At 44.2% G+C, this 72089-nt stretch overlaps 3 protein-coding genes across 3 annotated transcripts; 1 reads left to right on the top strand and 2 right to left on the bottom strand.

Annotated features, from left to right (window-relative positions):
* Positions 1 to 14083: 14083 nt before the first annotated feature.
* Positions 14084 to 18210, bottom strand: LOC130404132 (prokineticin receptor 2-like). The gene is made up of 3 exons (XM_056608752.1): positions 18110 to 18210; positions 16181 to 16924; positions 14084 to 14789 (listed from the first exon to the last, which is right to left on the bottom strand). Exons 2-3 carry the CDS (start codon positions 16669 to 16671, stop codon positions 14084 to 14086), a joined length of 1197 nt encoding a protein of 398 aa, XP_056464727.1. The 5' UTR covers positions 16672 to 16924; positions 18110 to 18210.
* A 5779-nt stretch (positions 18211 to 23989) lies between these two features.
* LOC130404990 (filensin) lies at positions 23990 to 36368 on the top strand. The gene is made up of 8 exons (XM_056609944.1): positions 23990 to 24395; positions 25654 to 25714; positions 26986 to 27081; positions 29957 to 30049; positions 31577 to 31690; positions 32734 to 32954; positions 34643 to 34734; positions 35389 to 36368. Exons 1-8 carry the CDS (start codon positions 24019 to 24021, stop codon positions 36366 to 36368), a joined length of 2034 nt encoding a protein of 677 aa, XP_056465919.1. The 5' UTR covers positions 23990 to 24018.
* Positions 36369 to 38319: 1951 nt separating this feature from the next.
* On the bottom strand, positions 38320 to 70644 carry pcsk2 (proprotein convertase subtilisin/kexin type 2). Its single transcript, XM_056608751.1, has 12 exons — positions 70152 to 70644; positions 67823 to 67924; positions 64307 to 64420; positions 63438 to 63546; positions 63262 to 63299; positions 57888 to 57964; positions 56477 to 56565; positions 53584 to 53759; positions 51184 to 51399; positions 48543 to 48643; positions 46133 to 46360; positions 38320 to 38847 (listed from the first exon to the last, which is right to left on the bottom strand). The coding sequence occupies exons 1-12, from the start codon at positions 70344 to 70346 to the stop codon at positions 38358 to 38360; spliced, it is 1935 nt and encodes a 644-aa protein (XP_056464726.1). The 5' UTR covers positions 70347 to 70644; the 3' UTR covers positions 38320 to 38357.
* Positions 70645 to 72089: the final 1445 nt, after the last annotated feature.

Below are 72089 nucleotides of genomic sequence, written 5' to 3'. Positions count from 1 at the left end.
GAGGACTACAAACCACTGGTTCCGCAAATTTCTGAGCCCACCAATAAGGAATGAGGGGAGGCGGGAGCTCGCGTACGAGATGTAAACACAATGTCTGCCATGTTTCCTCACCGCTTAGCTAGAGAACAAATTTGCAATGTCAAACAGCCGAAGTTGATTTTGAAAATCTATTGTTGGATTCGGACATTCATTTTTTGAGTCCCGGGGAACGTGACAATGTAGTTATCCGAAAGTAGCCAATTTTATCAGCAGGGCGTAGGCTACGTTACGTTAGCTTGAAGTCTGTGTAATGCTGTATAGGCTACCCAAGGCATAATTTATCTTGCTTTGCTGATGTTGTTCTCTTTCTTTCTTGGACAGTATCTTCTTCCTGTGTTGTCCAGGCCATCAGAGCTAATTACCCAGCACAAGATGGGCAGTACCTTGGCTACCAGGAGACAGTAGATGCTCAAGATGAGCTGTGACTATTTTGACTAGCAAACGCACCCTACACGTTTTATTTTTAGTTCATATTTTTCATGAACAAAACTTCCAATTCATGTTGGTTGTTGTGAATTGTTTGCTCACCCCAAGTGCTGTTATACTAAAGTAGGCCTACTGTATAAGATAAACACTTCAACTGGGGAGAAAAGGTTGAGTACAATACTTGATATGCTGAGCTACTGTAATTAGCAAATGTTTTTATGCTGTACAGTAATATACAAATGATGCGTTTGAAAAAACGAGGGCAGAAGTCTAAACTAGTCAACGTATCACGGGGATATGTTTACACAAAGTTTGCGCTGCCACTCGCGCTAGGACTATGGGTCCTTCCCCCTTCAAACGGAAACAGGCGACGGTGCAGCGAGCGCAATGCACTGTGGTAGTTGGAGGATGTCTTATGTTTAAGCCAGAGAGAAACTTTCTGCCTTTTCACAGGCTAGGAAGAACCGATTTTAATTTGCATATTTGCCTATATTTGCATATTTATAATACATAGAATTATTTACTTCATATAACCTTCATATCTCCACCGGTGAAGTATCCCTTTAAAGAGTTACATCGTCAATCAAACAAACCCATACTCAGGCCTAAATCCACACTTTAACAATAGCTTACAACCAGGGCTGTAGTGGTCAAATTAGAGGTGGGTAAACTATGAATTTTTTGATCAGACCGACCTCGACACAACGCAACGCAACGCAAAGTGTTGCGACTCTGTAAGGCTAGCCTGGCTATATTCCATTATGTTATCAATTAAAGTCATATTAAATCAATCAATGACAGTCAATGAATGTGTTTGTAGTTTATTCAAGTTATTCAAATTTCAACAGTAAAGAAAAGTATGTGTAGATCAAGAACTATCTATCTATGGCATGTGTGTATGTGTGTGTATTAGTATGCATGCTTTTCACAGTAGTACCCAGAGGGCCTCCTTGTCCTCCACGTCAGGTCCTGCCTTGCAGGGGCGTGTTCTGGAGTTCATGGCTCCCCTGTGCTTCACCAGCCAGGACTTCACATACGTGTTGGATTGAACTTTGTGGTGGCTGAGTGGTGGGCCATTCAGTTGAATAAACATCAAGGACGACACGGTGACCAAGTGCAGACTGCATCTCAGGGGGCACACTATGATGTTCATTAAGCTGAACCCCCTCTCACACTCAGCAGTGCTAACTGGAATGAGATGGTCGATATTCAGGAGTGGTGCAAGGTTTTCTGGAATGATGCTTGAGTTATCGTTAAAATTCCTATAGCCTTCAAGAATTTTTCTGTCATCAAGTCTGAACCTTTGGGCAAGTTGTTTCAACTTGGATTCCCCATACTGCTCCTCTAGGGAACAGGCCAGTTTGCTGGGAAAATAACTTTAAAGAAAATAAATAATAAAATAAAAATATTTATAATATATAAAATACAAATATTTATAAATATTTTTATTTTTATTGGTTTAACCGCCAACCGCCCGAATTTAATTAAAATATATTTTTTTGTCGCGTCATCCGCCCGATCCACGGTTCAGCCGCGGAGTCCACGGCTGCAACCGCCAACCTCGCATCTCCAAATTTAGGCTTTAACATAGCGACCAAGCTATAGCGAAGTTCATACGCCGAAACCGGAGTTTAATATGGATAGTAAAACTCTGACTGACTTTCACTCATTTTGACGTGGGCAGTACACGGATAGCATGACTACGCATTGGCCAATCTGAAAGCTCGGGCATCTGTTGGAGTGGGAGCACTCGAAGGTCTCTTCAGAAATCGCCTGATATCCATGGCTAATTAATGACAGGTAGGCAGGCATGATAATCCACAACGCGCAGGGCCATGTGTTTACATACTTCCTGTTTACATATTTTCCTGGATCCTGATTGGTGTCGCTGCCGCAGCCGCAAGGCACTGATTGGAGGGTCACAGACCATAATAGCATAGGCCTACAGCGCAGATGAAAATGATTCAGATTACAGCGTTTATTTGTTCAACAATATGAAACCTTGTCTTAGGTGTTTTAAAATGATGCTGAATTTATTTCCGATTATTCCAACGGCAGAATACAAGGCACAGGGACCTTTGAGATGCGTAAACGCTATTTAGAGGTGCGTAAACGCTATTTCCTAAATTCCAGAGGTGCGTAAATGGCGTTTACGTGCGTTTACCCTCCACTACAGCCCTGCTTACAACCTTAAGCATGCGCAATGTGTTATACTTTAACTAAACTCAAACATGTGCTGTGTCTGAAATTGCGCACTTACATAAGTGCACTTCAGTATCCCTACAGGCTACAGTACACTTACTTATAGGCGCAGTGCTCTCATTTCTACAGTGCACTATCAAAACAGCCTTTGCTTACCTACCTGAAATGAGTTTGCAGTTTGACGGATCTTCTTCGATGGTATTTTTTTTGCTTGATCACTTCCATAATTCGCCCCTCATTATAATAGCTATCAATTTCAATTACCATCAATCAATTTCTAGCGATTATATCTGTATTTATTTTAGCGCTGTATAGTACTAATCAACTCAAACTGTAAATATTTTGATTTTTTTTTTTTCAACTGTTACAATGTCCTCCATTTTTAGATCTGAAATTCCTGCCCCCTCCGCTACGTAGGTTCTCAAAGTATTGACAGAGGGCCAATTTAGGAACCCAAAATTTGACTGAGGGTCGGCAAATGTTTCTGCGGGCCACCATTGGCCCGCGGGCCGCACTTTGAGAGCCAATGACGTCGTAGACAGATGGCGGCAGTTGAGGGTGGAAAAAGTGTCTATCGGTCCAAACTCAAGTTTTGGATCGTTTTGAGTGCGCCACCGAGGTATTTCCAGTGCACAGCGTTTTGGCACACTCTCCGTTTTTGCGCACAGTGCACTCAAAAAAGTAAGTGTAAGTATAGAAGTGCGTGATTTCAGACACAGCAATGGTCTCATGCATGTCTCATTGCGCACTCTACTGGACATGGCGGAACAGCAGTTTAACTGAATTCACACTAATTAATACAGCAACTTCTCAAAAAGCTTCTAACAATGCTTTTGACCTCTAAATTCGGTCATAATGTTAACAAAACACAATCGAAACACGTTAGCAAACATATTCTAAAAGTTAAGACCATTAATACTCATCTTCATACCTGAAAAGGGGAGAAGTAAATAATCACGCTCGACACGGTGCTCTCTCGGTCGTGCCTTCGACAAGAATGTAGCATCGTGGCCGAGAGCTTCCCCTCCCGGACTGGGTAGGCATAGCTAACCAATCAATGGTACTCAAAATGGAATAACGAGTCGATCACAGATCTAATCTTTTCTGGCAGGTAATAATCTCAAATACTTTTTAAACACATTTTTTTACTTTTTCATAACATTTTTACCTCTCTTAAAGGACACGTTTTAAAGGACTTTTTAACCATTATAGCTATGAACAATTTATGAGTAAATTCTCTTTTAAATGCTTTTTTCACCGTTTGAATTGCTTATTGTGCTTATAATATTACAATAATAGATTTTTTATAAAATCAATAAAAATCAATCTATTACATTGACACATATTTGACTAACGAGACAGAGGTAAGACAAGGGACAGTCTGTTTCCGTGAAATGCTGTGTGAACCTGGGATTCAGCATTGTGCCTTGATTCTGCGTTGTCCTACTTTTGTGCTGTCGCATAGGAATAAAATTGTATGGTATGGTAATTTTTTATTATATGAGAGCTTATTTACTATATTACCATAAGAGCGAACAGTGTTAACCAAATTGCTACGAAGCATGTAACCGGTGTTCCTGGAAGCATAAAGTGGCCCTTAGCTACAGGGACTATCATGCAATAAACTGTCCCCGATAAATACAGAAAAACGACCACACATAGACCATACTACTACACTACAAAGCTATAAAACATGACAACAAACACAACACCACCAATCCATTTTACAACACAATGAGCCACTTTGAATGGACAGGCTTTCCTGCATTATCTTGACAGAGCAATGGATTTATTGATTGCTGTCGACATGTAAGAGCATTTAAACAAACATGACAAATGTTTATAAAATAGATTGCACACCCATTAATCCACTTAATAGCCCTATTGACATATATCTCCCTATGTTCACACAAATGATTGCTAATTAATGAGCAAAGCGTTGAGCATTTAGTTAATCTTCATTCGACTTCATTAGGAAGCCAACTGCTCATGCTTCTTCACAGAAAAATGTGCAACATCCGTGTGTCTATCTTTCTTAGCTAACAGACCGTTCACCTAACGAGTGCTTATTGTCCCTTTGGTTTTCATTAATTATGTTTAAAAAAAGAAGATTTTCCAGTTGAACATATAGTCCTTCTTATTGCATCATGGTACTTAACTTATCATTTGTAATTAAAGCTTTGTTCTACTTCGACAGGAACTCAAGGGACTTGATTAATAAGGTAATTCTGTTGGAAACACAGTTTTCCCCGAAGTAGGCCTACCAGGTGTTTTTGGTTCAAAAAGCTTAATGAGAAATCATTAAAGCATTGGCCTACCTAGGATGTAATTGAACTTCCCAGGCAAATATATATTATACCTCGAAAAAGACTGAATGATTTCCCATGTGTTTAATTGTATTTCCTCCATAAGCTAACCAGTTGGCCTTGCCTCTGGTGTTGCTGTAACATGTATATTTCTCTTTACACTTGTTTATTAATTGACATTGGATATTTTAAATTCCATATAATCAATCTAAAAGATTCACTGTTATGGTAAATTGGAACAAACTGAGCGAGCAGATTTGCTGGACTCATATCTACATGTATATCCTGGATACCACTTCTGAATCAATGCAAAACTTGTACTACATCCCATTACCCTGTACCAACGGTTGGAATCCTTTCTCCTTGGTTGTTAATTATTGAGTGTTATGACTAGAACAACTACACAGGGTAGAGTGGCTTTACCAATAAATAACAATGTGATGCCTGCCTGACTCAACCTTTTTCCCTCTTGGAAAATGAAATATTTATTTTATTTTCAAAAGTCGTTGTATTACTGAGTCTCTTAATAATTGAAATTGCACAAGTTAAATTATAGCTTGTCACTTCCGCAGAAAAATATTAGAAAAACATACGCTCATTACAGTGAGAGTATTTGTATTTTCCAACCCAAAGTGAACATTTTATGTGTTTCACATGTTGAAAAAATAAGTTAACAAGATACCGTTGGAGAGATGGTATTGTTCCCAGGATTTGTTTCGTGATCCATTCAGCTAAAATATAAATGATAAAGCGATATCAAAGCAATTTAAACAACCTAAGGAGTCAGGAGGTAAGGGAAACACTAGATTGATTCAAGGCATTCGAGTACAATATATGCTGTGCTATACTATAAAGTATAAAGTATCCATCCTTTATATGGTATATCTGAGGGTTTTGTTCGATCATAACACTGAACACCAGCACTGAAATCCTAGTTCACTCATTTGTCACATCACGCATAGACTACTGCAACGCCCTCCTCACCGGACTCCCCACCAAACTCATCAACAGACTGCAGATCATTCAGAACTCAGCCGCCCGGATCATCACCCGCACCAAATCATCTGACCACATCACCCCTGTCCTCATTCAACTTCACTGGCTCCCAGTACACTACCGCATCCAATACAAAACCCTACTCCTCACCTACAAAGCTCTCCACAACCTAGCCCCCAGTTATCTCTGCGACCTCCTCCAAGAATACACTCCCTCCCGCTCCCTCCGCTCAACCTCTGCTGGACTACTATGTATCCCCACATCACGACTCACTTCAATGGGTGCCCGGTCATTCAGCTGTTCAGCACCCAGGCTCTGGAACTCCCTCCCCCCACACATAAAACAGTCAGACACCATTACAACCTTCAAGTCACAACTCAAAACTCATCTGTTCAAACTCGCACACAACGTCTAACTGATCACTGTTTTGATTGTTTTTTTTTGTTTTGTTTTGTCTTGTTTTTGTTTTATTTATTTCTTATTGCTTATGTTTATTTATTTATTTATTTATTTATTTTTTCCACAATGTCTTGTTTTTTTTTTTAAATATGTATGATGACTATATGCTCTGTAAGGTGACCTTGGGTGTTTTGAAAGGCGCCTCTAAATTAAATGTATTATTATTATTATTATAACAATTAGAGACTGTTGAATTTTCATAGTGATTTGTTTTTCATACTGATTTGTTTTTAATGCTGCATTCTGAGATTATATGTATATCATTTATTAGGCCTATACCAGTTTAAAACACATGAATAACATTAGCATTTTCACTCATGAAAACACCTTCAATCCACAAAGATCTCCTTCCACCTCCAGATTCCTATATTTCTATCTTTTCAAGGCAAACGAGCATTTCCTGGTCGAAATGGCTAAAATAAAGAGACGCATGATTTGAAGTCGAGGCTAAATTAGCATGAAATCCTCGCCATTATTCATGAGCAGTGACCAATTATTCGGCCAGCAGCGCACACACGCACAAAACTAACAAAAACTGGCACACAGACACAATTTCACACCCACAAACACACAGGCTCAAACACACAGCTCTTGGCCATGTGAGAGTTGATTGGTCCTGTTTACATCAGGGCTTCTCCCATCGCCAGGGATCATGCTGTTGTTTGCTTAGTTTTACTCAGAGCTCTGGAGTTGATTTTGATTTGGGATGACTTGGGGGGCCCAGTGGAAATGGATTAGACTTTTATTCGATAACTTGCGGGCTGAGTCCATTCCAAAACACAGCAGCCTTTCTCCTATAACCTGGTGTGCCATTAGGATATGAACTGTTCAGTAACCTAGAAAGAACAGGTCCATTATTTACATTTAGGGTATTTAGCAGGCGTTTTTATCCAAAGCGACTTGCAATAAGTACATTTTTCAGAAGAAAGAGAAACAACAATTTATCGCCGTCTGTACATTATGTACTGTACATGTAGGTGAACCCATTCCCCATATGCAACACAATGCAAACAAGTGCAATTTTTATGTACAAACATACAGTACAATCAGTGTGTACATTAAGTGTCAGGACATACAAACATATAAGAGGGGTGTTTTTAGGAGAGTAAAGCTTCCAGCTGAGGTAGTGTAGGAGAGTGCTCGAGCTGGGGTGTGCACTGTGCAGTCTGACTAAAGCTTGGAATTAGGTAGGGGGCACTTCCGTTGACCACCTTGAAGGCCACTACCATTGTCTTGAATCTGATACATGCTACTACAGGGAGATATAGGGAGAACAGAAGGGGTCCCAGTAATGAGCCTTGAGGGACACCGATGTCAACAGCACAGGGTTTGGACAAAGAGCCATTCCATGTGAGCTGAGGATGTGAACCAGTGGCCTGTACTACGAACCTCGATTTGTGGCTTAGCGAGGTATGTTGCGCTTAAAGCCTGGGTTAGCTGTGACACAAAAGTCTATCTCTTTAGCGTCGCTGTATCACCTTGGTGACTTATGCTCTCAACTAAAATGGTCGGGAGCAGGTTTTCAGCTAAGTTTATCGGGGTAGATCGGCCTGCGCAGCTTCCTAGACCCTCCTTCGACAATGGCGTCACCATTTGAGGGTGTTCCCGTGGACCTTGGAGCCCGTTTCGTACACGGGTCTCTCCGACAGAGGCTCTTCGGGACCGATCCCTAAGTATTGCCTGAGAATATTCTTTATGAGAGACACAGGTTCTCATCAGAGGGTATTCGCTATTTGATTGTCCTTGTTGGACCTTATGTAGACAATGCTTTCCGTTGCGCATTGTGTCTCCATGAGAGAGTGGTAGAGTGGAGAAAGCGTGTCAGTCTCGAATTTCTGCGTGCGGGGTTCGTCTCCCAAGTGACGTGCATTTATGTGAAGCTTAAAATTTCCCAATTCTCATGCATATGAAATACTTTTTCACTGAAGGTTATGTAAGGGATAATGTATAGAACGCCGGTTATTATCAAGAAAATAAGCCCGACAGGGCGAACAGGACACCGACGCGCAGCGGAGGTGTCTTGCTTCGCCATGAAGGGGCTTATTTTTCGATAATGACCGGCGATGTTCCATACATTATCCCGCTTATTACACGCCTACTTCCCAAAACGAAACAATTTAATTACAATGTATTTGTTACCAGCATTCATAGTGTTGATTAGCAGAGAAATAGTGCGCCCAAGACGTTGACGTCGTCACTTAGCAACCGACAGCGCTTGGGTTGATACATATCCCACTTATTAAATTGACAAGTTACCGGACTACGTGCGGAATGATACCAAAGGCAAAAAGTCCTTTTGTTTACCTTGACAGCGGTCATTATTCATCCGTTGGCAATGAATTATCCAAAAATAATTGACCGCCGGAAGTTGTAAGTGCCCATGAAAGTGAACGGAACGTTGAAAAGACCTGTGTGGTAGGAATTATATTTTTATGCTTATTTCAACTTGAAGCCATATTCTCAAGGCCGTGCTGGCAGCACATCTATGGGGGTAAAAGGCATGGTGCTAGACCTGTGAGATTTGAACCCCGGTCACTGGCATTCGGCTCTTATACTAATCCACTGCGCCATCGCGCTACCTTTCAGTGGATGAAAACATATGCAATACATTTCTTACATAGGGTGTATTTAAAGTGAATTCCCTAAATTATAGAATAAGGCAGGTTGGACGTTGCTTATGCATTTTGAAATCATCACTCTATTGGGATTAATGGTAAACAATTCTGCATTTGGCATAGTTATTTTATAAACAATATGCAGAATCTTTTCACTTATACGAATTTACACTATCGGCTGTTTTTTGCCTGCACGCCTCCCTATCCTTATTATAACTGTTTTGCCCCTAGTTGTTATCTGATTTTTGAACGCCTCATAGGAGTTCATTATGACAATATGTTCCTGTTGAGTGAAATAGACTGCTCTTGATCTATCCAGTTTGTAAAGGTGAGTAAAATGACGAGATAAGGCCGCCTCAGTGGAGTGTGCAATCTTGAAGACTGACTGATGGGGTTCATGCGGGTTGCTTTGTCAGAGAAAGGACGACAGTTGGTTAGAGATTGCATGTTCCAGAGTTTTAGAAAGGAATGAACGAAGAGATAGCGGTCTGTAGTTCCGGATGTCAACAGCGTCACTTTCTAAAGGAGCTGTTGGGGTTCGATAGCTGCTGGACCCAAGAGCAGAACACTGAGACAGGACTGGAGTTGCAGAGTTGCAGGGTTCATTGGGAGCCGACCAGGGGTGAGGCATGGGGCAGGTAGGAGAGTTGGGAGCTTCAGGCTGGAGTGAGTGAAGCAGGCAGGCTGGAGGTGTTGATCCATAGAACACTGAAGTTCAAAGAATGATCTGGTGAGGACTGCAGGGAAATTGGGTGTATTTGAAGGGGAGCTGATGAGCTGATGCAGGCCAGGTGTGAACAGTTGAGGTGTTTCAGGCACAGCACAGAGACAGACAGGGGGTGTGGCAGACACAGGGGGAGAACATAAAGCAAACAGCTGTGGCTATGGCAGGAGCGGCATGATTCTATGATTCTCTTTAAGGACTCTGGAACAAGGCCTGACATGAGGGAGGCGTTGAAGAGGGTGGTGTTGAATGGCAGGTGTTTTTAGATTGATTCAAGGCCGGGTACAATATATGCTGTGCTGTGAACCAGATGTACATCTTAAAAAGTATTTATCCTGTATGGTTTATCTGTGGGTTTTTTTCTATCATAACAAGAGACTGCTGTCTCTTGTTATGTGTTGTACTGATTAATTATTCTGAGTTTATATGAATATCTTTAATGTGTAATAGGCCTATACCTATTTAAAACACATAAATTACATTGGCCTTTTCACTCAGGAAAACACCTACAATCAGCAGAGATCTCCTTCCATCTCCAAATTTCTAGATTTCCATCCTGACAAGGCAGCAAGAACCAGCAGTTCCTGGGAGAAAGGGTTGAAAGAAAGTGTTAAATCACAGATTGATTTGATTGCTCCAAAGTCGGCCCTTAATGAGCCTGACATCCTCCCCATTATTCATGACCAGCGATCGATTCTTCGCAAACAAACACACACACACACAAGCACACACACACAATTTCGCACCCAAAAATACACAGCAGACACACAGGCTAAAACACACAGCTCTGGGCCACTTGGGAGTGAGAGGGTGAGGATTTGTCACAAGGTTGACCTTAACATCCCTGTTGTTGCCTACCGTGTCTATGTCCTCAGAGCTGCTCTGCCTGGAGATATAATTACCCAGGGGTTGACCTGTGGCACTGAGCACCATGTCAGCTTCTCAGAGTTCGTGTTTACAGAGGGGCATCTCCCATAACCGGGGATGATGCTTTCGTGTTTATGTTTGCTTAGTTTTATTCAGAGCTCGGGAGTTGGTATGGATTTTTGGGATAACTTTGGGGGCCAAGGTGAAATGTTAAGACACATGTTACGTAGACTTTTATTAAATAACTATAGGGCTGAGTCCATTCCATATACATGTACAGCAGAACTTCTCCTCTGGGTTGCCATTAGGATATGACCCGCCCGTTTACCCAGAAAGAACAGGTCCATTATGTGATTGCAGCTTTTCAAATCCTGGCATTGTATACATGTTTTCATGTTTTCTGTACACTTTAGTGCTTTGCTGTATTTTCTTGACAAAGTATATTATTAATTTATTGTCACAATGAATTCCTAACTATCCATCAACCGCATAGGGGATAATCTATTCAATTAGCTGGTGCATTCATAACAAACACATACACACACACACACACACACACACACACACACACACACACACACACACACACGAGCGATATAGAGGGAAGGAGGCAGGCATAAAGAGGGCTGGGAGAGAGGTTGGCAGGTTTCAGGCTAGAGTACAAATCCCTAACTATCACAATTTTCCATTATTAAAGGTCCCCTGGCAGGAAAATCTTACTTTATGAGGTTTTCTAAATTAATAAGTGTTCCCTTGGCCTGCCTATCGTCCCCCAGTGGCTACAACTTGCGTTTGGTGTAAAACGAAAACTAGGCATCCTGCTCGCCTTTGAAAAAATGGAAGCTCAGGCACGCTGATTTGGTATGTGGTTACGTCCCCTTTCTCTGCCTTGCCCGCCCACAGAATTTGGCCTGCCAATGAGACAATGAGCTACGACCGTGTGAGCGCCACGTGTGTGTGTGTGTGTGTGTGTGTGTGTGTGTGTGTGTGTGTGTGTGTGTGTGTGTGTGTGTGTGTGTGTGTGTGTGTGTGTGTGTGTGTGTGTGTGTGTGTGTGTGTGTGTGTGTGTGTGTGTGATATACATACACTGTAACACAAGTGTTGTACACTTCTTTGTTATTTGGATAACCGTTCTGCTGTTGCTGTTATGGCGCATAACACATCGGTTCATTGACGTCTCTGGCTGTGGCTGTACTTCTGCACCAAGGCTGAATTTCGGGAACGTCTTCAAGTACTGTGTTAGGGGCCCACTAATATCTATATTAAAGCATCCATAAAGTAGCATGCCATTGGACCTTTAACATTCATAAAGACTGTTGTTCAATTGTGGGAGCATGGCTTTAGCTGTGTGCTACTGGTTCAATTCACATGGGGCTTCCCATGCTAAGAAAATATATACTGACTGTATGGTCAGATTGTAGGAATGTAAGAACAACCTTTCCATTAAATGGCATACATTATCATTATTTGCATCACTTCTATAACTATTACAATTAAATAAGGACTTAACTACTATTATTGCAAAAAAATAATTTTAAGAGGAAAAAGAAAAAAGGAAAGACAAAGCTACAAAGAAAATATCTGATTTCTAGAAGAACCTGTTGGACCATTTTATTATATTGTCTTGGATCAATGGATACAATCGGCCACAGATCCCTCTGCTTGTAACAATAACAAATACAAGAAAGATACTACATAAAATGTGCATTGTGAATAGTAGCCTAAAAGGCACGAGCGCTCACAAACGTCTCCAAATACCATTGATTAATTAAAGAGTTAACCCTTCAACTCTCAACTCCGGGTTCCAAGGGTCATTACATCATAATGACCACCACCAGCACCACAGCCAAGAGATGAATAGCATTTCATTGTGCCCCGAGCTAGGCGATAATTCTACCGTAGTGTCATGAAACAGTCTGATGCGCCGAAGCCGCCATGAGACGTACGAGGGATGAGGTCAGTGCCCACTTCACAGTGTGTTCTAAATCAAAGCTCCCTTCTCTTTCTTTGCTGCCTTGTTCTATGTGATACCATCGCTCCGTATCTTCAATGCTGCGGTGTGTTTGGTACACTGCTGAAACTGTCTAAACAGAGATAACTGTAAAGCCAGATGTTTTATGTGAGATATGGAGTGATAGTACCATAGAAATAGGTACGCGATGGGTTACGCACTCATTTATTACACACAGAATTTATGCACAATTTAATAAACATGCGTTTAATAGTGGGGCTGGTTTAAAGTACATAACATACAAACAGCAAAATACTAATTTGATAAATAGAATATTCTGTTTTTATTTGTAATTACCACAAACACATACAGAAATATCCACCAGAAAACTATATGACTAGTGTCGTTAATATACATTCATCCAATCTACCCTGGTTTGATGTTGAATTGTGTTCACGTAACTTAGTAGTACTCATGTTCCTTTAGTCAAATGAATTATCTAAATAAAGTAAAAACATTAGTTTGTACATGTCTTCGGTGTGTCGGATACAATCAAGATATAGTTGTTTATTTTGTATTATCCTGCCATCTCTCAGTAACGTTGTCTTGAGTCGCTTTACCATCACTGTACACAGAAATAACTCCCCAAGGAGTAGCATACCATATCACTTCTTATCAAAAGACTGTGGTCAATCATAAAATACACTCAAGGTGGTGTCATCACAGGTTTGTTGGCGGTGTATATGGCTTTTATTGTCAATTTTACTGGCAAGTATGCAGTAAAGACGAAACTGGCAATATCATCAAATGATTTCAAATGATTATCAAATGATTTACATATATCGTATCTGATGTTGCCAGTGGGAATCTCGTCAAGTGGAGAAAATCCCTTGAGTTTGGTTTTGGACGAGAGGCTGTGGATCTTATGGAATGTACTTTAGTGTTGGTGGAAGAATACACTACATCAAAGTGTTATCATAACCTGTAAACATACAACTGCAACTGCATCATCTGCCATCAAAAAAGGTAATTAGTTAGACAGAATGTATTTCATCAAAGCCTTTCAAACATACCCTACTACTTACAAGGTTTACTGAACTGCATGAAGCAAAATAAAAATAAATTCTTCACAGCTCTTTGAAAATACAACTCTTAATGCCATCACATTTACAAACTTCATATAGAACATTCAAAGATTGCTCAACAATAACTTACAATCACATGTGCATCACAAATTCGGTTGTAGTCATATTCAACACAATGTCCATGGAATGAGTGTTTTATACAGACGGATCGACCTTTCTCACCCTGCCATAAGCACCTTCTGCGACACAGTTTAATGGCCATACAAAACGCCGGTCTCGATGTCATTAGCGCTATCCCCTGTGCAATATGTTTCTTAACAGCCACCCTAGTGACTGCCCACCATTGCATCAAAAAAAGCTCTCCCCCCAACCCCTTTCCCCGTTCTCTCTCCCGCCCCCCTTGTCCTTTCATCCTACTTAAGCCGGATGCACTCTTCCTCCTCTGTGACAGGCATGGAGCAAGTCCGGAGATCGGTTTCTTCCGCGGCCTTGCTGGGCGCGTAGGTGGACCTCCAGCGCAGCAGCACGATCTTCTTCAGGTACTTGACCGTGTTGTTCTTGACGCTGACAAAGCAGAAGGTGTTGATCATGCTGTTGCTCATGGCGATGCACTCGATGACGTAGAAGGCCACCAGCGAGTGGCGCTGGCGCGTGATGACCGTGGGGTGGAAGTCCCGCAGGATGGTGTAGGCGTAGTACGGCGCCCAGCACAGGACGTACGCCGCGAGGATCCCGATCAGCACCATGACCGTCTTGCGGCGGCACCGCAGCCGCTTCTTGATCTGCTCCGTCTGGAAGCCCGGCACGCTCTTGAACCACAGCTCGCGGGAGATGCGCACGTAGCACATCACCATGACCATCACCGGCACCGCGAACTCGACGGCGAAGATGAAGAGGAAGTAGGTGCGGTAGTAGGCCTGCTGGTCCACCGGCCAGATCTGGGCGCAGAACACCTTGTGGGTGGCGCGGCTGCCGCCGCTGCTGTGCGGGTACAGGGTCTGTGAGTAGTAGGCCGAGGGGATGGAGATGATGACGGGGACGATCCAGACCCCCAGGGTCAGGCAGTAGGCCGTCTGGTGCTTCATGCGGGGACGCAGAGGGTGGACAATAGCCATGTACCTGAGAAAGAGGAGATGAGAAGAGTTTCTATTAATCCCCATAGAAATGTGTATTCCGCTGTCAAAGCAGCAATAGAAATAAAGAAAAGAAGAAGAAAGGTGGTCATTCTTCCATAACTTACCCAAGCTATGTCCCAAAGGGGTTTGAGCTTCCTGAGTATATTCTGCTTAATAATGCTGGTAGACATATTGGAAGTGGGGAGCTGCGTCATAAATCCACAACTTAATTAATGCATGGATGGATAGATGGACAGATGAATGGATGAATGGATTCAACAGATAAATAGATACATGGTTAGATTGATGGATCGATTTAAGGCTGGTTCGATGTTTGGTTGAATCGATGGGTTAATAATGGATGGATGGACTTGATTGTGGATGAAATATTTGCATGTGTTATGTGTGTGCATTAACATGCACACACTTTCTTATTTTCTTTTGATAGAATTTTTCATTGCCATATTACAAATGTGTCAACTAACTTCAAAGGGCATTACATAGTTAGTTGGTTTTGATCAGCTTAACTAGGAGAGTATCTAGCAACCATCGATGATTTTTTAAACCTGGGAGTGAGTTAACGCTGCACTCCCTGATATAAAGGGAATAAAAAAAACAGAGAACACAATGACAGTCATATCAGAGGCGATGCATTTGAAGAATAAAAATAACGTGAACATGAGGTGGTTAGGTTTTCTTTACAGAGCCACACAAATCACAACCCCCATCTGGTCCTGCCATTAAATCGTTGACGGCCCTGGCCAAAGCTCCACTCAATCATAACTCGACAGAAAAGCAATACTAACAGATGGACAAGGAGATGAGGACGCCTTGTCTCGGTGACTCAGCGACCCGTTTCAAAAGGTGCACGTCTGGGTATTTTTACGTGCACACTGTGATCATGTGTGACCGCAGCCTCTGCCCGCCAGTATGTTGCGGGGGAATCAAAGTAACAGCCCTCTTCCAACATAATGAAAGGAAAACGAACATTAAGGGAATTGATAATACAGATGTCGGTCCTCCCCTCTCTTTAAAGCTAATCTCAAGAACTTTCTGTTCCAAAAAGACTTCTCTTCCACCACTGCATAAACCCTCTGTATGTATTATCAATTTCTTATTTTTATTTGTGATGTTGGACTTCTTGTTGTGCTTTCTTGCTCTGTGTGTGCTCATGAATCTGTAAAGCGACCTTGAATGTGAGAAAGGCGCTATATAAAATAAACATATTAACATCATTATTATTAAGACCGCAACAGCCAGGATAGAGGTCATAGGGTTGTTAAGGCATGGATATTTGTTCAAGTAATGACAGAAGTATAACCTTGTCTTTGGCCTCGCAGGGACAAAACACCCTGGCTCCCCTAACACAAAGCTCGAACCCTGGCAATGACCTACCTGTCAACGGCGATGGCGAGCAGTGCGTTGGTGGACACGTACAGCGACACTGTCCTCAGGTAGTTGACGGAGGCGCACAGCACGGGTCCGTGGCTCCAGGACAGCTGCTTCATCACGTAGTAGTCCAGGAGGAAGGGGCAGCACACCACCGCCACGATGAAGTCCGACACGGCCAGGTTGGCGATGAGCAGGTTGGTGAGGTTGCGCAGCTTCTTGTAGCGCACCAGGGACGCGATGAAGAGGAAGTTCCCAAGGCCGCACACCGCCATGATGCACACCAGCACCAGGCCGATGAGGATGGTGGCCACGAAGAAGGCCTGGCCCTGCGTGGTGTCGGGGATCTCGTCGGGGGGAACTCCGTAGTCCGTGTCGTAGCTGGTGTCCAGTATGTGGTCGAACTCCCCGGCAGGGAGGAGGGGGTGGTGGCCTCCGTCCAGACCACCCGTCTGGTTGAAGACAGCCGTCAACAGGCTCGCATTGGAGTCTCCCATGGCTTGGCCACGCACACACGCAAGCAAACAATCACACAGACGCGAGCAAGGACTTCTCGATAAATGTCTGACAAGTGAGGCTCGGATCAATGATGCTGCAGTGTAAACAACTCCCACATTCGGTGGCAGCAGGTAGGGTCTTCTCTGCTCGAATGACAATTAGGTTGGACTGAGATGGTGCAGACACTTTGGAGAGACTTTGGAATTTCTCACTGTTACGCAAAGATCGAGAGAGGAAGTGGCGCGTCTGTACCTGAAACAGAATAAATCAACATTTCAGAACTACATACAAATTGTAATGCTCAATCATACTCATATGTAATACTCATACATACTTGTTTGTCGAGGACACGTGTGTGTGTGTGTGTGTGTGTGTGTGTGTGTGTGTGTGTGTGTGTGTGTGTGTGTGTGTGTGTGTGTGTGTGTGTGTGTGTGTGTGTGTGTGTGTGTGTGTGTGTGTGTGTGTGTGTGTGTGTGTGTGTGTGTGTGTGTGTACGTGTGCACTGGGCGTCTGCGTGTGTGTTTGTCTTTGTGTGTGTGTCTGGGTGTGATTCACAATGAGTCAGACAGACTTATAAAAAGGGACAAGGTGAAGGGGACATTGAGGGAAACACATGACCCACGATATTGTGTGAGCTAGAGACTGAATCACAAGGAGGGAGAGAGAGAGGGCGAGAGAGTGAGAGTGATATGAACAAGCATGATAAAGTGAATTGATAGCTTTCACTACTAAACAAGAAGAAACTCTCCAAAAAAACTGAATGGTTCCTTTCCACAGCTTTGCCTTCAAAAATATAAGTTAATTGGGTTTAACCAGACTGTAAAGGGTATAACCACCAGGAATATAGGTTCAGGGCAGTCCACAAATATAATGTCGAATATATACTATAATTAAAAGTTCGTCATCATAAAAAAATAGGTAAAACAGGTGGTGATCTGAGCTCTTTTTTTTTTGCCATCGAACAATGATTAGCCTAGAATCAAGTGGAGAATTAGAGCTAAACAAACGACACAAATGATGGGCTCTTATAATGAATGCTTTTATTTTTTATTATAAATATGAAAAAAATGATTTGGATGCGTTGTAAAAAAAACGAACGACTAACCAATTTGATGGGTGCTCAACAATAATGTACTCATCATCGACTTTATTGAGACGGGGAACAAAATGTCTCGATAGTACGCCCATAGGGCTAACGCAGGCATTGATACAACTAGTCTGCATGAATGCATGATTTTGCGTGTAGGCAGCATTATAAATAGGCAATTCCAGTTTACAATCTGAGAGCAGATCGGGACCTATGACAAAGAATATGTCCGAGTTCAACAACTTCTGGAAAAAATCAAGAGTTCAGAAAGAGGAAGGCTATTTGGCAACATCGGCAAAAATGTTACATATTTTTGCCATATATCATAGGCCTAATGCCGAGTGTCTTACCTGGTTGTAATCCACTAGATATGACACAATATCCAGCTCTGTAGAATAATAAAGAGCAGAAGAGATGCATGTGTTTCCCCGTCCTGTGAGCAGCCAGGCGCTCTCTGGAGAACCACTGAAGGACAAATAAAAGTTGCGTCGATTCTCTCCCTTGTAAATGTATGACGCCGCAGATCCACCTGCATTACTTATCAAGCTACAGCTCCTCCTTGCTTGTGTTTCCAGCGGGATGCTGTTGCTTCCCTGAGTGAGACATTTGCATATCTCTACCCGTATCTTATTCATTCGGAGGATGGCCACCCACCCAAATGTTCATGTTAGTGTGTTCGGGGGGGGGGGCGTTCATTTGACCCCCACCGTACATTAGCCATTTCTTATAAGTTGTCTCATTATCCAGCGTCTCAGCCAAATGCTGGAGCCAGGATTCCGATTTAACTTCAGGCTGCTATAGGCACCAAGCTTCAGATACCTTGCAATCAGTTGATTAAAGCCTCGATCCATACTGTCCAATGTAAAAAACCGGTAGGTGGCGATGGCTGCTGAGCCGATCAATGTTGCGTTGTTTGTGTAACTAAAAAGGAGAAAAAGAAGAAAGAACCCAGAAGATAACATTTGAATATAAGGGAGCAAATATGAACGAAACTACAATATTATTGAGATTGCCCTAAGGTTTTTACAGAAAAGTTTCTAGCTGGTGATGTAAGCCTGTACATAGGCCTATTTGAATAACGAAAAATAATCAATCTATGAAATTGTATTAAAAAATTGTTTAGGGGGGAAGGTTGTTTGCAAACAGCTTATTCTTTTCCGACAAAAGTTCCTTGAAGGATCAAACCCTCAGTTTCCTTTAAATCCTCATACTGTTGTCACTTGTTCATAGGGGTACAATGTCTTTAAAGGAATACAAAGCTCCTTTCATTGGTTAGCATTAGAGGACTGCCTCTCTGTAACTTACATGCCATTTCAAGCATTCTTATTGTTTATCAACAGATCTGAAGCAGCTCTCTGAATTGAATTGAAGAGGCGTTTACAAGGGAACCAGTTGCCCTGTCACACCAGCGGACATGTGTGATTGCATCCGGACTTAATAAGCAGGTACAGCCTGGGTGACTATATGAGCCAATAAGAGGTTATGCATGCATTAATATTCCACCTAGAGAGTCATCTACAAAGCAAACCAAATAGGTGTTTGGGGTTTGGTTCTCAGCCAAGTACGGTTAGTAATAGACGGTGTCGCTCTTAGGTCTGCAACTGCTACCAGGGCTCAGGTCGTAGACTACACTGATGAATCTTACTCTCCTGCCCGTGGACTGTTTACTAAATTCAGCAGACACATAATAAGTTTCATGACCAATACCTGTGTTGGTCCAAGGACGACGACTCTGTGAAAAATGTTGATTGTCCTTCTCATTGCATTGCTTGCGAGGCGGCTGGATTTGCACTTGTGGTTGAAGCAGTGGATCGGAACAATCAAGTGTCCTTTGAAGTAGGCTTACTTCTTTATTATTGTTATACGTGATAGGTAGTGATAGACAGATGGTTGATACAATTACCTGTATAGTACTTTGATTAGAGTGCCTGCCTTTTTCGAGAGAATTCCCAAGGATGATTTCCCAGATGGTTCTTTGTCACAAACCATCTGGCGCATCAGGTTATCACGTCACACAGTCTCAAAGGCTTCATGGTGGTCTGATCATTAAGGGAACAGGGAGAAAGGTCCGGAAGAAACCTTGTGACGGAAGACGAACACATCCATGGGGTGCCAGTTATGTAAGAAAGAAAATAGTTATAATGCAATAATATAAGTGTTTTTTATTACAATCCATCATGAGATTTGAGAAGAATCAGAACAAAATAATTGGAAGGACTAAATGAGCAAAAGCCAAAAATAGAAGTTCAGAACCAATCATAGAGCGTGAAATCCGTTTCCTGCGTTAATGTGTAACTGCATTGTGGAAAATCAAAGAACCAACTAATTACTTATTCATAAGGGTCTGTTATTTATGCAGAAATTCAGATGTACTTGCTGTCATCTTATGTGACCATGAAACCCACCCTAAATACCCAGCTCCACCCATTGAACATGCCAGGAGGCTTATAAAAAGCGTACCCTTTGCATGTATTCGTTCGTCATTTTATCACCCTCTAAATAACAACATTACCCTTGATGGTCTAGCTGGGCCCAGAAGCAGGAGAGGCGGTACTTGCGTTGCGATCCCAACCACCCGAAGGGAAGGATAAATACTGGGCTTTCATTTCCAATGGCAGACAGTCTTCTAATCTCATCTGGGCCAGCGATTTACAACGCCTGGTAAGACACGGGAACAGAGAGGGGCAGAGAGAAACCAGTCAGGCGGTGTTGGGTTCCCTTCTTCGCCTCACAGGCCATGAGAATAGAATGACATGGCCCTTTTAAAAAAGAGTACCGAGTGAATCTGACGTTCAAATTACTTACATTGGCAAACTTTGAGGCACACAAGAACTGCAAACATTTTTCAGGGGATAGGAATTCACTTATAATGGTTTTGGATCTGTCGTGGATGGATGACATGCGTGTGTGTGTGTGTGTGTGCGTGTGTGTGTGTGTGTGTGTGTGTGTGTGTGTGTGTGTGTGTGTGTGTGTGTGTGTGTGTGTGTGTGTGTGTGTGTGTGTGTGTGTGTGTGTGTGTGTGTGTGTTTGAGTGAAATTATTATAGGCTCTTTTTTTCCGGCAGTATTAATTTTCCACAGGCATCCTACACAATCATCCTAACATAGGAAAAAATGATCTCATACTTAACAACTCCAATGTAATAACTCTCTGTTCCAATTTCTCTTGGGGTTGGTGCAGCCTCATGTTGGTCACTCTGATTTATGCTCAAACAGGTTGCATGCAAAGAGGAACTTCCAGACCCCAACTGCATGTGCTGGACATAGTCATTTAATTGTTATCGCTGGAAACCTGTGTTGAGATCCATAATGCTTTGTAAACTTCTGTGGGGAGACGTCACAAAGCCTGGGCTGGAAAACAAGACTTAAAGGGGGGAAATTGATTAGTGCTGGCAGAGCTTGTGTTTGCTGTAAGCTAATTATGGGCTTACAGATCCTGGCCTCCAGCAATTGATCGAAAACAAATACCAAGCTAAATAAAGTGAAATGCAATGACTTTAGATTGTTAATCTAAAGACTTTGTGATTATTGGAAGTTTATTTCCAATGACATGTGTGCTAATGGTTACACTATCCGTGATCCCCGCTGATCGGTCTGCCCCCGCTGTCATCCGGATTGTGTTTCCATGAGATTGCTCCTGCAGACGGAGGTATGTTTGAATATCTGCTCATTGAACTCAGCAGCACATCGGGATGGCAAAGCTCGTATTTGGATACCTGTGGTTGGGGTATAGGGGCACATGCAAACTAACTTTGCTGATCCCCTTCCGTGGGCCTGTGGGAAAACGACAAATACTGACGCACAGACGGCATATTGGTCGGCCTCAGGCCTATGAAGCATCAGAGTACAAATGCTTAGAGGTTTTTAAACACATCTGGGGTCAATGTGAATATTTGTAACTTTTCATTTTTTTACTTAATTTCAAAATTACCTGAAGACACGGAACTGGAAGTAGTTTTGGAGATAAATGTGGGCATGCACTAGGTTGATCAAGATGATATAATTAGTGCTAACTAATAGTCATGTACAGTATATAGAATAACTGGTAGAGGTGGTAGGTAGAATAGGGTTCTTACACATGGATATGAACACACTCATAGACATATGTAGTGCGGGGACGGGGACACTGTGCTGCAGAAGGCGCCGTCCTTCGGAGGAGACGTAAAACCGAGGTCCTGACTCACTGAGGTCATAAAAGTTCCCAGGGCACTTATTGCAAAGAGCAGGGGCTTCCCCGGTGTCCTGGCCCAACCAGGCTCATTCAATCTGGCCCCCTAATCATCCTCCTGTATAATTGGCTAACTCATTAATTCCCTCGCTCTCCACCTCAAGCTGGTGTGTGGTGAGCGTTCTGGCGCAGATTGGCTGCCGTGCATCACCCAATTGGGTGCTACACACTGGTGGTGGTGAGTGAGGTCCCCCCTTCACTGTAAAGCGTCTTTGAGTGTCTATAAAAGCGCTATATAAATTCAATACATTATTATTATTATTATTATTATTATTATAGGTCGATAGATAGAAATATGTGGTGGAAATGATCAAAGGGGTAGATAGGATAGGTTCTTACTACTAGAGATGTTTAAAGGTAGATAGCTAAAACACGAGAAATGTTTATAGGTGCCGATAGAAAGGGGCTGACTGTAAGGTGATGCTTCTCTAACCAAGTGAGGCTGCTTAAACCAGCCATATATATTACTATGCAACTTAATAATATACAATATACATAATATGGTCAGCGTCAAACCGATTTGACTCTAGGGCTATGTCAGGCTGCACACCGGTGGTTTTTTTGTGCTATCGTTGCACAAATGTCAGACCGGCCTTAACCCCCCCACACTGAGATCTCTGACATTGCAGCATGGACCACCTGCTGTGTGTCATATTGCTCAAGCGCGACAATAAAACGGTTTAAAGATCATCATCCTGTGTTTTGTTGTCATAGGAGCCCATCTAAGCCACAGAATTGGATAGCCAGAATAAGTGCTAGAAATGTGCATATGTGTATAGAATAGTGTCTTACTCCTAGACATGAACACAGTTATTGAGAGGTGTCTATAGACATACCGAGGTCGTTGGGTACTGCAGACTTATATATGCGGAGATTGATGGATAAAGGGGCCGAGATGTTTACAAAGGTGTAGATAAATAATAAAGAGTGTATAGTGTATATATAGAAAGATAAAATGGTCGACATGCACATAAACTGTTTTTGTGTGTGGCGTCCTGCAGTCACACTGCAGTTCCTGAGCCTGCAGGCTTTTCTAGAGCCATGCGAGTGATGAAAGCATTGAAGAGCAACACCATGTGACACACAGCTCTATTCAGACACCCTGAATAGAGCTATTATTGCTCTTCAGAGAGAGAGAGAGAGATGTGAGTAGTCTCTCTTCTCTGAGTCTGCTCCATACGAAGTTGTTGAAACACTTGGTCTAATACGATAGTTTAGAATCAATTTTACAACTTTTACTACTACTACAACAAATATATATAAAAAATTATGCAAAAAATATTATGAATAGTCGTAGTCATTTAATAAATAACAGTGTCGGAAAAACAATACAATAATGTAAACATTGACAGTATTTGGGGAACTTAATACAGAAAGTCCCCTAATGTCAAAGCCTAAACGACTTGTAAAAGGTGAGGCTTCACTCCTTTTAAGGCCTATATAGCCTATATGCATCCTGTTTGTTTTCCCTTTTAGCCTGTCATTATCTCAGGTACAACAATCGAGTATTTTCCAGTAGGCCTACAATGAGAATCGTTTGATTCCTATCGAGCAGTGGCTCACAGCAATTCCTCAATCCAATGTGCACCCCATGCATGTTTTCGGGTAATAAACTGCCATCAATCTAAATCAAAACGGATCTAGAAAAACATCCATTTAACAAAATAAAGACCTTCACAGTTGACATCTCACTCAATAGCAGTGCTCTTTTGTCCTCCCAGTTTGTTTGTTATCGTTTCTGTCGTTCTGCTTTGTCATCAGTGAAAAAAGGCTTTTGTGAAGCCATTCACAATGGTACCCAAACTGGAAAGACCCAGGCACGCATCGCTTACCCTGTCACCCCGCGCACGGAGGTGGGTGTTTTGGGGGGCTATTTCGCGGGCATCCAGGGCTGGGGGCGTTTAGTCTAGCATGAGACAGCTCAGGGCGAGCACCCGATTTGTCACACACTAACGGTGCTAAAAGGGCATCAAGCACTCCGGGGATACCACCTAACCAAGGCAGCCAGCGAACGGGGAAGAGAACCACCAACATGTTCAAGACCAGTTACATGCGCGAAGTGCGCAAGGACAAGTACGAGCGCTCCGATGTCTTCGAGGAGGAGGAACCAGCGGGCGACGAGTCCTCCGCCGGGGCCTCGGCCATCCAGGGCTGGGAGAGCCTCCAGGAACTCAACGGCCGTTTCGCCCGGTACATCAACCGGGCTCGCGTGTTGGAGCAGCGCAACGCCGTGTTCCGCAAGCAGCTGGAGACCCTGCAGCGCATGGAGGAGGTGAGCGGGCTCGAGGAGGCCTTCACGGAGCAGATCGACGTCAACCGCCAGCGCATCCGCGAGCTGTCCTCCGAGCACGCCAAGTTGGAGCGCGAGCTGAAGGATGCGTGCCGCATGCTGGATGAGTACACGAGCAAGTAAGTGGGTGAGAAAGGGTACAACTTCAAGACTTGTAACTCTTAAACCACTTGTTGAGAGACTAGGATAAACATCTCAGTGATGAATACCATTGCACAATGTCATCAATGTTGTTGTTTTTTACATTTTATTAACTAAAGCAAAACAACCCTTTTATCAGGATTTCATTCTGCAATTAAAATGTATTTCTTATAGGCTTCTGATGTAACAAATGGTGTATAAAACAATGTTAAGGACAACCCAGTCTGCTCATAAGTTTTAGAGCATTGGGAATAATAGACTATATAACACTCTATTGGTTCTCTATTATTCATACTGACGACGACAAATGGTTATTATAACAAATTACAGACACAACTTTGAAACCTCTCACTATTGACCCCACACTCTGGCAGGCCTATTACTATCCTTCATCGAGATGAACGGCGTCTTCAAAAATGAGGTGCAAGGTACTCAGGGAAACAGTAGGCAGTAGGCTAGACGTAGCTGTTTGTGTAGCTTCAGAAGTAACACAAATCAACTGGTCCAATAATGGGGATTGTAAAAGGATATCGACTGACTAAGGCCATGTTCAGGTCAAGCCGAAGAGATAGATTACTACATTTCTTGTGATTAAGTCTGTGTTGATTGAGAAGGTATCGGACCCCAAGCCCAAGGACGACAATTACAGCTTGAGTAGGCAATTCTGAGAAACCTGCCGGAGTAAACTAGATCTTTAAAGTCTCCAACTGAATAAAACCGATCCCCCACTTCAGGGCATCCCTCAAAAGCCACTCCTGGAAAAAAAACATGACTAGCTTTGTAGCTTTAGCATAGGTCTGCCCAGCCTTGTGGGAGGCCCTGGTCCTGCGCAATGAGTGCACAGGCAGAGTGCGCACATGGGTAGCTGGGTAGGTAGGTAGAAAAATAGGCCATCCAATCGTTTGGACCGTCTTATTACAGGCCTGAGACAGCCAAATACGCCCACATTTATAAACCTTTTGTCAGAGGATTAGACTTGTTGATTGCTGTCGGGATATAAAGATGATTTCAACAAATAATGCTTCTAAATTCTTGTCTAGACCTCTTACGCCATCGGGAAAGCTTGAGCACATTGACACAAACACATGCCCATGCCCATGCACGTACAAGCACACATATATAAATCACACAACTGTCAAACATTCATAGCAAACCGCTATTAAAATTCACAATGCGATGCGATTGTATTCGTGCTTGTTTTGAGCAAACATGTGATTCTGATTTTCTGTACTCTAGATACAGGAATGAATGCGAGTATCAAGAACAGCTCAGGAGCACTCTGGAACAGCTTAATAGGGTAAGGTTGTGTTTATGAAACTAGGCTTGGAATCAATGCATCTGATAAAATAACTAGATCTGAGATGAGCAGTCACATCAGCCGTAACGATTCCAATTAAAAATAAAGAAAGTAGTTCAATACAGTCACACAAATTCCCCACCTCTTTTATACTCATCTTCTCGCCTCATAACTTGTATCTTTCATCTCCTCTCAACCCCTCCTTTCTCCTCGCCTTTCCCATTCCTCCCCCCCTTTCCTCCTTTCCTTTCGGGCGTCCTATCTCCTCTCCTCTCCTCTAATTAACTCTCTTACTCATCGTATCCTCCCCTCTCCACCCCTATCCCTGATCTTCCCTCTCCTCTTTTATCCTCTCAAAATCCTTGCATCCTCTCCTCCACCTCTCCTTCCCCTCCTCCTCCCCTCTCCTCTCCCTTACTTAACTCTACTCCTTCATTTCCCCTGCCCCTCTCCTCCTCTATTCTCCTGCCCTAACCTCTCCCTTCTTCTCTCCTCCTCCTCCCACCCTCCCCTCTCCTCTTCCTCCCACCCTCCCCTCTCCTCTTCCTCCCACCCTCCCCCCTCCTCTTCCTCCTCCCCTCTCCTCTCCTCCCACCCTCCCCTCCCCTCTCCTCCTCCTCCCCTCTCCTCCTCCTCCCACCCTCCCCTCTCCTCCTCCTCCTCCCACCCTCCCCTCTCCTCCTCCTCCCACCCTCCCCTCTCCTCCTCCTCCCACCCTCCCCTCTCCTCCTCCTCCTCCCACCCTCCCCTCTCCTCTTCCTCCTCCCCTCTCCTCCTCCTCCCACCCTCCCCTCTCCTCCTCCTCCTCCCACCCTCCCCTCTCCTCTTCCTCCTCCCCTCTCCTCCTCCTCCCACCCTCCCCTCTCCTCCTCCTCCCACCCTCCCCTCTCCTCCTCCTCCCACCCTCCCCTCTCCTCTTCCTCCTCCCCTCTCCTCCTCCCACCCTCCCCTCTCCTCCTCCTCCTCCCACCCTCCCCTCTCCTCCTCCTCCCACCCTCCCCTCTCCTCCTCCTCCTCCCACCCTCCCCTCTCCTCTTCCTCCTCCCCTCTCCTCCTCCTCCCACCCTCCCCTCTCCTCCTCCTCCTCCCACCCTCCCCTCTCCTCCTCCTCCCACCCTCCCCTCTCCTCTTCCTCCTCCCCTCTCCTCTTCCTCTTCCCCTCCCCTCTCCTCCTCCTCCCCTCCCCTCTCCTCCTCCTCCCACCCTCCCCTCTCCTCTTCCTCCTCCCCTCTCCTCTTCCTCCTCCCCTGTCCTCTTCCTCCTCCTGGTAGGAGGCGGATCAGGCTCTGCTGGGTAACCTGGAACATCAGATCCAGAATCAGTTCCTTCAGGATGACATTCTGTCCACCAGAGACAGGCACAAGAAGGTCAGTGGAACATCATACAGATATTCAAGTTAGCATTTTGCAATGAATATCAGTCTGGCCTTGGCTGGGCGGCAATCGATTTCCGGTTATGGGCGCAACCTTATGTTGTTCAAAACTCCAGCCAGTCAGATTAAACGCTTCCCTCTCGCCCTCTTCTTCAAATCCGGTAGTAGGAAGTAAAGCAAAAATATATTCTGCTCTGAGAAAAGCCTTCCATACAAAGTTATGTAACCTTTTAACATTGTTATCAGGCCCTTTTCAGATAAAACGGCTTTGAATGCTTTGTCAATATCTACCCTTTCCTCGAGCACCGCCATTGTTTTGGAAATTGGGCAGACTGCTGCGCTCCTTGATTGTCATGAACTTCAACTCCCCCCCCCCAGAGTGCAGATTAGACTTGTAATATAAAAGAAGGATGAAAGGGAAACAGAACGTTTACTGAAGAGATAAGGATGGTCTTACGAGGCTAAGGCAAACGTGAGAGATTTATTTAGTTATCATTTTTCTGTCCCTGATCTTGCATCAGGGGGACAGTTAAATGATGTGTTAAAACCGAGTTAAAACCAAGTTGCATACAAGGGGATATTGGCCAATTGATTTGAAGCCCAATGAGGTCAAATTGGAGAAGCTCTGACAAATGGAGAAACAAGGAAACTGAGTCCTGGCAACTTTAATAACATATTTTCACAGGGTTGTGCAGGTTTTACAACGGCATTGCTCACACTCGCTGTAGCAAGAAATTATCCATGTCATGTAATGATTTTGGTGTCATGCTAAAGGAGGAACCTTGATAAAGATACCATGAGTTGTGGTAGGGTTCAGATGTTGTTCTTCTCTCTCAGGATCGGAACAGAACAGAATACAGAACAGGGTGCTCTTGGGATTTACTGGTAGTAGAGAACCAGAGCACCCTGTTCTCTACTCTGTTCTGTGCAATACGTGGGGAAGAGGGGTAGATGAAGGGGGTTTCAGTGAACAGACGTCTCGCCTTTACACATCAAAAGGAAAGATCAAAAAGACAGTTGAAGTGTGTTCAATGACCAACACCATAATAACCTCCACAGCAATAATAAAAACCACTGCAGCCTGTGTGGTCCTGGGGACGTTGTCCTCAGCGAGGTTAATTAAAGCAGCATTAGGGGATAGATGGATTCACATGGTAATGCATGTTTTCCTGCCTGTCATGCCCGTTGACTGCCAAGTTAAATGAAAGGGCAATGCGGGGCGGAAAATGTGTGTGCACTACCAAGAGACCTGGAAATGTGGGAACAGTGGGAGTTGTATAAGTAAAATGTGATGAACAACATAGTTATGGTTTCTATATTGCAAGGGGGTTCGCAAAAGGCCTGCATATCACAAATAGAGACTAGGGATTATTGCAATTATTCAAAGGCTTTTCACGTCATAAATAATCCTTTGATTTTCCTTTGGACTAAATTCTATTTTTGGGCAAATGGACCTGAAATATCTGAAATGCATATTATGGTAATAGGCGGCTAGGGGCCACAATAGTTATTTGATATTTTAAGGCACTATCCCGTCCTCTCACATAGATATTTCTAGGGGGCTGATGGCCCTGAATGTTAATGGTACATGCTAATGGTAACTATATTGAAAATCCTTAAACCTTTGCACTTCCCTATATGCTGCTAGCCTCGTTTCTGTGCTGTTCTTTCTGTTCTCTGCTATGAGCTTCACAACCGAGAACAGACGAAGACCAAACCATGTCAGGCTGCTGTATCTAAATATGTCGGTTGGGTCCTTTTGTGAACATTCTGGGGAAATTTGTATTTATCTAGTTAATACAAAATCTGTTATCTCCGTGATCCATTTTCTCTCATATGGCGAGATAACGGTTAGCTAATATTTAATATATAATTACCTGAGTTCTGCAAGCAATGCTCCACTTTTGTTATGCCCAGGCTTTATTCTTTCTAACTACTTCGACCTAACTATTTCCAAAACTTATAGCAACTTTTAAAATGTTGATATTAGCTTTCTAAAATATTTTACCTTCTAAAATAGTGTGGCAACCGTGGGCGTGGACGCCGGTTCTGAGTGCCACAAAGGATCCTGGGAGGGTTCGGATGAGTCACATTCTAGTGTCTTTCTTGGTCCTTTGCGTTTGCGACATTAGACGGGCTGCAGTAATTAGTGTACACCTTGGTGAAGGTGGAGTTGGGGGAAATTGGGGCACCGCCACCGAGATGCTTAGGGTGGTGGGATAATCCCTGTGTTGGTTATGTGTTCTGTGTGTTAAAATAAAAAGCTATCGTAGTCGACCGGTGTTTGGGGCGCGAGAGTGCCAATCGTTTAAAATTATTAATCGATTTTTTTTAATATATATATCGGTTGTTTGTGAGTGGGGACCCTCGTTTAATTGGCTAAGTGTTTCCAAAACATCCAGTTTACTTCCGGTAGAAGCTGAATGCTAACATGCTGTAAACAATGTTTTTCATGTCATGCTATCTACACAAACGAAATGTCAGATGAAACCTAAGACTCCAAGGGGTCTAACGGTACAAGCCTTATCAATTTGCTGCCAGTATATTGCTTTAATATTACAGCGGTATCCTGTATGTTGAGATTACAGCCAGCAAGCTGTATTTATATACTATACAGTAATACTACTGTAAATAAACAGTACCTTACTGCCAAAACTGCTGCCAGTACTTAACTGTAATTTTACGGTGAAGAGTTGTGCAGTCGACAGTCAACCTGTAGACATGTCCATGAGCATTTTTCCCCAGCCTAATCCCCTGCTGCTCCATAACAACATGAATCTGAAATCCCTGTAAGTCACCACGGGGATAAGAGCCTCTGTTAAACGACTAAACAGTCAACAGCGTGTTGGTTAAATGTCCTCGTCCTTTAGAACCTGGCGGAGATCCAGACGTACGTGAACATACTGCACCAGATCAACCAGACCGCCCCCCTGCTGCAGAACATGTCAATGGGCATCTCCGAGGTGGGTCATACCGGTTGTCAATGTCAGTGTGTGCAGCTAGGTTTGTGTGGATGTGGAACTGTATGTCTGTTTATGTGCACATTAACATTTGACTTTGTTTGTGTGTTTGGAAAATTGCGTGTGCACTAAAAAAAAACATACACAGACACACACACTGCCACAGGGTGTGTTTGTGCACGTGTGTGTGTGTGTGTGTGTGTGTGTGTGTGTGTGTGTGTGTGTGTGTGTGTGTGTGTGGGTGTGTGTGTGGGTGTGGGTGTGGGTGTGGGTGTGTGTGTGTGTGTGTGTGTGTGTGTGTGTGTGTGTGTGTGTGTGTGTGTGTGTGTGTGTGTGTGTGTGTGTGTGTCTGAGACTTTGTTTGTGCTTCTGTGTGTTTACAGTGTGACCTGTATGTCCTTGCATATGGGTGACTTTATGTGTGTGTTTGTGTGTGTACGTGTATTTATGCATGTGTGTGTGTTTGTGTGTGCTTGGCGTGTGTCAGCGTGAGTGATTGAGTGTTAGTGTTAAGTGATCGACACTGACCCCGCAGCTAGAGAGCGACAGAGAGGGACACGATGACTCAGAGCCTGGCACACCACGTAATGAGGCGACTCGCTGCCATAAGCCGTGTCTGCCTACTCCTGTCAATTTGCACTACACACGAGGGTCATCGTGTCCAGTTGTCGTTGAATTCAGCTTTTGAGGGTATCATTTACCACTCAGTCCATCATTAGCTGTGCTCATACGCTCCTGTCAGTCCGCACAACTGTGCATGCTATTTGTGTTGTGTTGCGTTTCTGTGTCACCCACGCACCCTTAAGTACCTGGCCACTAGCCATTTACCAGGCGCTTGTCCAGAAGCAAACACTATGCATAATGCTTTCGTTCCCATGTCATGCCATGTAACGCCTGCTATGCATTGGGGAACTGTCGTAATTAGGGGCAGGTGGAGCGTCACAGCCAAAGGGCGTCCCTATTGACTTAGTCTACTTGTAGGAAAAATACTCAAACCTAGTGACATGGATTTATTTCTCAACTTGAAAGTACACCATGGGAATGCTGGTGCATTGGGAACGTGTTTTTTTTCTACATTAAATATGTTTGATTTGTTCATCGCAAATACGGGGCTAAATAGTGTATCCATTCCTTGTCTTAAGTATTTAGTTGTCCGGAATGGCTTGGCATTGTTCATTCAAATGATTGAAAAACACTGAAGACTGTTACTTTGCCACCCAATCCACCTGTTGTTCTGTGTGTATGTGTATGTATGTGTGCATGTGTGCATCCGTGCGTGTGTGTGTGTGCATCCGTGCGTGCGTGTGCGTGTCTGTTCGTGTGCATGTGTGCGTGCGTGTGTGTGTGTGTGTATGTGTGTGTGTATGTGCCTGTATGCGTGTGTATGTGTATATGTATGTGTATGTGTCCACGTGCAATTGTATCCGTGCGTGCGTGCGTGTGTGAGCTTGTGTGTGTCTGTGCATGCGTGCGTGCGTGCGTTCATGCTCGTGTTCATGCAATGTGTGTGTTTGTCCTGGTGGTGTAAAGGACCAGGAGAGGCTGCTGACCCAGAGGAGGGTCCCGGAGCTTCAGAGCCAGCTGGAGGAGTACAAGAGCGCCATCTGCCAGCTGCAGATGCAGAAGCAACGCCTACAGACAGAGGTGGGTCCCATGACGTGAGCACACGTGCGTCACCATGACAACAGCCACTGCCACGCGACGCAGCCCACACATACGTGGAAATAGACAACACAAGCATCCGCACACAAAGTGCAAAGCGATGGCAATCCTCAAGATCAACAAATAAATATCTGTACACATGATCTTCTAGCTCTATAGGAACCAGAGATGGCCAATTGATTCAAATTTGATAAACCGGGGTGAGGTAGCTTGACATTCAGGGATTGCACACAAAATAATGAAATCTTTGTATTTGATGATATTGATTTATGGTAGTCGCTTTTTCCAGGTATTTTCCAAAGACAAAGTTCTGCTGTCTGCTCAAATGTCAGCTCTTAGCTCTGCTCATGTTTTGCGCCATGTATTTTCTAACCGTCTGGATCGAATTAGTGTAATATAATTGTTTTATGGAAATAAATGGTCACCCTTGGTTTATTCAATTAATATGAACATGTTTTAAGGCGCTGTTTGACATTCAATATGAATGGCCACTAAAATGTAGACCCACTAACAGGACAGGCGGTCATTTCTCCTTCCTTTTGTTTTAAAAGTTAAGTTGACAGTTAATAGGGGGTAGGATAGTCAAATGGATAGGGCTTTTGACTTGTAGCTGAAAGTTTCCGGAGTCTACCTTTAGACAGTCTCGGGCAATATACCGTCCGTAACCCTATACTTGCTCACTGATGGCATATATCTTAAAAACATAATAATCCCAAACCTGTTGAATCTGCAAAATTATTAAATGATAAATGTCAATAATACATAGTTAGGTTGACAGGTAAGTTATTAGTTGTCAGCTAATTTGACAGTTAGGTTGACAGTTGAGTTGACAGTTGACAGCTATTTCGACAACGTAGTCACGTTGACTGGAAAGTCGACAGTTCAGCTCCCGTTGCACTGTTGGGAAGAGGCTCATGTCACTCGCTGAGCGCGTGATCCCATCATTTCACTCTTAAAAACACAATTGCTTCATAATTTCTCCCCCCCCCCCCCCTTCTCGCACTCTACCACTCCCTGTGCCCTAGACGGGGTCACTGGAACAGGCCATCAAGAGCACACAGGACGGCTACGACGACGAGATCCAGGCCTACAACGACCAGATCGAGGCGCTGCGCAAGACCATCGAGGAGGCGGAGCGTTCCCTGGAGCGCTACACCAGCGAGTGTCGCCACCTGGCCATGTACCAGACGTCCCTGGAGAACGAGCTGGAACGCTACAAGAGGATCATCGAGAACGAGGACAACCGGTAAGGAGCGCCGAACTCGGCTTCGTTGCTCGGACCCCTAATAATAATAATGCATTCGACTTTTATAGTGCTCTTCTAAATACTCAAAGTCGCTGAACAGAGTGAAGACAGAATGAAATAATTGAATAATAACGTATAGACGTGTAAGTAGTACTAACGTAAGTAGAAAGATAAAAAGACTAGGAAGGGGAGGAGAGAGAAGGGAAGGAGGTCATGTGTTGAAAGCGATCTTGAGAAGGTGGGTTTTTAGGGCCTCTTTAAATGATGGGAGTGTGCTAGCCTGTCGGATGTGCTTGGGGAGGGAGTTCCAGAGGGATGGTGTGGCAACTGAAAAGGCCCAAGAACAAACACCAGACATTTGCTGTTTAATAATTCAGATCTGTAATATTTTGTTTGTGGATCATTATAACATGAATAGTTTAGTTATCTTGGCTACTTAATTCTTGGCTACTTATGGGTAAATCGTAACAGAACTTCGTTAGAACAGAGTAAGACATCAGCCCCATAAGTTCCTCCTGGGCTCCTTTAAACATGTATGAACACACGGTGCTGCAGTCCGTCACCGTCGACAACGCAGATGTTAACAACTTCAAAGACGTCAAAGTACAGGCTGTGCTCAGGAACATGTCCTCCCTAAAATCAAACAAATATATTGTTTGGTCGGTGCGAAACAAACATTTTGATCCACTTCTTGTGAAGCTTCATCAGTTTTAGCCGATACATCCTTGATTGTTTACAACCAATGTTTGTGCACGGCACTCCAAACATGGCCGCACACAATTTAAAACGACAATACAATAAATGGATTTAGATGTTTGTTTCGCAGCATACCAACAAAGGAACAGTGAGTTTTTTCACGAGGACACATGCTTCAGTACAGAGGATTCTTTAAAAAAAAAAGACGATTCATCATTTCAAAGTGGTTGAAAAAGCCAGTGTGGATCTGTCCCCAGCCATCTGTGGTGGTGACAGAGTGTGACTACATAGCAACGTGTGTTCATCCATGTTCAGACGAACCGCAGGGGTTCCTGGTTCATGGTTGTCTAGGGTGAAACCATCACAGGGATTCAACAACTTGACAGGCAACAGGCCTGTCGTTTGTTAGAACAAAACGCACAGTAATCAGGTCAGAATTAAAGAAATAACTGAGAAACATGCACAAACACAGGTAAACCTAATCAGAAATCAAAAGGTCAAGGTGACCCACATTTGAAAATCGAGACACAGGGGGAATAAGCATGGGGATTAGGCCAAGATAGTGGTGAATAAATGTAACATGATGTTATTTTTAAGTGTGGGATACTGCTCCCCTTTAGGAGGTGTCAATGATACACTGACACAACAATGAGCATCCTAATCTATAGACCATATCCGGAAAACGCATATCCAGAAAAATCAACACATAGTTGAAGACTTCAACCAACCACACTCCGTTTACTAGTTCACAGGTGTATTTCCTTATGTCCGCCAACAGATGGCAGTGCTGTGCCACAGTCACTTCCACATCAAGCTATTCCTCATATTCAGTTCATGCTTTCAAATTTCTGTGTATACATTCTTTCTCTTTTATTTTTATTTTCTATAAATAAATAATATTACAGGTCTATTTGAAATGTATGTACCCAGGGATACCCCTTCCCCTGGCTATAACCTTTGTTGTCTGGTTGAACCTGTTCTGATCTCTGCAGGTTGAACTCAGCGATAATTGGCACACCCATTACCCTGTTCACCACTAATTGTTGCAACCCGCACGCACCTACCGCGCCCAGCCGAGGGAGAGGTGAGTTTACCAACACGGCGGGGGTCACGTGCTGAGCTCATCATCTCTATTCATCAAACATTCAAATCACCGGCTATTGTGTCGTCGGCCCACTCGGCTTCATCAAGTTCTTAGAAATTCAGCCTCCACTCAAGGCAAGGTGTTCAGTGTCTCAGCGGATAGTGTAGGAAATGTACGAAATGTAGTCTGACATGTGCAAAAATCTTAATGCAATATCTATACCCAAGACACAAACATACTTGCATACCACACACAGGATTGATGAGAGATGAGGTAACTCATTCTATAAAACATATAGGTTTTTTATTCAAAACATAAGTATACGATTTCCCTTATACTGGTAATATAATTCGGAAGAGTGCTCTCCTCCTCGCAGATACAAATTCCAATCTTTATATAAATACCAAGCTACTATTGGCCGGTACAGAATCTTAACCAAACACATTTGGAATGCAATCTGCAATTGGATTGTCAATTGTATCTCTATAATTAATAAGAAATAGTGGAAGTAGTTAACGTCACCCATTAATGCCAGCAAAATGTCCCATATTGATACAGCCCATAATTCCACACAACACATTGAATGGTTTCACGCTGAGAGTTGTGCGCTCCCCTCCAGACGTCACCATGTCCTCTGACCTCTATCCCCCCCAGACCTCACCCAGGCCATCCAGGACATCACCACCATCAAGCCCCGCCAGAAGAACCTGGCCAAGAAGGTGCAGAAGAAGAAGGAGCTCGGCCCAAGAGACGTGACCGACTGTTCCCAGGACGACTGTCCCGTTGGCCCCTCCCACGGAGACGCCGCCGGGGGGGAGGATGAGGTGGTGAGGAGGACGGAGCAGAGCACCGGCTCCGTGCCAGGGGCACGGGTCCCCCCCCAGGACGTCCCCGACGGCGCCCAGCTCAGCAAGGCGTTCGACACGCTCTGCAACATCGTGCGCGACCGGATGAGGAAGTACCGCAGGCCTGAGCCCATCGCCGACTTCTACACCAAGGGTCGCTACGTCCTGGTGACGGGGGACGCCAGCTACATGGACCCCTGCTTCTGCACCTCCTCCCCCTCCGGCGGCCACGTCTTTATCACCGCCGGGGACGGGATGTTCATGCCCCCCTACGACCCACCCTACGGGCCCGGTGGACCCGCCTATCCCCAGCCTCCACCCCCGCCCATGCCCATGCCCATGCCCGGCCCCAGCGACCCCACTCTGCCCTCTGGTGGCGGCGATAGGAAGGGCGACGACGGCGGCAAGGGAAAGGACGGAGGAGGTGGAGGTAATGGTGGTGGCGGTAGAGGCAAGGGTAGAAACGGAGACCCAAAGGCCAAGGACCCCGAGCCATCTCCAGCCCCTGGCCCCGGCCCCGGCCCCGGCCCCGGCCCCGCTCCTCGCCCAGCCGGCCCCTACCCTTCCCCGGGGGATACCCTCCCGACCGGGCCTAGGGGCCGCCGTCCCACGCCCGGCAGCCCTCCCACCCGCAGCTACCACCCGGACACCCTGAGCTACGAGAAGGTGGAGGTGCTGGAGACGGTGGAGAGGCTGTCCAGCGACAACAAGGTGAAGGGTTACGAGGAGACGGCCCTGGTGGTGGAGACCACCGTCGAGAAGATCAGCAAGAAGAAACCCAGAACCTGAAGTGGTGCTTCACTCGTGAGACGTGGGAAGATTTGCTTCCGTGAAGAGGACAATGATGATGGAGGATTAGTGTGCCTTTCATTTGCTTGACCTCGCCGCCTTCTGCCTCAAGCGTTTGCTGGTTCCCGAGGGACTTATGCTGCTGCTGTTGTTCTTACAGCCGTCTTCAGGATAGAGGAACACTTGGGGGAAGATGAACATGCTGGAGACCCAAGCCACGAAAATCTCTAAAAGTTTGAAAGAAAATTGTATAGAAAGTTACGCCGCCCTTTGCAACTTTCAGCCCTGAAGTTTATGACGTTGAAATGAATGCCATTGCCTGCAATAAACAGTTTTGCTGTGTATCAATTAGCTTGGATTGATATCATGCATAATAAAGAAAAGTCATACATAAACTAATTGTCTTTTTTTTGTCTTGAATCTCTAGTTAGAGCACAACTTGGCCCAATTGAATCATGAAATGCACTTAGTGTACCATCTTCAGTTTCTCGATTCAATCATTTAAGGGTTTGAATCTTCCTGGATTGAATATGGAACAAACAGCGTTCACCTACATTTTACATTGCGTCCTGAGCAAGGCAGAGCAAATAGACTAAATACGATTGTGTGAGGAGAATGCTGTGAGTGAGTGATCATTTATATCACACCGTTAATTTTATAAAAGACTGATGAAACCTGAAAACCTTTTAACCAACTGTATATTAATGTGCACTACGGTGTTATATAAAACACAAACTGTTAGCCTAAACTTTTAATCATTCATCATGTTCCATGAATAATCTGTTCCATGGATAATTGGACGCAAGCTATCTGTTTAAAGAAACGGCTAAATGATGAATTGGCCTTTCGGTGTGTCAGGAACTTTCAGCATCATTGCTAACAATGCGTCCGCAGCCCCCACTCTCAGCTCTTTATCTCTTCATCCATCAACTTTGCATATTTAAAAATTGCAAAAGAGGACAAAACAGTTCCAGCCAGGTGCAACCCCCTTTATATGTGCCTTGATGGGCATTTGTATTGAGAGAAACAGCTGTTCACTGATCGTGTTGATCGTACCTTTATTTGAAAAAGAAAAACGATTTTGAAAACCAACCAGAGCAATTATCTTTGATGTGTCTTATTTTGTGTGTTTAGGTATGTCTCCTTTATGCAGTGATTTTAATAACTTGCTGTTTTATGGCTATGATTCAGTTCAGGGACGGGCAAATCACTCAAATGCTTTAGCAAACATCTGAATATATTTATTATTTAGTATATCGTCAAAGATTATGAAATGGAGGACCACATACCGCAAAATCAATCAAAACATTCCTTTCCTCGTTTACATAGAAACAGTGCATGTCACAAAAATATAAACAGAAAGAAGTATCGCCGCTCGGTTTGCAAGATATTCAACTTTAAGTAGACACCAAGATTAATTGACAGTCACAAACTGTACAACAGTGGACTGTAGAGAGGTGCGGGGAGAGGCCAAGAACAAGAAGATGAAACAGTAGAGATCGTATTTGTATGTACAATTCTGTAGACTGTAAAAAAACAGACAAATATGTGGTTTTGTTTTTCTGTTTCTCTCTCTCAATATATAACAGATTCTTTGACGGTTAAACTTTTATTATGTTTTTGGATTACAAGAAACATTCATTTTTAAGTGGGTACTAATTCAAACACAAAACCAAAATGGGCAGCGCCTAGAGTCAGGGACGAGAGAGGTAGACAAAACAAGAAGATCATAAGAACAAGAGAGAGATTGACCAAGAGTTTGACTGAGAGGATAGGAGCTCTAGCAAGAAGGGATAGCTAGGGAATGAGGGAGAGAGAAATAAAGAGGGAGAGAGAGAAAGGGAGAAAGAGAGGGTAGAGAGAAAGAGAGAGAAAGGGAAAGGAGAGATAGAGAGAGCTAGAGAAAGAAAGAGAGAGGGAGAAAGATAGAGAACGGGGGGGGGGGGGGGGGGTGGTGGGCTTCATTTGGCACCCATGCATGACGGTGGCTCAGTTGTTTTTACTCAGCAGGCTCTTGAGGCTGCGCTCCACCGCCTCGTCCAGCTCCTCCTCCAGCTCCTCCTTCTTGGACATGGCCAGTTTGGACTGGTAGTCGCGCACTACCTGGTCTATGTACGGGGCACTCTGTGTACCGTGCAGCATGAGCGTCCACTCCTTCAGGACGCCCCGCTGGGCCTCGGGCCCCTGGAAGCCCACCTCCATTACCCAGGTGCCCCGGGGGTCCTCGCCCCAGGTGTGCGTGGTCATGAAGGGCCACTTGTCGAAGCCCACCTTGGCGTCGTCGTCACGCGGTCGGCGGCTCAGCAGGATGGACTTGGTGCCCATCGGCGAGGTCATGTTGATGTTGAGGTCGCCGCGGCGACTGGCGTTCACCGTGACGACGGCCTGCACGTGCTCCAGGTAGCGCACAAAGTTGTCCTTGCCCTGGCAGGCGTCTGTGTCGATGGTCAGCACCAGCCGCCCGCCAGACTGGATCTTACTGGAGAGAGAGAGAGAGAGAGAGAGAGAGAGAGAGAGAGAGAGAGAGAGAGAGAGAGAGAGAGAGAGAGAGAGAGAGAGAGAGAGAGAGAGAGAGAGAGAGAGAGAGAGAGAGAGAGCGAAGGAGAGAGAGAGAGAGAGAGAGAGAGAGAGAGAGAGAGAGAATTGAATTAGAAACGCGACTCTACGTGGCTCCATCATCATGTCATTAGGAAAGACATTGATGTTTTTTTTTTTTTGGCTTCCATAGGGAACATTGGTTAATTTCACGGCTGACCAAAGGATATTAGCCGTATGATGTTGTTGTTTCAGGTAAAGGTGATGAAGTAATTACACTTTCATTCATTCACATTAATTAAATGTTGATGTTATTTGTCATTCTTCAGACTACGATATAAGGGTGGACTACTTTTTTTTACTACATTCTGTAACCGAGCAGGGTCTTACAATGGTCACCACCACTGGTTACAAAGACACAAGAGTGCAGTCCAGGGGAAACCACTGAATGTGTTACCTCCACTGCTTTTTACTCTTCAACACAGAAGCTGAGCACCGAGTATCTGAGCATCTGAGAAGAGCATCCCTGAGCGCCCTTGTTCTTTCTAAACATTGAGTCAAGGTTCGTTTACATGACCTCAAGTCCCAGACTGAAAGATATTACCGTCTCAAACCGTTTATCTCCTCGCCCACCAAGAAATCTTTCCAAAGACTAAGATTTCCAAAGATTTATGCGGAAATTTATGTTTAGCGCATTATATCGATACAACAAACGGTCTTTATGTTCATATTCCACTTGGATTTAAACCCTTGCATGTTTTCCAGCAATGATTTTGCATGACTATGGTGGTTTGAATTATAATGATGCGCTTAGAAAACTAAAATAACAAATCCTTCCCGCTCCATTTTGGAGGGCTAACTTTTAATATCTCCTGTGTATGATTTTGTTACGTAAAACCTGTTGAATATAAACTCAAAGCGATGGAAACGTGAATGGCTGATGTTTGAATAATTGTTCCCGGATCAAAGGGGTGTCGGTAGACAAGGCAGACTGGGAGGCCTGGAAGCCAGCGACAGACTAAGAGACCTTTTTAATGGAGAAGTCTGCGCATTATCATTCGAATTAAAACAAATTAAACCCACGTCACACACAGGCAAATTATTTTGGAAATTAATTAATTCAATGCATCTCAGGAGAGAAATGGCTTTTTGTTTTTTTATGACATGAATAATGCATCTGTGGTTAATATGGCACACTGATTATGGTAATGCTCATCTTCGCCAATGTAACCCTGGAGTGGCAAGGGACGCTTTTCGCAGAGGCTTCATCGAAGTAGAAATACAGTTGACGCTCATAACACTAATTATAGGGCTGCTACTTATTTGGTCCGAGACACTATTTTGAAAGATAGAGGGTATAAAGTTAAATAAACTTGTAAAATCGGAAGAAAAATAGTTAAATGCAGTTACTCTTCGCAAATGGCACTGTGGTAACTGATATAGGTCCGCAGGCTTGTGAAGTTCATAAACTTTCCGTAAAAATTATATTTTGCTGCTGGCGTCCATGTTTTCCGAGGCAGACGCAACGGGACGCATGTGGATTGGAAGTCTGGAATCCCGAATCTGAACTTCCGACTTGCGACTTGCGATCAAGTGCAGCATTTTCTTGTCTGCACTATCGGACTACTACCCGTGCCTTGGTAGATAAAGGTAGCAGACCAATAATTAGTGTTATGAGCGACACCTGTGTTGTTCCTGCGATACTGCCAGCCTCAATGAAAAGACTGACTTTAATGGTGGTTCTCTAATGTGCATATACAGTAGATTTGCCAACATCCCTTTTATTGAGCTAAATGGGTTTGTCCCAGTTTGTCCTTGAATTGCAAAAATGTGTTATCCTGAATATCAAAGATTGATTTTGCCGTCTAACTACAAGATCTGGCTGATAATGTCCTCGTCCTTTCTTTCTTTCTTTCTTGTTGATATAAAAACCACAACGATAGCTTTGTAAGCGCTCCAGGCCTGCTCTGTGGCCACCACTACCATGTCACATTAACACAGTGGAAATGAAAGCACCGGGTAAGGCAGAACCAAAGCCAGGGAGGGGGACAAGTGAGACGGAAGAATAATTCACCGACCGCTATGCTAAGCACAGCATGCTAACCGATGGCGGCGTCGTGAGCTGAGTGATTGAAGCGTCAAGAAAAACCGTGCATGATCAGCGGGGGAGTTTTCAAAGTACTGTCAACATCACATAATGTGCCCGGGGGTGGTGTTGTAATAATATAAACGAACAACAACAATAATAATTCAAATAATTATAAGGCTTAACACAATTTCTTCCAGGTTTTGAAACATAAAATCGAATCTTAAGGTACATTCAACTCAGTGTGTGTCCGTTCAGGCTGAGTTAAACAGCTCTCGCTGAGGGAATATGCCACACTCTGGTGAGCAGAGGTCTATCCCATGAGCAATACAGTAATAAAAATATCAAAGTGTGTGTACATAAGCCCTCAAGTATGTGTTTATTTGCAATTGTCTCAATCATTCTCCATTATGATTATTACAGTTATTATTGCTGTTGTGGTGATGGGGTAGGATCATGTGCATTATTACATTTTCCTAAACAACAAATTTCCCCGGCATGGCAGGTAGCATCGTTTCCATCTGATAACGTGAAAGAGCAATTACGGCTGTCGCGGATGAGATGGGAGTGAGGGGGCACGAATGTTGCTGATTAATTTACCAGCCAAGGCCCCAACGGAGTTTCTCGGCTTAATATAGCAGGTAATAAGAAGCTGTTTAGCTCCATGATATACGATGCCAACCAGTATTGCAGATTGCGTGTAAGAACTGAGGCATGCTTGTTGTGAGAGGCTGTGCGACTGCATGCTATGCTCTGCTAGTTTGCAATAAAGTGAATATTTCAATAGATAGACACTTTTGTAATTAGCAACTACATAAGAAACTTAATTGCTCAGAGACAAACTGGGTATCGACTCAAAAATCACAAGCCTTTTCTGAACTGAACAATTACATATTTCTTCTTTCTATGGCTGAAAGGACTATACTAGACTACTATAATTGAGTATAAGAAATAATCTCTGGTATTGTAATTTGCCTGTCTCTGTTATCACACAAATTCACTCTCAATGTATGTGTGTGCACACATGCACACTGTCCCACACACACTGACACACACTGACAGACAGACACACAAACACACACGCCCATCCACCCACACACGCACACAAAAACACACACACACACACACACACACACACACACACACACACACACACACACACACACACACAGACACACACATGACCACACCCATCCACTCACACACACACACACACACACACACACACACACACACACACACACACACACACACACACACACACATACACACACACACAGACACACGCACACTCTCTCTCACACACACACACACACATACACAGACATACACACACACACACACACACATAAACACACCCATCCACCCACGCACGAAGGCAGACATAGACTCGCATCATCCGGCGGACATCCAAACACGAGGCAGGCAGGTCAGATAAAGGATCATGTCTCTATCTCTGCTCTTCAAGTGCTAATTGGCTAGCTCCTGGGCTGCCATGAGCGAAGCGTCTGAGTTCAGATCACTGATTAAAAAGCAGAAGAGAAACTGAATACCAGAGGTCTGCGGCCTCTCCTGTGTGATCCTGCACAACAAAAACTGTTCACCACAGCACAGCTTGGCATTCATAGTTGCGTAGCCTGGCGGTTGCTAGCATGAGCCAGTGTGGGAGGATACCAGATATGCTAATTACTTGTAGTTTCTATTATTCAATGCCTCACAAGAGTGGAAGGAAGTCTTGCTTTGGGGTTAGGCTGCAGACATGTGGTATCAACCCCCAGATCCTTTCGGTTGGGAGTTGAACACACTATCTTTCTCCAAAACTTATGAAAATAGTGAACAATCCCTGACCCCTCTTATAACTGCAATTATCCATTCCTCTCTAATCTTTGGTACTGTTCCGTCACCCCTCAAATCAGCTGCAATAACCCCTATTCTTAAGAAACCCGGTGCTGACCCCAGCAACTTCAACAATCTCTGCCAAATCTCCACCCTCCCCTTCCTTTCAAATATTCTGGAAAAACAGTTGCAGCTCAGATTCATGATCACCGCTCTCACAATAGTCTTTACGAACAGTTCCAATCAGGCTTTCGCCCACTTCATAGAACCGAAACAGCTTTTGTTAAGATAACCAATGACCTCCTCATGGATGTGAATGCTGGAGTACTCACCATCCTGATCCTCCTGGACCTGAGTGCAGCTTTTGACAGCATTTCCCACACCATCCTCATTGACCGATCATCCTCCCTTTGAATATCTGATACATCTCTGGACTGGTTTAAATCATATCTGACCGGACGTACTTAGTTTGTCCACCTCAAAACATTTAGATCCCATTCTTCCCCCCTCTCCTCTGGTGTACCCCAAGGTTCTGTCCTTGGACCCCTCCTGTTCATTATCTATCTCCTCCCTCTTGGCCATTTTTTCCATAAATATAATATTCAGTTCCATTGTTATGCAGATGATACCCAGCTCTACTCTTCCACCATACCCACCACGACCCTCCCTCCCACCTCCCACCTCCCTCTCCGATTGCCTCCAGGAAATCAGATCCTGGTTCTCCCAAAACGTTCTCAAACTCAACTGTGATAAATCTGAAATCCTCCTTATTGGCACCAAATCCACACTCGCTAAAATAATTGACTTCTCCATCTCCATTGAAAATTCATCAGTTTCCCCCTCTCCCCAGGCCAAGAGTCTGGGTGTCATCCTGGATAGCACCCTATCATTTCAGTCCCATATCAATAATGTCACTTGGTCATCTTACTTCCATCTACGTTACATCTCTCGCCTGCGCCCATCTCTCTCCCGCAACAGTGCTGAAATTCTGGTTCACACTATGGTCGCATCGCGTTTGGGCTACTGCAACTCTCTCCTCTTTGGTTTACCTGCTAAGTCCATACATAAATTACAACTGGTACAAAACTCTGCAGCCTGTATCATTACTAAAACCACCTCCATCAGTCACATAACATCTGTCCTGCAGCAACTCCATTGGCTCCCCATCAAATATCGCATCATTTGCAAGATCCTGCTTCTCACTTTCAAGGCCATCAACAATCTCGCCCCTCAGTATCTTACCACGCTCCTCCATATCAAGACGGTAAAGACACCCACCCGTTCTCTCAGATCGTCTTCCTCCATCCACCTCTCCCTCCCACCTGCTCGCTTGGTTACCATGGGGTCAAAAGCATTCAGTCGCACAGCCCCCCACCTCTGGAACTCTCTGCCTCATTACATCCAACACTCCAGTTCCATTATCACTTTCAAATCTCACCTGAAAACGTATCTATTCAGCCAAGCCTACTCCCTTTAAGTCAGTTGCATTCTGGGGACTAGAATGACCCCACTGTTTTTCTCTTGTAAACTGTTTTATTATGTTGTTGTTTTTTGTTTTGGCCGGGACTGGCATTATCTTCCATACAAGCTACATAAGCAGACCCTGTGTGAGTATGTAAGCAACCCCCTCTGGCTGGGATCTCTCCTGGTTGTCACTCAGCATTATCAGCGGTGTTGCTAGGGCACACCGTGCTGGGAAACGTGTGGCCGCTCTAATTATAGCCACGGAGGACCTCTGGAGAGTCAAAGTCACGAGAGCACGGAGAACAAAAAGAGGTTGGACTGTGTGGTGAGGACGAGTGGAGGATTGACGGGAAAGAGAGAGAGAGAGAGCGAGAGTGAGTGAGGGGGATGGAGCCAGCAGGGGTGAAGGGGAATGGAACAGACTGGCACGCGGTAAGGAGGGGTGGGGTCCATGGAGTGGGGGTGGAGCAGGGAGAGGAGGATGCCCCACGGGGGGGATTGCAGAGAGATTGCAGGCAGGACACACATGTGGGAGAGGTAGGTAGAAAAACAGGCAGGAAAAGACGGAGAGAGAGAGGCTGATGGTCCGAAAGACAGGGAGACAAAGAAAAAGACAGAAAGATATGTAGGTACACCGAGAGACAAAGAGACACAGAAAAATGTGAAGATGGATGTAGAGAAAGAAAGACAGTAACCGATAGATGGATAGAAGCATAAACAGACACATACAGACTGAGAGATAGGCAGGCCGATTCATACACAGATAGGCAGGCAGGTAGAGTTCAGAGAATTCAGGCAGAGAAGCAAACTGATGGACACAGACAGAAAATGATAGACAACTAGACGGGCATCTAGACAGATTACGCATTACACATTACAGCTCTCGACCACTAGGCCAAAGAGAGAGAGAGTCCTCCAGAGTGTGCACCAGATGGCTTGACTGTAATCAAACTACTGCTCAGCCTACAGCTTTCTGGAACACACAACAAGACCAGCACCCGGGGAATACACACAGATACTTAGAAATAAGCACCCTAACTTCATACCCCTTGTTACCGCAGCTCTTGGACAGATGACAGATGAATCTCTCATGCAGAACACTGTGTTACTCTTGACGCGCTGCAAATTGTGTTTTGTATCTTAACAGCAATTTGTGTCTTACTTGACAATTTGTTTTGGATCAAGGAATGCACACCCAAAAGGGTATTGGATTTTTTTTTGGATGTGCTGTGTTATGTTATGTGTAAGACAATATCTTGGATAGCATGTCGTAGGTTTTTAGTTTATTGTTTAGCCTAATAATCTGACTGATAATCTGCCGCTATGATTGGATGGATAGATATTATGGCAATCCCCAGTTTGTTTGAATCTGGAGTGCAGTCCAGAGAAAACCACATAATTAGAGTCAACTCTTTTACAGTATCCTGATCTATCTTCACTATCTTGACCTCTTTGTACTCTTCAGCCAGTAGCAGTCACCCATGAACTACAGCTTCTATCAAATCAGACGTTGCAGTTTGCACACATGATCGCTCATCTTAACTCTTTTGCTTTCCCAACTTCACGATACACATACTTTCATGGGAAACCGTAACCCTAACCTTAACCCAAACCCTTACCCTAATCCAAAGAGTTTAGACCATAAGAACTATAAGAACCATAAGAACCTATTCTTTTGTATCTCTGTATAAAATGAGCCTATAAAATTCATGGCCAGGTCTTGTTTCATTGAAGACTGAAAAGGCAGAAATCCTTCCAGTGTGCCTGCCCATGTTCACCCTCATTGGCACATTAAACATAAACATACACTACAGCCCACATCTTGTATACAACGTCTGCTTACTGGTTGTCCTGGATGGACCCGGCCACACAGTGGAAGCGCTCGGGGACGGTCTTCCACTCGTGGGACATCTTCACCATGCCGCCGGCGTCCAGCACGCCGTAGCCAAACAGGTGGTTGAACTCCAGGCCCACGCCGTTCCTGCGCCACTGGTGGACCTCGTCGTGAAGCTGGTTCCTCTTGGACGTGAGCACCGACAGGTGCTGCATGTCCCGCCATGTCAGGTCAGGACTGTGGGGCGAAGGGGGGAGATGGATGGGGAAGGGGATGAGGGTGGAGAGAGAGGGTGGTGATGGGTTGAGGTTCAGGTGAGAGCGATGCTTGAGGCTTGACAGCTGCCTCCCCGTATTCTGGAGCAGGACTTCCAGCCGAAAGTTACTAGGTTCGATCCAATATGGCCAAGGTCTACTTGGAGGCATCCTAGAGCATCTCACCTTAACCCCCATCTGAATTCACAGTAAGTTGACTTCAGATCAATCCTCATGATGGAGCAGATAGGGGTTAGGCGTCTGGGATCAAGGATGCCTACTATGTCTGTGGGGCAAAGCAGGATCAAACCCAATACCTTTTGTCAGGGAGTAGAACCCTTCCCAGGGTGACACCACACATTTCTGAACAATACACAATAAGCAAGGGAAAGCAAAGGTTTCCCTTGCACATGCTCTGGAAATGTGTGGATTACAGGTATTTTTCTCAAACCATCCACACAACACATCAAAGCAGGGGCTCATTTCGGAAGCCAGACGGATTCCCCCCGTTTCTCTCCTATCTGAGAGAGAAACAGGTCCACCGCCTCTCTTATCTTCGCTGTGTGGGAGTGACAGCTTTTGTTCTGGAGGTGACTCATTGACTCCTGCCCATGCATGGCTCAAGTGTGATTGGTGGGGGTTGAACAAATAAAAAAGGAAAAGGAAAAACGAGGGGGCCTCTCCACTTGCATTGCGGTTTGTGTACCGCGAGTGACCACCTTCAATGAGCGACATCATTATTGTGTGTGCAGAGCAAACAGGCTTTTTCTTTATGCAGGGCCCCCGACAGTCAAGTTTTTGTAGTTAATGGTTAATGGGAGTTGACTGCAGTCAGGCTGGAGTACCGCAAGGATACAGAGTCCTTCAGAGGCCAAAAAGCCTTTGGATTGAATAAACGCAAAATAAAACCGATTTTAAAATGTTTCTACTTGGTTGATGTCTCTAGTGTTTCCCCAGCTAGGCTCGGATCCACCATTTTAATCTGGAAGAAGAAGATAATCACGGCAGTTTGGATGTAATCTGTGTGAGCACACCTACGTCCAAGAACGGGATAATGAGCGGCTAAATTAGTGAACTAGACAGAGAACATTCTTGGATTACATTTTATGCTTGCTCTGATGCAGGTCTTAATTAACATACAACCTGTCATAAGAGTTGTTAAGATAACGAGGTAGACTATGTCAAACGAAGAAAATAATAACATATGCCAACTGTTGAAACGAGAAAGGCAAGAAAGAGATAGTGTTTAATAAATGAGTGAGAATGTCATGTTTGGGCTCCACTTTGTGCATGTCTTTGTGTTATAGCTATTTAAAAACGATATGATTGTATCATATTTTCAATTCATTTGATTTCCATCACAATAAATCACCAGCTGTCTGTAAAGACGTTCCCTGCCTGTTTGTTTACCGAAACGTACTGCACCATTAGGTGGGTGTTAAAATGTGTAATTACAACAACAATCTTAAATGATTGCTGAAATCAAAGTGGAAGTGAAGTTCAACAAATCTTTTTTCATCACAGACACAGCACAAATGAATAGGGGAAATGCTGCATCGGATGTCTCTTTCTCTACATAAATAAATAATAGCCCAATATTGAGAAAATCAATGTCAGAGAATCAATAATGTCGCTCTATCTTACAGAGAAAGTGCAGAAATTTGATATTTGACAAGAAATCTAATCATTCCAATCAACATGTTTTGCAGTGCAATGCATCCCCTTAACAGATTCTGATACAAATAATACTATAATAATAATAATAAGAATTATTAATAAAATAACTTCTATCTATGCATCATCAGCATTTTTTTATGCATCTTTTTTTAATAACGTTTGCAGAGTACGCCCAAAAGCAAGAGAAAGGGAGATTCAGCTGCCACAACTGTCGACTCAGTGACTATCTTAAGTAAGCTCTGACGTGACCAAAGGAGACATATATTGACCGCTCAATGAGAGAGAGATACAAAAAGACACTGAGGGAGAGAGAGAGAGCAAACACACAAAAACACTGAGAGAAAGAGACAGACAGAGAGAGAGAGAGAGAGATAGAGAGAGAGAGAGAGAGAGAGAGAGAGAGAGAGAGAGAGAGAGAGAGAGAGAGAGAGAGAGAGAGAGAGAGAGAGAGAGAGAGAGAGAGAGAGAGAGAGAGAGAAGGTACATACTTAGCCTCCAGCGCTAGGGCGAAGACCCCAGCGGCCTCCGGAGCAGCGGCAGACGTCCCCGAGTGTCGCAGGGTACAGTTCCCGTACAGGTCCGTGGTGGCCTGTCATCGCCAACACACAGGAGGGATAGACTAAGTGAACATGCACTTCAATGAATGAATGCTGGAGGTTAGGGGGGGTATGATAGTGTGGTGGCTAGGGCCTAGGGGGTTTGACTACTCAGCCCGAAAAGTACTGGTTTTGTTCCAAGATGTCTGCAGCCTCACCTGTAGGCATTCTTGGGCAAGATCCCTACCTGCCCTGCTCCTCAATGACCTATAGATGAATTCACTATGTGGATAAAATTCAATTTGGATAAAGCTGTCTGCTAACTCACTAGTGAATAGGTTATAAATAGGTAGCACTAGGTTATCGAGTCCTACAATACTGTATCGATACACATCAGCATTAACAATCCTTCAGCGACCTAAGCAACAAGAAGGATAAAGAATGAAAACATTGGTGGCCAGATATAGAATTGGCATGGCGACGCTCACCGTGCCACTCATGTCTCCCTTATCAGTTGTTTATGATTTAAATGTATTACTAAAGTAAATATCTGATGTTTGTGTTTGCGATGATGAGGAATAATTGGCGAATGAAGTGCAATTAGTGAGAGGCACCTTTGGGACTCTCCCTGGATGTGTACACAGCCACAGGGTGATGGGTGCCATCACAACACAAACAATGTGTGTGTGTGTGTGTGTGTGTGTGTGTGTGTGTGTGTGTGTGTGTGTGTGTGTGTGTGTGTGTGTGTGTGTGTGTGTGTGTGTGTGTGTGTGTGTGTGTGTGTGTGTGTGTGTGTGTGTGTGTTTGCGTGCGTGTGTGCGTGCGTTTGTGCGTGTGTGTGTGCGTGTGTGTGTGTGTGTGTGTGTGTGTCTAAATGTGTGCGTGTGTGTGAGTGTGTTTGTGTGTGTGTGGGTGTATGTCTAAATGTGTGTGTGGTTGGTTGTGTGTAAGTGTGTGTATACACAGAGGAGATCATTGCAAACCCAAGCATGTTCTATTCCGTCAGTCAGCGCTTAATCATGACACCCCTTTGTTATTTACTTATTAGTCATTTAGCAGATGCTTCTCTCCCAGACGATGTTTGTTTTCTTTAGATTGATGTCATTAATGAGACGTTAAACAGGGTTAGACTTCTTGCTCAAGGTTACCTACAGCTACGGGGAGACTGAAGACTCAGGGGTTTCAAATCTAAGAACTTTTCCAATCTTCCAAATCACTATTCGGTCGTCTTTGTCAGGGAGCTCCCGCCACCACACTACGAATGAAATCATAGGTATGAAACCGAGTGACGTAAAAGGCAGGCCATTTAACTAGAAGGAGAACGAAAACAGTTATTTATTCTCCAACTCCAGGAACAATGACACATGCCTTTACAACTCCAGAGCATTACTTTTTCAACCAGAGTCATTTCTGAGTGACTAGATACAACGGCTGGGTGGAAAATACCACAAAAATACCACCTCTTTAGAACCAGTTTTTCAATTGCCAGAGCGACATCGTGCCTGAACTTTCTGAACCTTGTGGTAACTATGGCGCTAACGACCTCTTGGAATTATCAAAGTAGAAAAATATGTGTTTGGACTGGTGTTGTGTTGCATGAAAATCCATTTCTTAGAATGAGAATTATTGAAGGCAGACTTTAAATTAAATGATAAGAATGTTGGAGTCTGATTTGAAACTAAAGAATATGACAAGAATAAGATCAAAGTAAAACATATGACCAAACTTAGTGGAGCCAGGCTATTTATTTTCACTGCTTGCGTTCAGCTTGTCTCTTCGTTGTTAAGAGTGACGGTATATTTTTAAATGACCATGTATGAATAAAAAATAGAATCCCTTTAACCGCACAATGAACCGTAAACCTCGGGAGGCGTTTTCCTCTGGGATTGCCTCAACATGTGAGGGGGAGGAATCGGAGCAGAATTATCCCACGTATCTCAGCCGATTTCACCAAGCAGTCTGAACATCCCATCATTTCCTGGCGATGCCTGGGCGTGTCTTATCTGGGGAATGGTCCTCAATCATATTAAGTCCTCAATAACTTAACACGGAAAATAAGTCTGTCAATGGTATTACAGTGTGTCGATGTAAAGGACTTTGAAAAATTTAGCATTCAGCTCTCTGATTGTGTTAAGATAAATATATATGGGGAAGTACATTGAAGTATTCAGGGTGTTTGAGTCCCAGCCAGAGAAAGAGAGAGAGAGATAGAGAGAGAAGTATATGGATATATATATATATATATATATATATATATATATATATATATATAGAGAGAGAGAGAGAGAGAGAGAGAGAGAGAGAGAGAGAGAGAGGGAGAGAGCTCTACCAAGAGAGGTAAATAGATGTGTATAGATATAGACATATATATATATATGACAGAGGTGTGTGTATACATATATATATATATATAGAGAGAGAGAGAGAGAGAGAGAGAGAGAGAGAGAGAGAGAGAGAGAGAGAGAGAGAGAGAGAGAGAGAGAGAGAGAGAGAGAGAGACCTACAGAAAGAGAGGAGGCGGGGATAGTGCCAATAAGAACAAAATCAAACACACAAACAAACACAAACACACACAGAGGAGCCGGACACTGACCACGCCGGCCTCCGGGTTGCGTTTGCGCCCGTTGCTGAAGGTGGAGGCGAGTGTGGAGGAGCAGCTCTCGTCGTACAGGGCGGTCCGCCCGTCGTTGATGGCCGAGTTAATGGAGATGGTCCACATGCTCGAGGCGTAGCCGTCGCAGTTACAGTCGTCATAGCTACCACCGTCCCCCGATGCCCACACGTAGATGCTGCCCTTTCCTCCGCGGCCCTGGAACACGAACAGACACACACACACACACACACACACACACACACGCATGCACGCAGAGACACACACACACACACACGCACACAGACACAGAGATGTGAACTTCAAATTGAACAACCTTAAAATGGAAGGTGACGGGTTTGAAAATGTTAAAGTTTGGTCATCATGACCAAAGCATTTCAATTGCCTATGAGAGATGTGCAGCGATGACAACGCTGACCAATTTGACGCATCATGTCATAATTATGTGGGGACAGTTTTCGTGTGATACTAAGGCTTGAAAGCCTTATCGGTATTCATAGGATGAAAACCCGAAAATGACAACCCCATTTGTGTTTGATTTAAACAACTTCTATGATTACGATCACGCAATAGAACGCATTTTCCGTTTTTACAGAACGTATAACCAATACACACAAAAGACATAACCCCAATTCTCTACCGTCTTATCAGGGACTGTGGGGAAATGACTCATGTGGAGCAGAAATTGCCTCTGGAACTACGAATTCCGTATAGTTTTAAGCTAAACAAAGTGCATCTCACCAAGCCCTTCTTGACTATTGGAATACAAGCCTACTATTTTCTGCACACTTAGTGAAGTACTCTCATTTAATGTGTACAAACTAACATATTAGAGCCCACTTCGAGATTGTTGTTCATTATCCACCGCAATTAACCAAACCAAGCTGTCGATGTCTGAAGATGCAGCAAACAAAGTACACTTCAACAAACTAGTAGAGAAAAAAGGCATCTAAATTGGTACTGAATTGGTGCATCAAGCCGTAATGGAAAATGAACATTGGAAATGCTAATCGTCTAATTGTCCGAAAACGTCTGTCGGTCGTAAGTAGTGTATGCGTATCCCACGCGTCAGTTCATCAAAGGGCTGATCAGCATCTAAGATGGCCGACTGTCTGCTTAATCAGTACGTGTTGAAATTATCCAAGCATTCCAGTCCATTTCACTCCTTCAGCACTCTGCTCCTTGAGACGAGGTGACCTCAGAGCGTTACACAAAGGCAGCCGCCAAGCTGCTAATGTTCCCCATGAATAGCCCTGTTCAAGTAGGAGTCGGATCCGTACCACCTACACAAAGGCAGTCTTATGGTGCATAGGTGTGTGTGTGTGTGCGTGTGTGTGGGATGTGGCATTTATTAGAGAGAGTGAAAATAGCATATGGGGACTTTAAATAGGACCCTCTTCAAGTAGCCAACCTCCCGAGATCTACCAGCAAACCTACCTTCAAGCCGGGGGGGGGGGGGGGGGTAGAGAACAATTGTTGGGGGGGGGGGGGGGGGGGGGGGGGTTGTATCGTGAACCTACGGACTTCAGTGGGGGTTTCATTCCGTCTGCGCACGGCACCTTCTCAACGATAATCAATAATCTTCCTCCCACTCAGGGTGAAAATGGTAGGTCTTAGCTTGTTTCCCCTCAGCCATGCCAACGTTTAGGAGTGTGTAACTACTGTTGACGGCTTTCAACTGCTGTTAACAGCACATGCGCTACCGCGCGTATATGTTCCGCGCAAATTTAATTTCATTAAAAAAAAATTAAAAAAAAACTTTTTTTTTTTTTTTTTTTATTCACCCCTCGCGATCGACTTGGGATCTGTCGGCGATCTACTGGTAGACCGCGATCGACTGGTTGGGCACCCCTGCTCTAGGTCTTCTTGGGGTCTGAAGAGTGCCTGAGTAGAACTGTTTTGGCTATAGTTGGCTAGGCTACGACGATGCAAAGTCAAAGTGGACTTTACCCTTTGGAAGTGTTAAAGTACAAAATGATTCAGTATGTGTCACGATATTCTTATGAATATTAATTTTGATTTTTAAACAGTTCAACAAAGATTCATTGCATTGAGGTTGAGAGTAATTTATGGTATGATATCAGACTTAAATGCTTATTTTTTTCCCATCCTTTTTCCAAGCCCATATAGCTATAGGTACAGGAAGTTTGTCGTCAAAATGATACTAATCTGAAAATACATTATTTATCTTAATAAATTATTAAGGCTACAAAAAACATGTATCACAATAAGATGATGCCATGTATAAGATGTTTTGCATTGTATAGTATGCTGTGAATGCTATATTATCAATAATTTAATATCTCAAAATATAGATTTATAGCTGTTGATTGCATTTAAATACCAAAGCAGTGGTCCCTAATAACTCAGCACAGTGTCTACCTTGTTGACCCCGTCTGCCATGGCCTGTAGAGTGAGTTCCCGGGGGCCGTCCACCGTCCGCCCGTCATCCGTGGGGCCCCAGCTGGCGCTGTAGATGTCGATGACCTGCGGCATGTGACTGATGGACGAGGCCTCGATGATGTCTGTCATGAACGGCTGGTCAAGCATCCTGATACCTAAAGCATAACAAGAATAATCTAGAGCATGGAACTCCACCCTGATACCTAAAGCATAGCAATTAGAATCTAGAGCATCAAACTCCATCCTGATACCTAAAGCATAGCAAGAAGAATCTAGAGCATTAAATGACATCCTGATACCTAAAGCACAACAAGAAGAATCTAGAGCATCAAACTCCATCCTGATACCTAAAGCATAACCAGAATAATCTAGATCATCAAACTGCATCCTGATGCCTCAAGCATAACATACATGAAGAACCTTACCCATCCCATAGCAAAAGTAAAGCTCTTTTAGATGAGACTAGACAATAACAGCTAACCCTAGCCCTACCAATACCTAGCCCTGCCTATCCCCTAATTCCTTTTACACTCCCTAAAACCACAATCCCTTACTCCTAAAACTTACCATAAAACTAACCCTTTACCCATTTTATGACTATTTATAAACTCAAATGATTCCTGACTTTTTGGGTTATATTTTCATTGTTGGATACAATTATCGTAAATTGTTTACGACAACAGCATCAGCTTAATAAATGTAAGGTAATGTACCCTTCATATCCAAGCCCTAAAGACCTTATCTAAAAATGTTTTTGCGGAAAAGTCTTTTTACCACACAGGTTTATTTTTATAGCACCCTTCAACCCCAAGGCCATTCATAGGTCTTTACCAAGGAAGAAATAACATTTAAATCACATGTAAAAACATTCAACAAACAACCTAAATAAAACAAGCTCAAAAGACATTTGCATTTGTTGCAAGATTTCACTGACATTTCTTTAAGAAAACATGTTGTTTGGTTGAGTCTGCACACACACACACAAGGAGATCAGAACATTGGACACGCTAGGAAATCCCAAGGAAGAAGCGAATAAAAAACAAGCAGTCGATAGCTCTATTTTCGCAGTAGTCTTTCTTTGAGGTCGGATTTCAAGGAACAAAAATCGATAGGAAATGGAAGCCTGAAGAGTTGTGCATTGATAATATCGATCTATCACACAACACACTCAAACAGAACAGTCTAGTCTCTCAGAGTGATTCCCAACCTTTGTCTTTAAGTGGACCACTTCATATGCAAACGGTAAGGTATAAAAAGATATGCACTGGCTAACCAAAGAGTGCCAGTGGTGCCCCCTTTACACACAAGTACTGCTGCAAGAAGGCCATGGCTGGAGGGGAAAAGTGGGAAGATGAAGTCAGCAAACGCTGCTTATGCGCCCAGTGCACTTGTAACCGAGTTAAAAATAGTTTTGATCATGCGTGAGTTTCGCAAGAGTTAAGCAGCCTAAGTTTGTATTATTTCTAATGGAGCCTCTTGTGGAGTTGTGGTGTGCTACAGGTCTGGTGTGTTTTGTCTGTTGCGTGTTGCCGTACCTCTTTAGAGCGATGTTGCCATGAGACAGAGGTATGTGCATAGTAACAGACTAGTTCTCCCTGTATTGTATTTTGTTTAAGGAGAAAGATATAATTTAGGTGGTATATTTTAATGCAGTGTGTATTATTTGTTTTAACATGCATTGTGATGATTTTGGAATAATTGTATTAACTAATGAAACGTTTATTATTAATATTTTCATCAGGCCATGTGCAAGCTAACTAGCTTAAAAGTCTGTTATGCTATCACAGTAATGTTACTGCATTGGAAGCTTACTGCATTTCATTTCATTTTCATACACGCAGAGCCTGTTGTGTTCTGTTTCCAGGTATTTATAAATTGGAAACAGAAGTGTTATGTATAAAAAGCAATCTTGTATTTCAGTTCATATTAGTGCTGTTGTTTATTATTTTATATGATGACTGTATGTATTTGTTTTGTAATGTTTAAGAAATAATTGTGTTCTTTAGGTAAAAAAATATTTTGATATAATCAGAGAGAGCGGTGTTGTCATGAGACAGAGCGCCTGTAAAGATCAACACCACCACGCTTTATGAAGACATTTTGTCTGTTGTCTTCTGTTTCCAGGCCTTCTTTAAAAATTAAGAAGATAAAAAGCACGTTGTTGTCCGTCAGTTCTTCACTGAATGACCACTGTAACACACTTAAAACATGAACGAACACAAAACATAGATGGAAAACATAACGATGCAACACAATTTTTATTTTTTTATGAAGCCTTAATACTATGTTTACTCAACATTAATTCTAATATATGTATTTTCAATTATCTATATTTTTTTGGATATCGTAAATTAGTCTAATTCAAGAATAAAATCCCACTTACCACCTGCAGTACCCTCACGTACCACCAGTGCTTCACGGACCACAGGTGGAAAACACTTAACTATCTGACGGCTTGTTCATTTCATATTTTTGGTATAATTCATAACCTTACCTGAAGTCTCCCACTAAATTAGATTGCACTTCAGAGCTCGGCTATTAAATGCTTGCTGATGAATCTCCCCTGCTGCAGCACACTGATTCAACATCTACTGCCAGACCTTTTATTTGTTTCTTGACAAATACCAGGTCCTACCGGCCCAACGTCTTTAAGCCGTGGTCTTTAAGCGCTGGCGGGAAATGATTTATGATTGTGGAAGATTGCACGGCTGCTCACTCGTAGAGAGTGTTTCGTTTGTCTGCTGTGAATTTTGTTTACCGTTCACCGTTTACGGACAGAGCACTTAAGACGGTGTAGTTTGACCTAAATGGCTTTATGCCTTATAGCCACTCTTGTGATGTTATGTCATGGTATCCAATCGGGTGTACACACCTGCCACCTTGGAGTTGTAGGCGACGCCCACCCCGCAGATGTTGTTGTTGGCGGCAGCCGACACCTCCCCAGCGCACCGCGTGCCGTGACTGATGCAGGAGACACCAGAGAATGACGTCAGCATCAGTGTCTGCCTGACAATCTGTGTGTCAATCTGTCTGTCTTTATATCAATCCATCAAACTGTCTGCATGTCTGTCTGTCTGTCTGTCTGTCTGTCTGTCTGTCTGTCTGTCTGTCTGTCTGCCGTCCGTCCGTCCGTCCGTCCGTCCGTCCGTCCGTCCGTCTATCTATCTATCTATCTATCTATCTATCTATCTATCTATCTATCTATCTATCCATCTCATCCCTCTCTTTCTCTCTCTCTCTCTCTCTCTCTCTCTCTCTCTCTCTCTCTCTCTCTCTCTCTCTCTCTCTCTCTCTCTCTCTCTCCCTCTCTCTCTTTCTCTCTCTCTCTCTCTCTCTCTCCCTCTCCCTCTCCCTCTATCCTTCTTTTCATATCCGTGTTTCCCCTGGCAAAATTCTGGACAACCAGCTATTTAAGTGTGGCTATTTATAACCTCCAGCTGATGATTAGACAATAGGCATCCTCCCCCCCCGACCGTCCGTCTCTCTCTCTCTCTCTCCCTCTCCCTCTCCCTCTCCTCTCTCCCTCCCTCCCTCTCTCACTCTCTCTCTCTCCCTCCCTCTCTCTCTCTCTCTCTCTCTCTCTCTCTCTCTCTCTCTCTCTCTCTCTCTCTCTCTCTCTCTCTCTCTCTCTCCCTCTCTCCGTCCACACGTAGGACCCAGGGCTGGCGTGGTGGATTCCCCCTCCCTCTAGTGTAACCGTCTTGTCCTTGGCGTGTGCGACCCTGGGCAGTGGATCATGCGGTGCGTTAGGGGGGGGGGGTTTGATGCCTGGGGGCGATAAGGACCTTATCTGACATCAGGTTGATGGACACAATAGAAACTAGGAACAACCCCATCTACCCCCCCAGGCCAGACAAATATTGGATGTGGAGACGGATTTCTCTGTCATTTACCATGTTTACGCTCTGCTAGGGTTTCATTTCATAGGGAGAGTGAGAATGAATTAGTTATTACTGTAGGAGAGCCCTGCCGTGTACATGTTTGCTCTATCACCAATCTTATGTTTGTTTGAACAGTATTTTTAATCAACACTACATCCACCTTGTGTTATGGGATGCAGTGCCACTGCTGTGTTACAGCAAGGCTGAAATGGGGAACAATATATCATTCCCATTGCACTCTATTAATGGAAAAGTTTCCGTCCATTGAGACTCAGATCCTTGAAGGTCATCCATGTAACATAGTGTGCGCTATGGAGAGAAGATCAATAGAGGTCCCAGACCTTAGTTTGTGTGCATGTGTGTGTGTGTTATACCCACACACAGAGGAGTCTATGGGCTCACCTATTAAACCAGTCGTCTGTGTAGCGAGGGAAGGGGTACGGGTCGTTGCTGCTGAAGTCGTAGCTAGCATCAGCATTCTGGAAGGACAAGATGGCCGCATGTAGACTTTAGAACACAGTGGAGCCATGCACACGCTCAGTCGACATATAGGGAGAGAGGGGTAGGACAGAGAGAGAGAAAGAGACAAAATATGGAATGCAAATCAAGCAGAGATGGGTTGATGTTATTTTATGAAGGATGCAGTAGATGGATATGCATTGCCTACTATATAAAACCGTGGCAATACCATCACTTCGCCTTTTGTTTGCCAATAGGATGATTAATGATCCTGCAGTAGCCAATTACATCAAAATATTCTAAGATTAATAATGAATACGCGTTAGAATTTCATTAAAATGTACCGTCTGGTTTATATGTGAGACCTGAAATTACGGTTTACATCCCGGCTAGAGGGAGCACAATGGCCTACCATGCTATAATTATGACGCTAAAAGCAGCAATGTATAATATTGTAATATAAACATACACATACACACACACACACACACACACACACACACACACACACACACACACACACACACACACACACAAAAACACAGACTCAGCGACGCAGCCATGGTTTTGACAGAACACCTGTTGTAACAGCCACTCCGGGGATATTCTGTAGTCACAGCAGGGAAAACAATGGCCTGAATCACTCCTCGCAATTCATTTCCATGTGGAAATCAGTGATGGAATCACACTTCTGAGAAGAGCAGTGACACAGATGGAAACACACAACCACACACACTCACACGCACACCCAGGTGTTCTGCGATGGCAGTTCTTTCCAGAAAGAGAAAGATAGGAAGTAGGAAAAACAAGGGGCACACGTACATGCACATGCAAACACGTGGGCAGGTGCCCCACACGGGAAAATTAAATGGGAGTACTGCACGAAACAAAACACAGTCACGCAGATCGGATAAGAAGACTCTTAAGCCTGTGCCTGTGGAAGGTTTTCTGAAAACTGTACATTTAGTTAATGTCATTTTAGTGAGTACAGTTACTCTCTGTGAGGCAGTCTCCGCTAATCTTTACCTGCACTGACCTTTTCTGCTCACTCTATCTCTCTCTGTATCTCTGTATCTCTCGCTCTCTCCCAGTGGCTCGCTTTATCTCGCTCTACTGCTCTCTGTATCTTCTGTCTCTCTCTCTCTCGCTCTCTCTCTCTCGCTCTCTCTCTCTCTGTCTGTATCTCTCTCTCACTGTCTCTTTGTATCTGTCTATCTCTCTTGTATCTATCTGTACCTCTACCTCTCTCCCTCTCTCCCTGGCTGTCTACCTTTCTACCTCTCTCTGTCTCTCTCTGTACCCCTCTCTCTATCTTCCTCTCTGTCTTTTGTATTGGCTATTTATTCAACCTTGTGTACTCATACACAGGTGTGCTGTCCGGTCACATGCTCCATCAGATCAGTTGGGGTGAGGGGGGGTTGCTTGGTTGTCAGATCCACTGCTCAGATCTGGCAACCCAACTGAAGGACATTCAGCACACATGATGAATTCAGTCGGGGGCAGAGAGAGATAGAGAGAGAGTGATATAAAGAGAGAAAGATAAAGAGAGATGGATAAAGACGGCAGAAGAGAGAGAAACACACATACAGAGATAAACAGAGAGAGAGAGATTTTTTTAACAGATATATACCAGTGCATCTTTCATATGTCTAATTATAAGGCCAATACAATGCTAACAAAAGGATAAATATGACAAACATTCAAATCTATGAGGTTCACAGAACAAAAGGTTGACGGCATTAGTCAGGGGGGCGGGGGGTTCCCTGTGATCCCCCTCACACCAGCTGCACCGAGGCTGTGCCAATGAGCTTCCTCCTGGATGAGGTTCACTGATTCTCCAGTTTCCAGCTGATCTGTATAATCCATGTTCCCTTGACATTTTCCAAAATATGCTGCATTCTACCCACTCTGTTTTGACTTACTAATTGACAAGCAGTATCGATGACGCATATGCATCCTGTTTATGTATTTGCAGGCAGCATGTAAAGCATGTTGTTTGTAATAAAATCGTACGTACATAGATTGTATTATTATTATTGTAGTCGGGGCAAAGACAAGTCTAAGTCAATGAAAAGTATAGAAAATAAAGACTTTTTTCATTCTTACACCTACTGATGGAATGCATTCAAGTGAAGCCGAGGGGAACTTTCCAGATTCTCATTTAGCAAACAAATGCTCTCTCCCATTATTATGTGTCCCGGGGTATACTCGTAAGACCAAATAACCAAAGGTTATTCATGCGATGGGAGTGCTCCCATCGCTAACAAACGACGTGTTCAGAGCAGAAGCGGCGACGGTTTACATCTAACCAGCACGACGCGCGCCGCACACACAACCGCCCAGCGTGAGCCGATGGGCTTGAAGGCGACATGACATCATCGACACGTTGTCATGGTAACCTCCCCCCCCCCCCCCACCACGGAGTGGAGGGGAAAGAGAGGAGGGGGAGAGAGGTTGGGTTGGGACGGACGGGGGAATGGGGGGATGGGGGGGGGGGGAGATAATACCTGCAGAGTTGAATAATATAAAGGACATAGAAGCCAATAACAGCTCTCCGGTGCACCGTCCCCTTCAGGCTCTCTCACCCCTGACGAGAGAGAGAGGGCGGGAGAGAGGGGGAGCGAGAGAGAGAGAGAGAGAGAGAGAAAGAACGAGAGAGAGCTGGGGGGACCGAGAGAGAGGTGGGGGGAGAGAGAGAGTGGGGTTGAGAGAGAGAGGACAGAACAGAATTTGGTGAAGGGGAAAGAGTGAGGGATAGAGGGAGGGAGGATAGAGCGAGGGGGTCGGAAGAGAGAGAGAATGAGCCAGAGGGGGAGAGAGAGCAAGCGGGAGAGAGAGAGTGGGAGAGGGAGCAGGGCTTGATGTTGGAGGAAGAGAGCGACAGAAAGAGAGAGAAAATTCTCCATTTTACAGATTTGGCGTCTCAGAATCGAACTCCATCCCGTGGAAAAGTGTGAATAGTAGTAAACAGTGATTTGTCTCAAGTGAGGCTTTGCAGCCGGTCTGCTGTTATATCTCGTTGTCGTCGTCAACTAAGTGACTTCGTATTAGACCTATTCTCTTAATCTCAGAGAGAGGCAATTTGGCATGACAAATTCCCGTGACAAAATCTTTGCTTACGAGCGTTAATACGTGAGTGCCGGGGCAAATTGGAAATCTCTCGACAAAAGGCGACACACGTAACTGGAAGGGAAATGGCAAAGAAATGAATAAGCCAAAAATTACCTTTGCTCCGAGGTGAAAGGAGAACGATAGAAAACGAACACAGCAAAGATAGATTTGAAACACTCACATACGCAGCCCTCGGAAGAATCGATTTAAAACAGCAAAGGACTATTATGGTATTTACATTTGTTGTGTGTGTGTCTTTTCATTGCCAGATAGTGGAATTATTTCTGTTAGATGCAAAGATGGAAAGAAGGAAAGCAGCAACACAACAGGAACTTACACACACACACACACACACACACACACACACACACACACACGTGCACATACACACATCTCATGCAGAAGCCATGCAACAGAAACTGAATAAGACGGGCAGAGAGAGAGATATAGAGAGGTAGTGAGGGAGGGAGAGGGAAAGATGGGGAAAGAGACAGAACGAGTTTGAGGGAGAAAAATTAGATGAAGAAAGAAGGAGGGAAAGACAGGGAATGAGGGAGGGAGAGAGAGTAATGTAACACAAACCCAACAGGACTGCCTCCACACACACACACATACAGACATGCTTGCACATGCACACATGCACACAGGCAGGAAGTGTGGCGCTAGGCTGGTTTTAGATGTGCACCCAGCGTGGGACTGCGAGGCGGTGGAGCGTGAGCCTGCATCTAGCAGGCTGAGGCTGTTATTTTAGGCCTGAGACTCATCCCTGTTCACAGGCAAGAAACACAGCAAGACTGGCAACACTCTCACACACACACACACAAACACACGCACACATATATATATATATATATATATATATATACACGCTCATACACACCAAAACTAGATACACACACTTGTGCACAAGCACAACAACACATGCTCATACGCAAACAAAAACACACACACACATACACACACACACACACACACACACACACTCATACACACACACACACACACAAACACACATGCATACACAGAGCAATATGCACACACATGCACACACACAACCACCCATACACACAATAATACATACACACAGACAAACACACTCACTCTCTATCCACATGGTCTCGAAAGAGAGACTAGGAGCGGTCGATAGCATCCAAAGACACAATATCAGGGTTTTCAAAACAGGGCTAAATGGTGTTTAGAGCGAGAGAACCAAATCACGGCCATTACAGAAATTCAGCTGATGGAGGAACGACAATTGATCCTGTGTACAGGGGGCCTCTTCCACGGCTCCTCTCGCCCCTCATGATGAATCAATGCTGACTAATCAACCTTCTTTAGAGACGGGGACATAAAAGTCCTGTGCGCCGCGCTCCACATTCAAGCCGCATTCATTTCCTGAACACTACTAATCGCTCACAGGTCACGGCAGTGTCACATTGTGTCTTTCACCAGGTACAGCACTTTGACAGACGACGGCTTGAACGGCGTAGCGTTTGGGCATTCGAACGATACAGACCAACGAAGCAAAAGACAAACGAGAAACAGCAGGCTGCTTTTCATTCGCCTTTTGGCATTGTTCGAAAACGCCAAACGCTACTCCGTTCAAACCGTCGGCCACAGCCCTCCAAGTCTTCCCGGTTTTCTGCTCGGCGGGCTGTACCATCCCATCCACAGCCTTTCTCAGTTATCTGGTGGATGGGAGCGTCACATTATGCAGCAGCCAGCCACCTTGGCATTATCTCAGCCTCGTGACAGACCGGGCTGCCAGTTGGCCTGCCACCGCGTGGCACGTACTAACATTAAACAGCTCGGCCGAGGCCGGCTGCCTGTCTCTCGTCGCTCTCACCCTTCCCTCCCTCCACCTTCCCCCCCCCCCCCCGCCCCGCTGCCATCCTCCTTCAGGGTTTTCAAGGAGGTTCTGGCGTCCGTGAACAAACTTTCGGAGTGCACCTTGTCAAAGCCAGCAGCACAATGGAGAGATGACCCCGAAATGGCGGTGCTGGTGGGGTAGTATGCATGTGGGTTGTGGTGTTGTGGTAGTGGTGGTGGTGGTGACGGTTGGTGTAGGCGGTCTTGGTGATGGTGTTAATGGCTGGATAATAGTGAGTATGGAGCGGGTAGTGCTGGAGGTGGTGGTGGTGGTGGTGGTGAAGGTAACACCACATTACAAAACGAACCACTAAAGGAAAGCATGTGAAGTACTCACGTAGTTAGATGCCAGGTCAGGGTGCAGGTAGTCGATGCCTGTCAAGGTCAACATTTAGGATAATCAGTACTAAAACCATATTTCATACCATGACAATATACTGAGCAAGTTACAACGAAAGACTTATGCATAGGAAAGCACTGGCATAATACTGAACCAATGAAGGCGGAACCCACCGTCATCCATGATCGCTATGGTGACGCCCCGACCGGTGTAGCCCAGTCCCCAGGCCTCAGCCACGTTTAGGTCCAGCCCCGGGGTCCCGTCCGCCTGGCCCGTGTTCACCTGAACCAGGGGGGTGAAAGGGTATGACACCGATTCATACCGATTCCATATCCATATACGATTCAATACACCGACACCGATATCGATATTCATAAGCTACTCTAAGGCAGTCCTGATCACAATATCTATACGATGTCATCGCACCATGACGTCACCAGCGGTCGTTTTCAAAGATGAGCACAAAAACCTTGTGTATGATTTTATGAAATAGAACGCAAACATCTATATTTGACCATACATATAAGCAATTTTCACAGCGTCAAAGGATGTAATGCGATTACCGATTTCGATGATCGGAATATTTGTCCGATAAATCAGTGCATTCCGACAAAAAAATGCGGCGTTGACTCAGAGTGTGGCTAGGTGAGAGTGCGGTCCTCCCTGTCGGCCCAGGGAACGCCAGCGCATGTGTGGGGGAAGGAAGCGAGACGACGGGAGGTAAATATGTCCCAAGTGGCCCCCAGCGGCACGCACCTGATCCGACGAGCGGCAATAAAACACCGGCGCGCACGTCGCAGCTAAATCAGGCACACGGGTCGGCGATAAACAAGCGGGAGGGGACGAATTAAACACGCTGAAGGAAACAATTGAGGCGGGCGCGTTGACGGAATGGCTGATTAACAGAGCCTAGGTGAATACGTCTGCGGTTAATTAAAACGCACTGGGGGTTTAGCGGGGGGGGTGGGGTTGGGGGGGGGGGGGGTGAGCGGAGGTCGTGTCGGGGGGATGCGGAGGGGGGCGTTGGGGCCAGGGCGCTTACCAGGTACCACTGCTTGTTGAACAGCGGGTCGCTGATGTTGACTTCCATTTCATTGAGATCCCTGTAGCCCCTCTTCTGGCGGCTGAAGCCAGGCTGCTCCAGGACACTCATCACCTGGTGATAAACAACAAAAACACAACATGACATTTCTTCAATCAAACAGCGAGGTTTTTTCCGGCGCCACCGTCACACAGAGGCAATCAGGAAAGGGATGGTTTGTGTCACGAATGAGGGCTAGCGTCTGGGGGAGTCACCGCGACCCCAGAGAAGGAGAGGTTGATCCTGCTTTTTGATGAGGTCGACTAATACATTTGTATGGAGTGCAGAAAAACAGGGGAAATTGAAGGAGGAAATACAAAGGGTTGAATATCTTAGAATATATCAGAGAAGAATGAAGTGGATGATGGGAAAAAGCTAAATGGCGCCAATTGAGAAAATTGCGGGAAAAAATGCAATGGGAGGTTTTACATTTGGCCATGAACATCAAGGTTCTCCATCTTTTTCTTAACAAGAGGACTTTGCTTTGATAGTAAATTGGTCATGTAGCCTGTAGCCCTGGTTAATAGATCTACTAACAGACTATTTCATGAAGCTTGAAGATAACCTCCCTCTCTCAACCTCAGCGAGAAAATAGCACGATTAACTGTTCTGTTTTCAGAAGGAAATATCTTCCCTATCACCAGAATGTAAATAGTTTGTAATGAAACCCATAATCTGTCATCTGACATTTCCTACATAAGTGAAGATATCTGAGAGAATATTGAATGCTGGCTACAATAAAAACATCTGTATCTTGCTACCATTAACAACGACATCGCACTCAAATAGAAATGCTATGCTTTGACGCCGCTTTGACATGATTTCAACAACGTCTATATCCGACTTTCTTCCTTCTGAGTAATAAATTAACATATGGTGCATGTTTCGAGTGACTCTATCAAGATAAACCTTTCTTGAGCTTCGCCTGTCCATCACACACGGCCTCAGGCAGATGGACGTGTCGTGCTAGGGTTGGGGGGAGGCTCCTTAGAGATGGGCTCTGACCCTCGTGTGTCATAACGCCCACACATCCACACTCAAATAGACACAGACACACCATCAAACAGATATGCACCAGCACGATAACGCACACACACTCCCCGCTCTAGCCTGCTCGTGTACAGCCCCAGGGACAAAACAGTCCACCCTCATCTGAACCGGCCTGAGGTGCCTTCCTGCTCGCTCTCGCTCTCTCTCTCCCCCACTTTGTCTCTCTCAATTATGCCTATTTCTTCTTGTGAGGGTTGATGATCATGATGTTTATTCACATGGAATTGTTCATTTTTTCTGATGTCTCATTTGCTTGTCCTTCGTCCGCCAGTGAGGTTGTATCTCTCATTCTTTTTTAAAGGAAAATAGGAAAATGGAGGGATGGCTTGGTAAATGGACAGAGGGACAGACCTACTCACTTATGTGGGCGATGTTATGAAGAATAAACATATAATAATCAAATATGACTTCACAGTAAGAATCATTCAATTGAACTATAAAGATTGTGAAAGTAAATGTAAGCTGATTTGAGTTGAGGATGACAGATAAGGAATGCATAAAAGATTTTCTTCAGAAGAAGTAACTGCATGTTCTGATTACATTTTAAGTGATATTTTCCATTACAAGGTATCCTGGTTTTCAGACGGTTTTGCTTATGTCAAAACATGATTACGACCTATGGTTGTTTGTTTGTGGGGTTTTTTTAGCATCCATTTCAGAATATCCCTTTCCGCTCTTTCTGTAGGTTTCATTATTATTGTCTTGTTTTCTGCGAGGGTTAACTGGTTAACTGGTTAATTGGTTAATTGAATGAACGGGTGGCAGCTGGTACATAAGGGATGAGTGATGCGCCCAGACTACCTTTGCTGTCTAAGTAAGTGTATTATCCTTTCTTTTTCAAGTGGATGAAAGTTCTCGGAAGCTGAGGTTAAGGTGTAAATGTTAATCATATCGGATTTATCTTACAGTTCCATACAATTTTTGTAGTCATTCAGACTATACTAAACGTAGCAAAGAGAGAACGTGATAAAGGGCGCAGATTTCGATTTCCGGTGAGTCGTGCCACTTCAATTAGCGAAATTAGCATCTTTAAGTGGCCTACATTTATTTTGAACAGCGCTGCTTAACGCAACAATTAGACAGAGCTGTATATTGTGTGCTAGCTTGGGAGAAGCTTCCTCCAACAGTCCATATTATCAGAAACCAGGCTACAGTCGATACCTTGAAATTGAGAAGCACCTTTGTCCTACAGAAGTAGCTTTCGAGGCATTTGATCTCTGGGTCAGAAAGGGGTGTTTTTTAAATGGATTTAAAGGATTGTTAAGGGATTGGAAAATATCTACCTTTGTTTGGTTTGTGAATGATGTTTTGAAGTAGCTAGATATAGCTTAGGTTAGACCATAGTAACAGTACTATTGGTAAAGGAATTGGTATTAGTATTAGTGTGTTTATATTAAACATATCCAAAAGTAAGCATTCGCCTTTGGAGTCTTAATGAAATGTCAATGAGTGTTGCTAAGTGTGATTACCGGTGAAATTCATCCTTCTGAAAGATGAAGCCCAGCTATTGGATGATTAAAAGAGATTCATTGCATACCGCTGCCCCCAGTATTTGTCATGTAGACAGAGCAAAGCACCAACAATACACTGAAACCCATCTGCCAATAGATAGACTTTCATGCAATTATGCTAATTAGCAGCTGACGGACTGCTCTATCTGTTAATAGTGCCAGGATACACAGACTAAGTATTCATATTCTATGGTAAAGTCCAGTCTCAAATAAGACAAGATAAGATAGGCTAAAACATAAGCTACGAAAGAAGACGACGAGATGAGATAAAGGGAAGAAAGTATAAGAGGGGATTAGAAAACATCAAAACAACAATTTATTATCCCTAGAGGAGAAAGGGGACAGTATGTTACTTACATTAAAGATGTCCACATTATATTCAAATTAACACAATGCGTACTGGGTGTGGTACACCATGCACCTTCATCTTATGCGGACCAGAATGCTAGGAGGCCGGTCACTCCCTACGAAGCCAAGTTATGCTAGCCCTACAGCCTTAGCTTAAGCTCTCAGCTGTAATCACAGTGAATGTGCAAATCTATGGTGAAATGTGAGGTGGCAATTCTAAGCACACTTCTGAAACGATAGAGTGTAGCTTTAGCTGGATATATGGGTGTTACACAGACACAGCTACCGAGATAGGACTATGGATGGAAGGATGGATGGATGGATTTATGGATGGAGAGCGAGAGAGAGAGAGAGAGAGAGGGAGAGAGAGAGAGAGAGAGAGAGAGAGAGAGAGAGAGAGAGAGAGAGAGAGAGAGAGAGAGAGGTAAATAGATGTGTATAGATATAGACATATATATATATATGACAGAGGTGTGTGTATACATATATATATATATATATATATATATAGAGAGAGAGAGAGAGAGAGAGAGAGAGAGAGAGAGAGAGAGAGAGAGAGAGAGATTACCCTGCTGTCTTTCTGAAGACGTTGTCTCTTGCGGGCACTGCGTTTGCTTCTCTTCGTGGACTCATGGGGGTAGAAGTGGAAGAGTCCTTCTCCAAATGGAAGCTACCGGAAAAGGGGGGTTGAAGGCACAGAAGTAAAGAGGATGATGGATTAAAACATGAAAAACACCCCCTTAAGATTTGCTAACATATAGAATATGTGTGAATCCTCCCCATAAAGCTTTCACATGTCTCCGTTAGAGAAAGAATATGAACTGGAATTGGGGGGGTATTTATGTTCATCTTGCACTGCTCTATCATTTTGATACAACCTCCTTGAAGTAAAGTTGTTCCTTATCACTGTGGGAGGAAATGGGAGAGAGAGCTATAATAACTCTGGCTGTCATCTTCTTTTCATTTCTTAGCTCTCCCCATCTCTCTTTTTATTTGATTCTTATTTGTACTATCTCACCCCCCTCTCTCTCTCTCTCTCTCTCTTCCTCTCTGTCTCTCTCTCTCTCCGTATCTCTCTCTTTGTCTCTGTCTCTGTCTCTCTCTCGCTCTCTCTCTCTCTCTCTCTCTCTCTCTCTCTCTCTCTCTCTCTCTCTCTCTCTCTCTCTCTCTCTCTCTCTCTCTCTCTCTCTCTCCCTCCCTCTCCTTCTCTCTCTCTCTCTCCCCCCACACTTATTCTCGTTCTGTTTTCCTGCCCGTAGACCAAACACCGGACCGGCCAGCGTGTGCTGTCCCCAGTATTGTGTTTCTCGGTCTCAGTTAATTAAACAACTATAGAGGCTTGTCTCCACTGCAAAGACACTCTTAAATTATGCGTACGCCATTAAGATAAAAATAGCTAGCGATTACGTAACGTAAGGAGGAGGGAGGGAGGAAAGGGGGTTCCTTCAGAAATGAGGAAACGATGACAGTTTCTTTGGCTCTGTATTTAGCATTCAAAGGCCACACACACACACACACATGCACACGGGAGCGCACACCCATGCATACACATGCACACACACACACACACACACACACACACACACACACGCGCACACACGTACACACACACACACACACACACACACACACACACACACACACACACACACACACACACACACACACACACACACACACACACACACACACACACATTGTGTAATTGTGACTGACTGGTGTGGTTGAGGGGATGTGGAGAAACATTTCTGATGGTTGAGGAGAATATTATTGTTATTATTCTGCACAGACACCTTGTGTTCATCGCCACGGCTCACTGGCTAAGGCTACAGCCAATTGCACCCACGCTTTTATTTTGACATGTGACAAGGCATGGAAATGTCAGGGTAATTTTCACATCAAATGGACTTGTTACAGTTTTTATTATGGCATGCAAAGATGATCTGCCCGGCCTTCATCGTGTGCTGGTTAATGACTCGTTGCCTTCATAAAATGTCTTGTTTTTCCACACGCACTCGGATGCAATTTGAATATGCTTTATGGTTAATGCTGATGATTGGAGGAGTGTGTGTGTGTGTGTGTGTGTGTGTGTGTGTGTGTGTGTGTGTGTGTGTGTGTGTGTGTGTGTGTGTGTGTGTGTGTGTGTGTCTGTGTCTGTCTGTCTGTCTGTCTGTCTGTCTGTCTGTCTGTCTGTCTGTCTGTCTGTCTGTCTGTCTGTCGGTCTGTCGGTCTGTCTGTCTGTCTGTCTGTCTGTGTCTGTGTGCGTAATTTGTTATGTAATTGTATAATAATATCAAGAACCATTTTCCTTTGAAATTGTGAAAATTAAAACCTGTCAAATGGCCGTTCTGAGAAACCATGAGTTTTCCTACTTTTTGTAATGAGATGTTATGGCTTTCCGAAAGAAAGTTGTGTTTCTGTTTTGATCATTCCTTCAATTAAATGTTCAGTGAGTGAGTTGAAGACTGCTGTTGGTTTAGTCCTAATTTAAATATTTCCCCAAAGATGCCATAGTTGACCAGGGCCTTTTTAAGGTAAAGATGACGTCATTTAAACAGATCGCTAAATCTCATAATAATAATAATAATAACATAAACAAAAAAATAAAGCGTATTAATAACCTATTTCTGAACACGAATCTTCTCGCATGAGTTACATGATCAGATATAAGGCCGTTACACTATAGCAGCCGACTATGCTATAGGCTACTTAGGAGAGTGATGGAGGAAGAGACGGTGCCCTGTCTAAGAAAAATTCATATTTTTTAAAAACATATTTCACGTTGAAGCACGTTGAACTACACTTCCAGCATGCCAGGTATGACATTAAACAAAAAACCCAAGGCAAATGTTGCCATCGTTGCTACTTGAACAATATTTAGTTTCTCGCTTCTTTACCTTCCGGACGCTTTGGAACCCGTGCTCCACCGCAAGTTGATGTGCATCGTCGTGTGCACTTTCATGCAGCCGCACCACAACATGGTTGGTGATGATCCCCTCTACCGCGGCTTGCCCCGCGAACAGCAGCAGCGCGTCCAGCAGCAGCAGCAGCATACATCCAACGGCTGTCCCGCATGGGGGAGATCCGCGCATCTTGTCTGTAGCTCGCCTCTGTGTGTAGCGCGCCTGTCGAGGAGCGAAAAACGTGAGGCGTTCGGGATTCTCCTCGTTGAAGACGGACGGGGGACGGGTGGTGAGAATCAAAGCTGTTGTTTATTCATGACCCCGTCGTTCAGTGGTGCTGAGGCTGGAGGTGGTCTGCGCGGTGTGTTATCAGGGACTTGGTGCTGCGGTCCGGGTTGATGTGCTTGTCTTGTTTATGAGCCAGCAGCATCCTCAGCCTCTTTCATCCCAGATTCGTTACCTCGTCCGGGGGCTTCTCTGCGTGACGCTCTTCCAATGGGCAACGGCGGGTGTGTCCCGTTCCGTCCTTCCCTCCAGATGGGTCCTGCCGCGCGCGCGCACTACACGCGCGTGACAGGTGCTAGGACCCCCTTTTCAGCACCCTGGAGAATTCCCCATTTTCGGTGGTTGTCGTTTTTCGACCGACTCATAATAAGAACATTGTTTCGTTTCGGGGGGGGGGGTTGTTTATGCAAGTATTTATATGTGTATTTATTCGGCCAGATGTAATTATAAACACATGTTTTCATCAAGGTTATTTATTGATTATGTTATTCTTTGAGATGAGTAACGCTGCATCCGCCCTGTTATTTCAATGCTAATTGAGTAGCAGAATATGATGCTAGCATTTTTGACCTATAGTTTTGACTAAAGACTCTCATTAGATTGTCTACGATTGGAGAAGTCACACCTGCAATCCATCTACGCGTGTGTTTTTTATGTGTTCACATGGAAGAGTAAAAGGCTGATGATGATGGTGGTGAGATTATAATGGTAATGATGTTGACGAAGATGATAGGGATTAGGCAAATGAGAATTGATGACCAGAGACAGAGAGGATCATATGTTGGTGGGCAAAAATAAAGACAGAAAGAGAGAGAGAGAGAGAGAGAGAGAGAGAGAGAGAGAGAGAGAGAGAGAGAGAGAGAGTAAAATAAACAGAGAGCTGGAGAGCGCTGAATAGTGAGAAGAACAGGAAAAGCCTGAGTTTTTATAGCTGTCTCGCACATTTCAGAGAGCGAGAGAGAGCCTTGGTATCAGACGCAATACGAGGAAAGTCTTCAGTAAACACGTGTAGGACTAAAGCTTCATGCACTGTCTGGCTGTGTCGCTGCTTCACAGCATCAAGTGCTTTTCGGTGCTTTTTGTTGTTGTTTGGTTTTTTGATGCCCTTGGAAAATCAATATCTGTAAAGAGTTCTTTTACAGAAAGCGACACCTCCTAACCTGTCCCTGCTTCTGAGGGGAACAGGATATTAAGTTTCGCTTTAACCTTCACATGGTTCACTGCAAGATGTTCTTTAAGAACGCATACCGAGTGTCATGCTTGTCTCCATTTTCCACTAAACAAGCAAATTGATTATTCTGAGGAATTATCATTCACTGTGTGCTACATAAGTATGTGTGTTATCGACCCCAAGAATAGTATATTATATTTGCATCACACATGTTTTAAGAATTGGAAAGAATTTGAAGTACATGCTATTGGTTAAGGTACATCTGTTTGTTACACGGATAAATATCAATATTTAATACCCCTAAAATAGAGTTAAGTCATATTTATTTATAAAGCACATTTAAAAACAACTAAAGTAGGCAAAAAATGTATTGTCTAACAATTTGGGCTCAGTGTTGAGAATATTAATTGTCTAATAGACAGTAACCCCCTCTAAATTCACTTCAAATGTATCTGAATACAATGAATACAACTATT

This window comes from Gadus chalcogrammus, chromosome 15, assembly GCF_026213295.1.
Source record: "Gadus chalcogrammus isolate NIFS_2021 chromosome 15, NIFS_Gcha_1.0, whole genome shotgun sequence".
NCBI lineage: Eukaryota > Metazoa > Chordata > Actinopteri > Gadiformes > Gadidae > Gadus > Gadus chalcogrammus.
This window is presented reverse-complemented; position numbering and strand designations above follow the sequence as displayed.

Coding starts and splice junctions, on each gene's coding strand:
- pcsk2 (XM_056608751.1), bottom strand. CDS start 70,346: ATGCGCGGATCTCCCCCATGCGGGACAGCCGTTGGATGTATGCTGCTG. Junction 46,361..48,542: donor GCCCTAGCGCTGGAGGCTAA/GTATGTACCTTC, acceptor TTCGCCCCACAG/TCCTGACCTGACATGGCGGG. Junction 38,848..46,132: donor GGGTCCATCCAGGACAACCA/GTAAGCAGACGT, acceptor CTCTCTCTCCAG/TAAGATCCAGTCTGGCGGGC.
- LOC130404132 (XM_056608752.1), bottom strand. CDS start 16,671: ATGGGAGACTCCAATGCGAGCCTGTTGACGGCTGTCTTCAACCAGACG. Junction 14,790..16,180: donor CTCGCCATCGCCGTTGACAG/GTAGGTCATTGC, acceptor CCTCTTTCTCAG/GTACATGGCTATTGTCCACC.
- LOC130404990 (XM_056609944.1), top strand. CDS start 24,019: ATGTTCAAGACCAGTTACATGCGCGAAGTGCGCAAGGACAAGTACGAG. Junction 24,396..25,653: donor CTGGATGAGTACACGAGCAA/GTAAGTGGGTGA, acceptor TCTGTACTCTAG/ATACAGGAATGAATGCGAGT. Junction 31,691..32,733: donor AGCAACGCCTACAGACAGAG/GTGGGTCCCATG, acceptor CCTGTGCCCTAG/ACGGGGTCACTGGAACAGGC.